The sequence below is a fragment of the Xenopus laevis genome, chromosome 9_10L (assembly GCF_017654675.1).
Source record: "Xenopus laevis strain J_2021 chromosome 9_10L, Xenopus_laevis_v10.1, whole genome shotgun sequence".
NCBI lineage: Eukaryota > Metazoa > Chordata > Amphibia > Anura > Pipidae > Xenopus > Xenopus laevis.
The window spans coordinates 34,106,239-34,178,327 of record NC_054387.1 but is presented as its reverse complement, the minus strand read 5'-3'; the positions used below and the strand labels follow the sequence as shown (position 1 = coordinate 34,178,327).

The 72,089-nt window shown below is 38.7% G+C and overlaps 1 protein-coding gene across 1 annotated transcript; it reads right to left on the bottom strand.

Annotated features, from left to right (window-relative positions):
* Positions 1-19,637: 19,637 nt before the first annotated feature.
* Positions 19,638-62,853, bottom strand: LOC108701023 (receptor activity-modifying protein 2). Its single transcript, XM_018235148.2, has 4 exons — positions 62,661-62,853; positions 23,054-23,131; positions 22,140-22,242; positions 19,638-21,034 (listed from the first exon to the last, which is right to left on the bottom strand). The coding sequence occupies exons 1-4, from the start codon at positions 62,719-62,721 to the stop codon at positions 20,779-20,781; spliced, it is 498 nt and encodes a 165-aa protein (XP_018090637.1). The 5' UTR covers positions 62,722-62,853; the 3' UTR covers positions 19,638-20,778.
* Between the last annotated feature and the right edge of the window lie 9,236 nt (positions 62,854-72,089).

Here is a 72,089-nt window from a genome sequence, read left to right as displayed (position 1 = left end):
CTTAGGCAAAAAGGAAAAGGCAGACTGCTATAGACTTACTTGGGAATGCAGTCATATAAATATATAGTGGCTTTCAGGTAGCGAAAATCACAGCCACGGCACAGTTTTCAGCACAGAAAATGGAGACTGACACCACCTACAGTAAATTCAGCTTGGCTGGCTTTTAGTATACTCAAAATAATGCTTCAGCACACTTGCTTCAACATAGGGAATAGCAGTTAGTTAAAACAAGTCCCAGAATCATCTCTGGCGCTCACTGAAGACACCCTTGTCTCCTGGGAGGGGGTTCTCTCTTCCTCTCTCCAGTTCTTTTGGAGCTCTCTCCAACTCTCTTTAACTCTCTTTTAGCAGGAATCACTCTTTTCCCAGCTGCACACAAGCACATCTCCTTCCTCCACTCAAGGGGGGACGCCCTGAAGTGTAGCTAACATCTCCTTTTAACTACAGCTCACCTTTAGCTTAAAAGGACGCACACCGCCATACAAGACTATGGGCGTTATTTCCACAGCGAAACAAGGCGAAAAAATGTGCCCAACCCTATTAATTACCTTACTGCCTCTAGCTCGGCAGCTGAAAACCCTTACTGGAACAAGGAATGAAAGCCCACCCTGCTCTCTTCCATTCACTCCAGGGACCCATTACCCAACAGAGACTTTCCCTGGAGTTTTAATTTCACCAGTCTAACACTGTCTAACCTTTTCAACCACATATCTTACAATATATATATATATATATATATATATATATATATATATATATATATATATATATATATACACAGTATCATTTGATTCATGTATTATTTTTTAATTAGAACAAGAAAATCATTAGATACTAGATGCTTATCCATTAAGTGGGTCATTTTAAGATATGTATTTTCAAAAACCAGAAAATATCCCAGATAAACAAATTATAAGGTTAATCTAGTTATCCACCAAAATGTTCTCTGGCACAGAATTTGTTGACAGTTATGTTGTCCGTAGAGATTAGGATATCGGCTCCAACTTTTCAGGCTGCTCCCGCTCATCATCAACAAGTTCTCGTCATCCCCTTGTGCTGACGTATTGGGGCGTGAGGTGCAAACTAAATTGGAAACACCCTTTGCAGTACTGATGTCACCTACAAGATGCTTTACATGTATATAGATTTTTGTACTATGCTGAATGAACTGCATTTGCCATTTTATTTACCCTTGGATAATCAAAGTTAAAAGAAAAGTATATGCTTTAATTTTTGTTGCAGGACAAGGCATAAAGTGCAAAAAAACAGGCACAAAGTCTGACAATATTCTGCACTTTTTCACTATGGCATTCTGTGCCTGTGCCCTTAGTGCAACTGTTTGAGCAAAAAGCTGCACCAGTCTCTATGCAACACCATACTGTATGTCGGTGGGACATAGGCATCTGTGAGTGGGACGTAGGTATTGGCAAGTTGCCTAAATGTAAGGTAGGGGAACCAGAGGCACCTCTACCGAGGCACCTCTACCGAACACCAGGTATGGACTGGGATTCAAAATAGGCCCTGGCATTTCATTTTCGCAAAAAGACCCCCCCAGGCCCAATAATAGTGTCTATGGAATCTTACATCTTATGATTTATAGAATCTTGAACCAGCCAACAGGGCATAGTCCTGTATCTTCTTAAGAGCCATGAACTAAACTAATCAAAATCAAACTTCTCTTGACTTTTAAAATCGTTCCATCATTTTAATGTGCCGTGGAGCCCAACCATAACCTTTTAAAGATTTTAAGAAAACTTATAGTTTGAAATATGCTGCATCAGTAGATGCCCTCCATTTTCCCCTCTTGTATTTCTGCTTTAGGTGTCTGTCCTCATTACCTATAAAAATGGTTTGCATGGTTGTCACGTACCATTATGTTTAGCACTAACATCTTCAAATGGGTCATTGGACCTCTGCTATTGACCTCCATGAACTCGTGAAGGTTTTAGGTGGCGAATAGTCTAATTTGAGTTGTTCCCACGGTCCCAAGTATGATAAATCTCGAATTTGATTATTCCCAACTTGAATTTGTGAGTTTTGACCAAAAATCCAACTTGAAAATTCTAATTTTAATTTACAATTTGAACCTTAATAAATCTATCCCATAAGGTTGTTGAATAGAATTGGTGATGTTCTTTTGTTATGACATGTTGACTTCTGATGATTCAGAGTGTGTCAAATAGTATTGAGAATATGGGAGAGTGAAGCAGTATGTATTGAAATCAGATATGATTTGATTTTCTAGAGATGTGCAATGCAAACTGAGAGTTAAGGGAAAGACGGAACAGAAAAAAAATTGTATTTAATAGTGACTTTCAGATTTTGTTTGGTGAATGTCATTAGCTTCTTTTGACTGGGTAGTCTCTGTTGAGAGAAAACCAGACTGCAGGGGGTGAAGAATCGGGTTGTGGGTAAGATGCTGAATCAGAGTTGTAAACAAGCCTTAAAGGGCATGTTAAGGCAAAAAAAATAAAAACCCACTTTTACTGTCTAATGAAAAAGAAACCAAAATACTTTAAAAAATTTGTACCGCTTTTATAAGAAACCTGACTGTATGCAGTGAGATTCTCCCTTGATTTACTGCTGTGGATAGGAATCATCAGACATTCCCTAAATGCTCTGCAGGGAAAAAATCATACTTATGAACAGCAGGGGGAGCCCCCACCTTATTTCCCAATAGTGATGTGCGGGTCTAGAATTTTTCGACCCGACTCTAGCCCGCCTCCTCCCAATCCGTACCTGGCCCGCTGCTGCCCTTCTATTTATAGACCCGTGCCCACCCCGTAGTAACGTCAAAAAAGGGGTGGGGCATGTCTATAAATTTCAGCGCCGGAAGTGCTAGGCACGGGCGGGGAGAGCAGGAGAAGAGCTCGACTCAGACCCGCCCGCGACCCTGATTTTGTGCAGGAGTCGGCCCAAACCCGCCAGAGTTTTGGGCCGGCCCGCTCTGCACATCACTACTTCCCAGCCATGCAGAACTCAAGCAACTTTGTTTGTTTCCTTGTAGAGCAGTCGGCGACTGTGTAGAAATTTGTATTGGATTTTATTTTTGCCTTTACATTCCCTTTACTGTTTCCAACTCCAGCTACAGGGACAAAGATCATAGAGCCAGATTTAAACAGATAAACTGGGATTCTATTTGGAGGATTATTTTGATGCAGCCACTAGTTCTGCAGAGTTGGAGAAAGTTTGTATTAAACAATGCAAAAACTAAAAAATCCACATTAGAATACATGACAACACAGGACCCAGTGCAGTCTGCCTATTCTGATTACTAATCAGTCTTGTATTGGTTTCTGGCAGATATTATTTGACTTGTGCTGTTTTGATAATTTAAGCAGCGCAGACCACACTAAGCATGTGTACAGTCTTGGTCTTGCAAAGATGTTTAACAAAGTTACAAGATGGTGATCCCCTGTGGCCAACTTTGAAAGCATAAATCATTTGTTTGATTAGGCTTGTGGTTCAGTAATTTCATGTTTATGTTTAGTATACAAAATACAGCATTTCTAGCCTTATTCTATTTTAGACTTTACTTTCCCTTTAACAAACAGCATTTTGGAGTTAAAAGGAGAACTGGGAAACAGGCAAGGCTTTTTGAGTGCAGTATGGGGTCCTTCTGCCTGGTGAACCGAATCCTAAATTAGGGGCAGGAGGAAAATCACATGACCTTTTTGTCACAAAACAAGGACGTAAAAAATGTTTCCCCATCCCACCCCTAAATTGCATATGCAAATTAGGATTTGGTTTTGTATTCGGCCGAATCTTTTGCGAAGGATTCGGGGGTTCGGCCAAATCCAAAATAGTGGATTCGGTGCATCCCTAATAACAACACAGCTATAACTGATGATGATAGTTATATTAGACTAGTCCATTCTTTTTCTGTGGGAGCACTTATGCAAATTAGCTTATGAGCATTTTCCATATCCCTATTTCATGCAGCCTGCTCTTCTACAAAAATAAAATTTGTGGAACTCTTAATTTTCACGCTCAAAGTAACTGTGCAGAAAATTAATTTTCTTAAAAAAAAAAACTTTAAAAAAATCAGTTACGTAGTCAAATAAAATAGGGAAAAAAAATTCTTGGCTTAATGTCTCCTTAACATCTGTTCTTAGGGAATAATTAAACTGCAAACAATCACATGGTCATTGGAAAATGCAGTTGATTATAGCCTAATTAGCTAGAATCTTTGTTTTGACAATAAGTACTTGTGTGCCATAGCGACTATTATACACTTTCCTCAGAGACATTTCCTGCTGTTTGTCCTGTAGACTTTTCCCAGAGTGCCATGACTGTGTGAAATATATTATACAGGTTTATAACTATATTTAGTACATAAGGTCCCCACCTTTCTTAAGAGGAACTGATGTGTTGGCTGAAAAGAAGGTGCCTATACAGGTAATACAAATCTAAGCCTGGTGTTGGTATGTACCCCAAAGCATTGCAGGAATGCCTATAATGTTACCAATGCCTATAATGTCACCAATGCAGTCACAATAATGAGTCACAATCTAAAAATTCAAAAATAAGCATCTGCTTTGAGGCCACTGGGAGCAACATCAAGGGGGGTCGGTGAGTAACGTTGCTCCTGCACCACTGTTTGGCGATCAGTACATCTCTCCTTTTCTTCCTCTGCGTTTTCATACATAAAATTTGAATGCCAAGAATATACATACAAGGCAAAATGATTGGGTAAGCAGGAGGACCCATCGGTCTTCAAGGTATCCCAGTGTCCAGTCCGACACTGATGTCATGTAATGTATCCATGCAAATGTTCTCCTCTGTTTAGAGTTCAGAGGCACATTAAATACAGTACAGTATAGGGTAGTTACAAGTTTTTCATACATGGATAATTAAATACATATGCAATGCCAGCGACTACAGGGCGATGCCCACATTTCCTGTAAAAACTTTTTTTTACAATAACTTTTGATTCACTGATGCCAGAAAGTCAGTGTGGTCCATTGTTCTATAAGTTACAATATGCAGGAAACAGGATTATTATGAAATGGTATAAATCCCAACAAGTGCAAGTGTTTAAAGCAACATGTTGCGTAACATTAGGGAGTGGAATATAAAAATGTCCTTATTACTTAAGGAGGGTACCTAGATTTGGTGACACATCTTCCTATGTGAACATAATGGGTGCCAAGCTATTATTCAGCTGGTGTTTATCAAATAATAACAGGCAGTTCCGTAGCATGTGTCTTTGTTTTAATCAGAGAACAACAAATAAAGAATTAATCGCTATAGTGACATTGGAAACATTCTAATAGAATCCGATACATTTCTCAATTAAATAGTGTTTTTATCCAACTCCAATCTTGAGGCATGTGGGAAAGTGGTTATGGCTAGGAGGCTAAGCAAATTAAACAATGTGCCATTCATCAGAATTAATTTCACTGCTAAAATGTGCAGCACCCTTCTTGTTATTGTAGCAATAATATGCAAAGCATTAATCCAGTTGGGCAGGTAAAGCGTCCTCCTTTTCTTAAATACTACTTCACCTAACATTAAGGAGGTTATTTATCAAAGTCCGAATTTATCTCAACATGCTGTGCCAAAAACTCTGAATACATCCGCATGGGTTTTTTCCGCTTATTTATTAGATTTTCCCGAAAATGTGGTTTGTGGAAAAAAATCAGAATTTCATGATTTTTTTCCGGATTTTTCACCTGAAAAATTCTAATTTTGTATGCTTTTTCCTGAAAACTCAGAAATCTTCGGGGTATTGCACGAAACACAGCGCACATCAAAAAATCATTGGGACTTCTCCAATTGACTTATATGCAACCTCGACAGGTCTGAGATGCCGGATTTTCTGATTCAGACTATTTCTATCCTCGGGGTATAATAAATTCTGAAAAATTCATGATATTTTAAAAGTCAGATTTTATACTAAAAAAAAAAAATCACAATTTTTTTTTGGGGAATTTTTGCATTCGGAGTTTAGTAAATAACCCCTTAAGAGCCTCTTGTCTTTCTCCCTCTCCTAAACTTCAGTTATAATTATATAGCCACTTTCCATGAACACATTGTTGGAAGAGGACTCTTTTTTTTGTTTTGTTTTAGTTTTCAGTTTGGCATAATGAATTCAGATGTTGTTAATCTGGCCCCAGGTGCTCAGGGTTAGCCACCAGTCTAGCTATGAAATCCTCACGCACTGCCTGTTGTAGGTCAAGCTTGCTTGTTCTTCGGAACTCCAATTCCTTTTCCTGCTTCTGTCCCTTGTGTTATTTCTTGATTCTGATCCCAGCTTGCTGCAGACCTAGAGTTGGTGTCTTTGTTTTGTGCTATTGACCCGGCCTGTCTGAATGTCTAATTCTGTCCTTTCTTGCTTGTTACCTGCAGTAAGTTTTTGGCTCCTTTGCTTGCCCTTGCGGTAGTCTCTAGCTTGTTGTGAAGTAAGACCTGGCAGCACCTGAGTAACTGAGGGTTAGACCTGAGGTCAAAGGTAGCTGTCATAGGCAGAAGAGCACACCTAGACCGGAATCATGTCACTCCCTCTGGGTTTTGGGTTCTGTGACATCTTTACAATCTCAGTACTGAAACGTTTTTTCAAAGATTATCTGTCAAGGAAGCATTTTATTAATGTACTGTTATGGGCATGCACACTTAAAGAAAAAAAAGTGGTACTGCAAAAAGTTTCTTTATAGATTATTAATTTACCATGCAAAGATACATTTTTAGAAGTATACATTAAAGTCAAATTGAAAAACAGTAGTGATTATCAAATACATACCACTGATTTGTAGCCAGATTTTATAAGCAATAGAAGTAAGTGGATACCCTTGCCAAAAAAGTGAGAATTACCCCAACGTTTTGGTCAGGGGAAGCATTTTATTCCCTTGCCATGCATTTCATTTCACTGGCTTATGTGTGTACACATTTGCTCATGAGCCCTAGGCTAGAGATCAGGTGTTGTAGCTACATAAGTCCTTGACAATAATATGTTATGATTCTGATTTTAATTACGTCTATATTCTTACTGTTGCTGTTCAAATGGATATACCTAATCCAAATGACAAGGGGCAAGGCAATCATATCAAAAGAGAAAATACATATTTACAGTACTTACAGGTATGGGATCAGTTATCCGAAAACCCGTTATCTAGAAGGCCGTCTCCCGTAGATCCAATTATACTGAAATAATCAAAATTTTTAAAACATATTTCCTTTTTCTCTGTAATAATAAAACAGTACGTTGTCGGAAAACCCTAGGTCCCGAGCATTCTGGATAATAGAACCCATACCTATAAAACTGTAAAAAAAAAAATGCACATGTATTGTATAGAGCACATTTATATAATCTTTGAGTGTATATGGTAACGTTATGGAGAGCACAAACTGCCATATAAATTTATCTGGCAATTTGATATTTAAGAAAAAGGCTTTCTTTCAAGAATGCATTGTTTATTTAGTCAGCCCTACTCTCCCCAATCGCTAAGTTTAAATCCTGAAATTACACTTTTTATACTCTGTAGATCTTATGTGCGGGCATCAGTTGTAGCCGCCATCTTTACTGAGCTTATGTCTTGATAAGTGACGAGATTCAAAGTCTGCCGCGAGTTGGGCAGGAGATGTGTTGGTGACATTTAGGGTAAACAGTCCATAAATTTGCCTTATTAAAATCCTCACAAGTAAAAAGTCTGGCACTTTGAGCACACTTTGAGTTGCCCTGTGGTGGAATATAAACCACCGGCATAAACACAGTGCTGAACTCTTGGCAGTTAGAACAGCCAACTCTTGTAAATACTCCAGGTCTGGAGTGCCGTTGTGTGAAATAACTTCCATGTCCATGCACCATGAGTTATTAATAAGAAACAGACCCCACCTCTTTTCTTCCCTGAAGATTCTCTCTGATCAGTGTGGTAGATTGTGAATCCTTCCGGCTGGTCTGCGTGGTCCTGCTTGCTCCCAGTCAGTCAGACATGTCTCCGTGAAACAGAATATGCATAACACAATTTCCACAACTCTCTTTGGAATTTGTCTTTCTCTGAGATCATCCATTTTGTTGTCCAAGGGCTGGATGTTGGCAAGAAAAATGCTGGGCATTGAAGGTTGTCTGCTGAGTTTCGTTCTAACTTGCACACCAGCCCTATGGCCCCATCTCCGGACGTGCATCCTCCGGGGGCTCCCAGCTGTGCTGTGATTACCATGCTCATCATGGGTGAGCAATGATGCTAACTTCTGGTTTAAAACACTAACTGTTGCATCTTTTCTAACTGTTTCCCTATTATAAGTAATTAAATTGTTAACGGGCTGTAAAATTGGTGACAAAAACAAGACAAAATACACAAAACTGAAATGCTGAGGAGCAGCATTCAACACGCTGCCACACACCAGCGCCATTTTTTAATCTTTCCACGTACCTGTTTCTTCTGCATTCTCCTACTCAGAAGACTTCATTGCACATGCGTTTGGTCTTGCTGATAGACCAGTGTTTTGCAAGGGTTTTTTTTTCTGTACCAAGTGGTTTTGTGAAAACTACGGATTGGGGTCTGATAAATGGGTTAGAAGTTGACAGAAACGGCAGCACTGTTAAACAGTATTAAGGTACGCCATTCCATAGACCCATTATTGTGTTGAGTTGATTGCAAAAAGAAGAAAGTGAATCGGCACATTAATGATGTGCAGTATGTACCAGTGCTAGATCTATGGCCCAATTAAACCAAAAATAAATTGGTTTTGATTATTAAGAAAAAACTGGGGGGTTGAAGGCTAAGGGAAAGAACACAGGGAGAGATAATATATCAAGTGTTTATGGCACATGGGAAGATTATGGGGTTATTTATCAAATGTTGTTTCTACCTCAAAATAAACTGGAATGTTTGCTTATTTATGAAAAAAACCCGAATGTAAAAAACTAAAATGTATGCAATCAGGTGGATAAACTTGAATACTTGAATTGAAAAAAATAACTCAAATACCTCTAATTGATTGAGTCTTCGAGTGCAAACCACCGAAAATCATGAAGGCTAAAAACATCTTCAAATGGTTCAACAGACCTCTGCCATTGATTTCTACATGACTTCCACAGGTTTTAGCTGGGATATTTTCGGCTTTTTGCAGCTTCGGGGATAGACTGATAAATTTCAGTTTTTACTGAAACTACCCTCGAAAAACTAAAATTTTCAGGGAAAAACATGACTCTGCCTTTAATAAATAACCCCCTAAGTGTTAAAACATTTTCAAAATTGCGCCTGTGCTGTCACTAGTAATGGGCGAATTTGCGCTGTTTCGATTCGCCGAAAAATTTGTGAAACAGCGACTCGTTTTTGACGCCGGCGTCTGTTTTCTTTTGGCGAAAACCCGTCGGCGTCTATTTTTTTGACGGCAGCAAGCGAATCGCACAAGTTCGCGCCTGGCGAATAAATTCGCCCATCACTAGCTGTCACCTATTAGGGTAATTTACGACCACAAGTAATGCAGCATCCGCAAAAATCGGTTGCATGTAAATCCCTATTCATTAAAGGTGCTAAAATGTGCTTGGCGCCACTTAGTCCCTCCTGCCACCCATTCCTAATTATGTAGAGTTGAGTCTATTAATGTAATTGAACCATAAAGTTTCCACTTCCTCCAGACTGTGCGGTAGCTCTAGCCTTCCTAGTGTCAATGTCGCGACCTTCCTAGTGTCAATGTCGCAGGCCACTTGCGTGTAAAGAATAGGGTGCACAAATAACTGGAAACCTAACACTAGGAAATTACACCAAGCAAATATGCAAAACTGCACCCCATTTACAACAAAGTGTATGTCCAATGAAGTACTTGGCACTTGACAAGCACAACAGACACATTGGGAATCTCACATAGATCTAGTAGAATCCATGTACCAGGGTAGTGTTTCCTGAAGGAAAAGGGGGCATGTTGAGAATGGATTCCTACTGTGCACATTGCCTAAGGTAAAATTAAATTTTTTTCCATAATCACTTTTTTTCTGCTCAAGATTCAGCTATTCAAGATTTCTTAAATATGAAAATTCCTGATCACATAACAAATAAAAATAACAGTAGTTTCAATGAACAACCCTGTATCTTATTTTACAATGTAATAGGAGTATTTGGTTATGGGAATAGCAGGGGCAGCAATATGTACAAAATAGGACTGTGTTGTGCCTTTATTATACAGTGATGTCATTACTCTACATGAATTGTTGCCAGATAATCACCAGCTGCAGGAGGTAAGAGAAGGTGGGTGAATAAATTACTCTGGAGACGAGTTGGCTTAACCAATGACATTCCATTGCTTTAGACAATAGCCACAGTGTTTGTGCCACCATTTGTTTCTTCGAAAATATTTCACTTCTAGTTCTTTCAGCCAGAAACCGTTTTCCTCCACTAAAAGCAGATGTTGTAAGAGTTAGGACTGAGCATTTAGCTTTCAAGGGCAAGATTAACTAACCCAATGAATAACTCTGAAGCTATCAAATACAAGACAGCATGCCTTTTCGCTGGCTCTTCTTACAGGTTGCGGCTGAACTGATGGATATTTCCGTAAAGGAGCAACTATTTTAAAATAAATTCACCGTTCAACAGCTAGACTAAAAAAATAAATACCACTGGTTCTAAATTTCCAAACAATTTAAAACTGGCTACAGCTCTCCGAGAGGTAAAGCGAAGAATGCCCTTTGGAAACAATAATGCAATCCTCTTGCGGTTTCAGTGGTTAAGTGTTCTGATTGTTTCACTGTTGGCCTTAATCTTAATTGGAATAGCGCCAGATGTATTGGGTTGATCCATTACTCCCAGAACGATGAGCTTGGCACTCTACCAGGCTAAAGTAGAATGTGTGTTGGGATAGATTCACGATTGCTTTAGCACTTTCTATTTTTTTACACTATGTTCTTGGAGGGTAACACTAAGGGGACTGCGCTTAGCAGCAGTCAGTTGCACAAACCCCATTCATTGACGGTACACGTATAGGTTATCAAACCTCCGATTTTTCTGGTCGTGCTTTGTGGGGGCAAAACTCGAATGCTGCAAAAAGCCAGAATCCGAAAATCCTCCATCTCAGACCTGTCGGTCCTCTATAAGTTAATAGGAGAGGCACCTATCTCAATTTGAAGTTATCGTGGTCTTTGGTGGATTTAGCCCAAAAATCCAAATTTTTCAGGCAAAAACTGGAAAAAAAAATTCAGCTGTTCGGGGGAAAACAGCAATTCTTTTGATTTTATCGAGTTTTTTCACAATCTGATTAAATCAAGTTTTTTAAATAAATAAGTAAGTAACTGTAAAATCTGGCATGGGAGTTTGGTCGAGATTTTTTAATTAATATTATGAGATAAATTCAGATTTTAGTAAATAACCCCCTAAGCCTTTTATTTTAACATCAAATAAACCCAATAGAATTGTTTTGCCCCCAATATGGATTGATGTAGCTTAAATACTATTAAGTACTGTTTTTTTGTTGTTTTTTTTTTAAAAAATTGAATTATTTGCTTAAAATGGATTCTATAGGAGATGGCCTTCCCATAATTCAATGCTTTCTGGATAAGGGAATCCATACCTGTACTTGGTTCAACATGATCTGCTTGCACTTCCAAATATTTGCGCTCTGCACTTCCTCCTGTTAATTTTGCTCAGTTGCACCTATTGACGCATGGGAAAGCTGGAACTGCTTCCAACTCCCCAATCTGCACAACACAGTTGCACCAAAAGTATAGAGCACACACATCACTTTCCTGCCAAGACATAAAATAACACCGACCTTACAAAGCAGATTTTTAAAAGAACAGATGTGTTAATTTTGATCTGTTGGCTGCAGTTGCACCAGGCACACCTGCCCCTGCTGACTGCAATGAGACTGGAATCGTTGCTAAAAATGCTGCATTGTGGGCAAAAAACAAGGTGATTGTATGCAAAATTTTTGAGGTCAGGAAAGTCATTTCTTGGAAATGTTCCTCTGAACGCAAGGGATTTTGCCACTGATCCAATTGATTGGAGTGAATGTGAATGGAACATTAAGCTCATCCAATTGGATGGCTAACATAGGTATCATTAAATGTGAAGACACGCTGTATAAAAAATTATATATATATAATGCCCTGTATAAAAAATTATATATATATAATGCCCTCTCTGATTCATTATTAGAGGTTAGAATATGAGTATTTTTGAAGGGTGCCAGTTTATAACATGCATATTATATGCAACCAGCCATGATGACAGATACAGGTGCGGGATTTGCAAAACTGGAAATAGAAGAATAGACATGGGGCCGGATTTACTAAAGGGTGAAGTGACTAACGCTAGCAAAAATTCGCCAGCGTGACGTCATTTCGCTACTTCACCGATTTACTAACGGTAACCTCGTAACATCGCTAGCGAAAGAGAGAGACTCTAGATAGCACTACTTCGCTCCCTTACGCCTGGCAAAGTTGCGCTCTGGCGAATGGACGTAACTACGCAAATTCACTAATATTTTTACTGAACGTTACATCTTGAGCCAGACTTGCCTTCCCCACCTCAGACCAGGCGAAGTGCAATAGAGTAGATAGGACTTCCTCAAAAAATAGTTGAAAATTTTCCCAAAAAACGCTGGCGATTTTTCAGGATGATAGACTGCAAAAGATTGTAAATTATTTCTGGGGTACCTGGCTTCCCCCTACATTTCCTAAAATATGGCACATAAACTATACACTGGGCTCATGTGTAGGGCAATATAACAACTCTGTAATGTATTGGCTGTAACATATACGTCCATTGAACTTTAACTTCCCGCCATATGCAAATTAGGCAATGCTAGTGCAACTTCACTTTGCTTGCCGCAGTAACAATATCGCTACTTCACCAGCGTTCGGTGCCCTGGACGCAACTTACGTTGTCCTGGCGAAGTGTTGGCGATGTGAGCAAAGCCGTCGCTGGCGAATTTTCGGAGGTTAGTAAATTTGCCCCATAGCAACAAAAAGATGTCATAAGAGAAAGTTTAATGGGGGTTGTTTTTGAGTGCAATTTTATTCTCAGTTACAGCTATCAGACTGGTCCATTCAGTAAAATTTGGATGGTTTTGGGTTACTTTCCTTGAATAAAATTTCCATCTGATTTGTGTATGTTTACACCCTGCTTCATAAATGTCAGGTTTGTGAACTGTGCAAAAGAAAATAGCGATTAAGTGCATTTGTCATTAAAATGGTTTTCCCTTCAACTGAAAGAAGCCATTGTTCATGCCAGTATAACCCATGGCAACCACATCCAAAATACAAACACACAAAAATTACCTTTTTTTATATCATCTATTAAACGCTGGTGCTGTAAAATGTTTTTTTTTTAACTTTTATTTTAATAGAAATAATTCTGATTTTACAACATGGGCAGGTTTTGGGCACACTAGAGTGCAGTATTGTACTGGCCTATGAGTAGTTCCAAAGCTATGAGTAGTTCCCACTCATGGCGTACAGTGCAAGTGCCAGTCAGCCTGCAGAGGAAATAGATAAGGGGAATATAGAAGATATTCAGCGTAGGGTTAAGTCAGATTATCGCAGAGCAGTATCTTTTATCTCCATCAGAACTACACTGCATATGATATGAAATAATATGTAGTGAGAATAACAGCTTTTTGGGTTTCTAAGACCACACCATATAATTTATCAGACAGCAATACAGGCGTTTGCTACTCAGTGTTTGGCAACTGCTGGGATAAAGTTATCAATTTTATTGAATATTGGGAGCAAATTGTCACTATAAAGTAATAAAATCATTTAGGAGTTAGCTGGAGATAGTCCATGGAATTACAGTGGAACCTTAAAGTGATACTGACACTAAAAAACTACTTTTTAAAATATGAATGTACATTAAAAGTTACCTATAGGTCATGCTGAAGTTTCTAATGCTAACGGACTCCTGCTGCACAAATATAGCAGCCCCCTCATAGGCCATCACAGGGAGTCAGATAGATAATGTAAATGCATTGGGCAAATATGTTATGGCAAAATTATAAGAAGCATGCAAAGTCAATTTTATGGTAGATTGGTATCTCTTTAATTTTACATCCCCAAATTCTAAGTTTTCCCTCATTTTACATTTGGGGCAAATTCCCTAGGCGCCGCAAATTTGCTTCGCCCACTTTGCCAGGCATAGATTTGCCTGGACAACACTAAGGGGCCGATTCATCAATTAATTAACCCTCGATATTCGACTAGGAACTAAAATCGTCCGACTTCGAATATCGAAGTCGAACGATTTAGCGCAAATCCTGCGATCGAACGATCGAAGGATTATTCGTTCGATCGAACGAATAAATCCTTCGAATCGAACGATTCGAAGGATTTTAATCCAACGATCGAAGGAATATCCTTTGATCAAAAAATCTCAGGCAAGCCTATGGGGACCTTCCCCATAGGCTAACATTGACTTCGGTAGCTTTTAGCTGCCGAAGTAGGGGGTCGAAGTTTTTCTTAAAGAGACAGTACTTCGATTATCGAATGGTCGAACGATTTTTAGTTCGAATCGTTCGATTCGTAGTCGAAGGTGCCCATTCGATGGTCGAAGTAGCCCAAAAAACACTTTGAAATTCGAAGTTTTTTTAATTCGAATCCTTCACTCGAGCTTTGTAAATGTGCCCCTAATTCTCTAAAATGCGAAGTTGCGTCCAGGGCGCTGAATGCTGGCGAAGTTGCGCTAGCCTTACTTCGCCAAGCAAAGCAAAGTTGCGCTAACGTTGGCTAATTTGCATACGGCAGGAAGTGAAAGTTGATTGGACGTATATGTTGCAGCAAATACATTACATTACACAAGCCCAGGGAACCTTAATAAAATAAAATAGAGTTGTTATATTGCCCTACACATGAGCCCAGTGTATAGTTTATGTGCCATATGTTAGGAAACGTAGGGGGGAACCCAGCTACATCCGTTCGCCAGAGTGAAAATTCACCTGGCGTCAGAGTGCGAAGCAACACTAGCGTTTATCTCCTTCGCTAGCGAAGTGCCGCCTGCCCCCATTAGGGAATCGACGAAGTTCCAAAATGACGTCACGCTGGCGAATTTTCTCTAGCGTTCGTCAATTCGCCCTTTAGGGAATCTGCCCCCATTGTTGTTTTGTGGTCCCACCTATATATTATGCATAATACATTTTCCTGATTTTACATTTTCCTGGATTTTACACCATTTTTTTCTGGTCCCCTGAAAAACGTAAAATGGAGGTTTTACTGTATATTAGTAATGGTGTTTGGTATTATACCCGAACAAAGCATAAGACAACATTGTGAGCTCCAAACCAAAAGGACCAAAGGTGCATTATAATAAAGAATACAGTCAGGGACACCATCAGAAATTGCAGGGCCCCATAAGAAAAAATTTCCTGGGCCCCCTGGGCTACGCCCACCACAAGCCCTACCTACAGGTCCGCCCTCACCCACCCCACAGGTCCACCCCCCACCACACACTAAAAAAAAAAAAAAAAAAAAAACATTGGTGGCTATGGTTCCCAAAAAAATATTGGTGGTCAGGGCCCCCCATTAAAAAATATTGGTGGCTAGGACCCCACATGGAGAAAAAACTTTAATTTGTATCCAGAAGCGTTTTATGCACGGGCAGTCCCATAAGCAGTGGAATGAATCTGCCTGTGGTGTCGCACATTTGGGGCACATACTGTATGTGACTACTTTTAATGAAGAAGTTGTATCTCTTGTGGCTTTCAAAATATCTGTAATTATCTTTTTTTGCCACTGTGATAGGCCCGTGGAGATAGTTGTGTTGTCTAGCTTTTTGTGTAGTGTAGCATAAGCCCCTACGATAGCTCGAGAAGTATTGCTGTTTGCCAAAAATTCATCCAAATCATTGCCCCAGTCCCTGTCCCGCAGGGTACGTCCCACCTTGGATACATAGCTCTTCAATTGATAGTATGAAAAGATGTGTGTGTTTATCATTGGGAATAGAGTACATGCTTGTGTTACACTCAAAGCTTTTTTCCTGGCTGTAGATAGTAATTGGGCTACCCGGTTCCCAATGTCAGAAGATTAATCCCGCAGTCCCATTTTGCAAATCAGGGTTTTCGACAGGGAAACCATAATGTGTGAGTGGTTGGTTCTGGATTGCCTCCAAGTTCTCCAGGCTATATATAGGAGGCGGTTGTATTGTGTTTTCTCCTTCGTGTCACACGTTCATTCTGTGTGTCACTGGCTCGGGTGGATTTCCTTGGAGATTTACCCCTCACCTCAACGGGTATCAGCTGTTACTCACTTTAGCTCCAGAATCAGCCCTTATTTGTGCTAGCTGTGGTGAGGATGAAGGCTGATTAGAGGAAGTGAGGAGCAGCTTAAAATGCGGCCATTTTCTTGGCTCACCCACCATTAGTCCACACTAGTGATGGGCGAATTTGCGCCGTTTTGCTTCGCCGAAAAATTTGCGAAATAGCGCCGGCGTCTCGCTTTTGACGGTTTTTCGGAATTTTTTTTTTTGACGCCGACGAATTTTTGCGGGCTTTTTTCGAATTTATTCGCTGGCGGCGAATCGCGCAAATTCGCCGCGAATTCGCGCCTGTCGAATAAATTCGCCCATCACTAGTCCACACTACATAATTTATCAAAACAGCAATACAGACGTTGCTACTCAACGTTTGGCTACTGCTAGGATAATATTATCAATTTTATTGAACATTGGGAACAAATTGTCCCAGGAGTCAGACATTATGCGCTATAAAGTAATAAGTATTATCAAATGGGAGAGAACAATCCTTGTAGTCTGATCCAGTGTATGGCTGAATTGACTACCTCTTTATACACATGATATTTTATGCACCCCATACATTGGTACAGAGCTGGGCCAGTAGGTACTGCTGCACAATACCAGTACATTTTGATTTTATATATAGTTATATATATTATATATATTTTTTTTTGATTATATATTTTTAGTTGGGTTTTGATTATAACATTTTTGGGATGAAACAATGTATGAAAGAAAAAGATAAGCATTAGCATTGCACAAGCATCATCCACAGGATCATATGACATATATTTGTGTTTGTATATGTGTTGTGTTTTTCTATCTTTTATTCTTACAGATCTCTGTTCTACTTGAAATCTTCAAGACAATACCATTGGTGTTCTATAAAAGACTGATTTGTGACAGTTCTGCCTGAAGGGATCCGAAAAGGATTCTCAACAGTTGGAATTTCTTCAAATATAAAAACACTTTCCTGGCAGGAACAGTTTTCTGAAAGAATCAAAACAGATCAGTACAGATATGGGATCCGTTATCCAGAAGCTCAGTATCCAGAAAGCTCCGAAATACTGGAAGGCCAGCGCCCATAGGCTCCATTTTAGTCAAATAATTCAAGATTTTATAGATGATCTCTTTTTGTCTGTAATAATAAAACAGTAGCCTTTACTTGATCCAAACTAGGATATAATTAAACCTTATTGGTGGCAGAACAAGACTTTTGTGTTCATGTTTTAATGAATTTTTATTAGCATTAAAGGAACAGTAACACCAAAAAATGAGTGTTTTAAAGTAATGAAAATATAATGTACTGTTGCCCTGCACTGGTAAAACTGATCTGTTTGCTTCAAAAACACTACTATAGTTCATATAAACAAACTGCTGTGGAGCAATGGCAGAAATTGAAAAACGGCTATATGGCACAGGTTAACTAATGGATAACAGATAACACCATTAGAGAGACCGATCTGCTATCTGCTGTGTAACCTGAGCCTTTCCTCCTTTGAATGGCTGCCCCCATTGCTACACAGCAGCTTATTTATATAAACAATAGTAGTGTTTCTTAAGCAAACACACCAGTTTTACCAGTGCAGGGCAACACTGCATTATATTTTCATTACTTTAAAACACTTTTATTTTTTGATGTTACTGTTCCTTTAAAGGGGTTGTTCACCTTTTAATTAACTTTTCATATGATGTAGCAAGTGATATTCTGAGACAGTTTTCAACTGCTTTTAATTTTTTATTTGTGTTTTTTTTTTAAATTTATTTTGCTTTTTATTCAGCGGCTCTCCAGTTTCTGTAATAATAAAACAGTAGCTTTTACTTGATCCAAACTAAGATATTATTGGAGCATTTAATTTTAGATGGGTTCAGTGACCCCCCATTTGAAAGCTGGAAACAGTCAGAAGCGGAAGGCAAATAATGTAAAAACTATAAATAATGAAGGCCAAATGAAAAGTTGCTTAGACTTTATCATTCTATAACATACTTAAAGTTAACTTAAAGGTGAACCACCTCTTTAAGATATGGAGATCCAAATTACGAAAAATCTCAGGTCCCAAGCATTCTGGATAATTTGACCACTTTGAGTGCCAGCTTTTCTCCAAATCCTTAAATCCTGAAGATTTACAAGCACTGTGAGTTAATTTAACATTAGCCCTATGCAAGTTAAAGGGGTTGTTCACTATTGAGCTAACTTTTAGTATGATGTAGAGAGTAATGTTCCGAAACAATGTGCAATTGGTTTTCATTTTTTTATTATTTAAGGTTTTTGAGTTATTTCTCTTTTTATTCAGCAGCACTTGAATTTGCATTATAAACAATCTGGTTGCTAGGGTCCAAATTACCTTAGTAACCATGCATTTATTTGAATAAGAGACTGGAATATGAATAGGAAAGGACCTTACTAGAAAGATGAGAAATAAAAATTAGCAATAACAATGTGTACACGTGTAGCCTTACAGAGCATTTGCTTTTTAGACTGGGTCAGCGACGCCCATTTGAAAGCTGGAAAGAGTTAGAGGAAAAAGGTAAATAATTATAAAGCTATGTATAATAAATAATGAAAACCAATGGAAAAGTTGCCTAGAATTGGCCATTCTGTTGCATAGTAAAAGTTTACTTAAAGGTGAACCACCCCTTTAATGGAAGGATTAATAATCCAGAAGTGTTGTCACCATCTATGAAACATATCCTTATCGTTCAAAGCAGTGTTGGACTGTAGGCCCATGGAACCCACTGGACAACCTGAGCTCCAGGGCTCCACTGCTTCCAACCCCATGCTGTCGATACCATGGACCACCCCACTCACAAGTACTGCCCCTCAGGACATTTATTACAGTGCTGCCAGGAATGCCTGGGGCTGATTGAACAATGAGAGTGAAAACAGATAAGTAGGCTTTTTAAAGGGGATGTTCACCTTCTGCAAAGCAAATAGAACAGTGGTAGGACTTAACAAAGAATGACTACCTCTAAAACCTCTTACAATTCCTAGAGAGAAAAAAATCAGGCAACCTCTGAAAGCCCAAATTCATTAAAAAATGTCCAAGAGGATCAGCACAACTCTCATTGACTTCTATAGGACTTCAACAGCTTTTACCTGGTGAATTTTTGTATTAGAATTTTTACACCTAATAATTAGTAAATAGTCCACTAAAAGTTTTGAATGAAGCAACACTATAACCCTTAATTTTATTTGGTTAGAAAACTGTGCAGCATAACATTGGAATAGGAAGACATTTTATGGGCTCCAAGCACGGGGAAGTTGTAATGTGAGCGTAGCATTGCAATACATGTTAGGTCACATGAGCCAATTAATAAAAAGAGTTCTGTCTTTTGCTTCCACACTTCTTCCTGTTACAATTAGAGCTGTAGTATTTCTGGTCAGGTGATCTCTGAGGCAGCACACAGACCATCACAAAATGGTGATTCAAAGCAAGAGATGTAAAAGGACAATATTTACTTAAATATATATTCCAGTTTGGTAAGATTCTTTAATATGTCACTTAATATGATATAAACTATCTGTTGCTTAAATATTCATTTTAGGGGTAAAGGGGTATCCACTAAAAACATTAAGTATCCACTAAAAAAACCAAAGTCCATTTGAAATCAGTAAGTGCAAAGGTTCCCTGTGCTTGTGTGGTTTTGTGGCAGGTCACACTTGCATTGTTGCTTAAGCACAAAGAACAGAATAGGAAGTATTGCCCAGAGGCTATGATCTAGGTACTCCAGCATCAGTTGTAGGCCATCCAGAAGAGACATTCTCTGTAAAGTAATAAGGCTACGAATTATATTGTTTTCCAGGCTGGAGTGTTTTCTATTGACAGTAGTATGAGATATAATGTACAATGCAAAAACAAGTTCTCTTGAACATTCCATTGTTGGTCCCTTAGGATGAAGGTAAATGTCCCTTAGGCTGAAGGTAAATATAAAAAGAGATGATGCACACACAAAATAAAATCTCCAGTTTGCCAAGTCAACAGTATTCCCCCCCCCCATTTTATGGATGATTCTGTCTTTACAAAGACAATCGTTTTATAAATTATGCACTGAATAAACAAAAATGCCACATTCCTTGGTTTAATCACAGTTTGCTTCCGGAATCATGTCCCTTGTCTGTCCATTAGGAGTGTTGATTGTCCTTTTAACGTCTCATTAGATTGCATGTCATTGGTTCTGCAATATTAATCTCCCAATCCTGTAACACTACAACTGCCAGTTTTTCTCTGGATGGCAATTTCATGAACGTTGATAAATGTCTTCTGAAGAAAGGAAGATCGTTTCCTGTATACAGCAGTCTAGGGGACTACAATGTGCAGCCGTTGATCACGTATACTGAAAATAAATCCAGTGGGTGTCTTTGGTTTTCAAATCACATTGGTTGAATCCAGTGAAATAATGTGATAAGTTTACAGCTGAGAAATTATCAGTAATATGACCGTTGGATATTTTCACAAAGTAGCAGACTTCAGACTTCACAAAGTAGCAGACTTCAGACTTCAATATGAAGAGCAAGGACTAGCATGATCATAAAATAAGCTTGAGTCTGTCCAAGCCAAATGCTGGCACATTAACAGGCAGTTCTGGGAGCAAACAACAGCATTTTGCATACCTGGTTTTAGGTTTGTGGTTTGGTAGTTTTACTTTTGCAAACCACAAGGGTGACCAGGAATGGGATGATGCTTATGGGTGCAAGTATTAAGGCCAGAAGAATATGTTCAGGAGGGTCTGCAAGCTCTTGAGACTGCAGGGTACAGTTTACAAAGTAAGTCCTGTGTCCCATCATGATGTAGTTATCGGCTATCTCATTTGGGAATGCAAGATGCAACTTATCAGCCAGGCCCTCTAAACAGTTTCTTAAATCACTGTAATGTCTAGGATAGAAAAGAAAACCTTGTTACGCTATATCTGTGCACAGTGGTAGAGTAGCATCTAATGATGAACCCAGATATACTATAAATAGTATATTACCATAGCAAACATTAGTGCAGCAAAATGGAGTTTCACAACCCTTGTTGTTTCTAGATATAGTGCTCATTTGGCAGATACAATATCTTTTCTATGGTATGTAAAGAACTCTTTCAGGCCATGGTTGATAGGGTGGAAAGGACAGGTATGTGGCAGGCCAAATAGGACAATGGTGAATGAATTGTGTGTGTGTGCTCCATGGTGGTTAGAAATGTCTATTACTTGTCTTTACTTGAGTATGGCCTGATATAATATACAGGACTGGACCAAAGTCATGTAGCTAATGGTGCTGCACCTGAAGTTATTAGTAGTTACTATTTAAACACAATATCATCTCACTAAATCTGTAGAGTGGCTGCAGTACCACAATGACTGCCAAAGACACAATGTTAGAAAGAAGATCTGCCAAGCATAAACATGTGGCTTATTATTTTGCCAAGAATATTGCAAAGAATATTTTCTGTTTATAAACAAAAAAAAAAGACCCACCACTCTTATTGAAGAATAATACACCTTTGCTGTATTACATACCATCTGTTGCCTGATTATGGCTATTCTAAAGTTAATTGAATATGGCAGGAAATCTGACAAGTACAGTATTTATCTCAATATTTGTCTCACTACTTTTGTGAATTCCCTTAAAGGTGCTGCTGATTAAAGTACTTAAAGATTTAGTCCCATTTAAACATGTATACTGTATATGAAATCTTGGGAAATTTAAGAGCATATGGAAATAACTAGCAAAACAAGTAATTACAATGTCATTAGCTCTCAATACACAAATGGTAGTTTACTAGGCAAGGTATAATAACACATAGTGTTATATATAGAGTATTTGAGTATTTACGTGTGTATGAGGATATCAGGTATTGGATCCCTTATCTGAACAAACAATTATCCAGAAAGCTCTGAATTACAAAAAGGTAATCTCTCATGTTTTCTTCTTTTTCTCTGTAATTATGTATTTAAACATGCAAGAAACAAGTCCTTTTGGTATCTTAGAATGTGTACCTGTTGATATGATGCCATGAACACCAATTATCTGAGTTTATTTTGGACATCTGATCGGTGTAATTAAGCCAACATATCTCTGCAAAATAAAGGTGAATTATATCTGTAGGAAAAGAGAACATAAAGAGACATATTATTAGGACATATTTATAAAGTGCCAACATATTCCACATACACGGCATTTTGGGCTGAAATTTGCTCTGTGGATGCACACGGGCCAATGCAGTGCCTGTCTGGGGAGCTACACAGAAGAGTGTAATGGAGTGAATCTGCTTTATTTCGCCTGCATACATAAATGCTGGCTGCGAAAAACGGATCATCCACATGGTGTGTGTGAAAAGATCAGGTAATATGCATGCACACTAAACAATCTGAGGTATTCACTCATACATATGACTCCTTCCCAGTGCAAGGGACAATAGGGTGCAATTCTTTAAAAAAATAATATTATTTCCCGCTTCCAGAATACAGGATCTTTTATTATATTAATTTGAATATATGTCCCTTTTAAGGAAGAGGTTTTCAGGCTTCAGACCCCATTTTGGCCCAGCATTTAGTCAGTCCCCCTTAACTAATCTGCAACAGTTCAGGGGAGATCGAAGACTATGAATTCAGCACAAATCTCACCCTGACTGGCTTTTAAGTTTGATGTCCCCCCTTTCGCAGGTTAGTGAGGTCAGCCCCACAGTGCAGGATCCAGTCATTCACAACCCCTCCCATAAAAGAAAATGTATTTCCAAAGCAAATACCACTTAAAACTACTTCCAACTTTTAATTGACACATTAATAGAATACTTCTTTAATATGTAAAATATAGGTCTTGGGTGGTGTTAAAGCAATCATTGCAAATATACACAATATATATCCAGGCCTCTAGCAATCTCATGATATATGTCATCAGAATCAACACTTACTTAAAGTCATTGCAATTGGCACAGTCTCATCATGAGCAGTGTCTGTGAGGTTCTGTTGGACTGCCACTGAAGAGGCAACTGTGGAAACAAAGTGGCATTAGAAAAAAGTGCTTTAAGGAACTTTAATTTTACTGACTTTTGAAAGATATAAACAAGGAGGCTGAAGATCAGGGGTAAAATAACCCTCAAATCTCTTGATCAAGTATCAAACAGCAACATTTTTTTTATTGCTCAGGGCATGTACAGGGAGGAAACAGAAGCATTTATTTCTGTGGATATGTGGAGAAGTAGACTCCGACTAGTCCAACTAGTTTAGTAGCTGAACTGGCAACCCAAGGTATATACAGTTTTGGGAACCGTTATCTGGAAACCCATTATTCAGAAAGCGCCCAATTACGGAAAGGCTGTCTTCCATTGACTTAAACATGATTTTTCTCTGTAATAATAAAACAGTACCATGTACTTGATCCCAACTAAGATATAATGGGGCAGATTTACTAAAGATTTACGAAAATTCACTAGCGAAGGAGACTCTAGTGGTAATTCGATCCCTTATGCATGGCGACGTTGTGCTCTGGCGAATGGAAGTAACTAAGCAAATTCACTAAGATGCGGATTTTACTGACCGTTACCTCTTGCGCCAGACTTGCCTTCGCCACATCAGACCAGGCAAGTGCAATAGAATACATCCTAAGTCCCAAAAAACACTGGCGACTTTTCATTTTTCAGGGTGATAGGCTGCAAAAAATTGTAAATTTTTTCTGGGGTACCCGACTTCCCCCCTACATTTCCTAACATATGGCACATAAACTATATACTGGGCTCATGTGTAGGGCAATATAACAACTCTATTTTATTAAGGTTTCCCGAGTTTGTGTAGTGTAATGTATTTGCTGCAACATATTCGTCCATTCAACTTTAACTTCCCGCCGTGGGCAAATTAGGCAACGATAGCGCAACTTCGATTCACTTGCCGCAGTAACAGTAGCGCTACGTCGCCAGCGTTCGGCGCCCTGTACGCAACTTCGGATTTTAGTGAATTAGCATATTCCTGGCGAAGTGTTGCGATATAAGGAGGTTAGTGAATTTGCCCCAATGAATCCTTATTGGAAGCAAAACCAGCCAGTTTATTTAATGGTTACATGATTTTCTTGTAGACTTAAGGTATGAAGATCCAAATTACAGAAAGATCTGTTATCGAGAATACACAAGTCCTGAGCATTCTGTATAACAGTTCCCATACCTGTACAGTGAATTGAGTCTGTACAGTAGATAAATGCTCCCTTTATAAACCAAATGCAAGACAGTCCCAAGTGTTCAGGGGCCCTTTAAGCAATCCTAGAGTCACACATTTGCTGTGGGATCTCATATATCACCCTTCAGCAATAAAATGTCAGGGTATAATGGGAACTTTTCAACAGGACATGTTTGCTGGAGATTTTTTAAAAATAAATGTGCTCCACTGAATTGGTGGAAGTCGTTAGCTAACCACCTAGAACAAGAAATCCTTAGCGCGGTAAAGCCAGCTTTTGACAGCTGTTGTTTGCACTGAGGAAAATATTAATATTTCTTATGTTATGTGACCGTTCTTTCAAAGTCATGTAAAAAAAATGGAAAACTTGGATTTCATTTTTATTCAATAAATAACAGTTTCTGAAGGCAAAAGAAAAGAGATTAGTCTGCAGCCTAGGGCCAGCTGTTTAAAAGTACCTCTAAAAATACCAAATATAAATACCCTGACACGTAGTATCTTTGTTTTGGCAAGAAAAAGCAATTAAATCCCCTGTAACTTCAATCTACTATATAGTATCATTGTTCCAAAGAAAATAAAACCCTGCAGCTTTTTGTAAATGTCATGCTATCTTTATTCTGATGGCAAACAAAATATTTTTCTGGCTCAAAAGAAGCCTAAGGGTAAGGTCAAACTGGGCGATTCCGGGAGATTTAGTAGCACTTGCGGTGATTCGTTTTCCAAAGTCGCCCGAAGTTTCCTCGTGAGGCAACTTCGGAAAATGAATCGCCATGTGTGCTTAGCGCCAGCGATTTTTCATTTAAGCCAGCACAAGAGTGAGGGAAGGCGTTTGGGGAGATTGGTCACCGCAAAGACGAGGCGATTAGTCCGCCAGGCGATTAAATCTCCCCGAATCGCCTTACCCGTAGGAGGGACAGGGTAAATATAAACAGTGGTATTTGTGTATGTTAAGCAAGTTTTGAAACCCACTGTAAAGGAATATGTTGCAGTAGGAAATACTGATAGGACTGAAGCTGCCTGTGTTGAGCTTTTTTCAGATTGTCAATGAGCAAGTAAGTAAAATGAGTAAGTTATTGATATTTATATATTTAATAACATATATATTTTATTTATGTATATTATATACATATGCTACTTGACAATGTCATAGGTTATTAAGGACCCAACCAGAATTGATATTGATGATCTCTAACAATCCAGAATGAATGACAATTGAGCAGGAATAGAACACACAGGTAACTGGCACCATAATATTATAACACTACAAAAACATATAGTCAAATTAATTGGCTCCAAATTAAGGGGGCTGATTCACTATGGGTCGAATATCGAGGGTTAATTATCCCTCGATATTCGACTAGGAATTGAAATCCTTCGACTTCGAATATCGAAGTCGAAGGATTTAGCGCAGAAAATTGGATCGAAGGATAATTCCTTAGATCGAACGATAAAATTCGAAGGATTTTAATCCAACGATTCGAAGGATTTTAATCCAACGATCGAAGGAATATCCTTCAATCAAAAAAAGTTAGGCAAGCCTATGGGGACCTTCCCCATAGGCTAACATTGACTTCGGTAGCTTTTATCTGCCGAACTAGGGGGTCGAAGTTTTTTTTAAAGAGACAGTACTTTGACTAACGAATGGTCGAATAGTCGAACGATTTTAACTACGAATCCTTCGATTCGAAGTCGAAGGTCGAAGTAGCCCATTCAATGGTCGAAGTAGCCCAAAAAAACCTTCGAAATTCGAAGTTTTTTTACTTTGAATCCTTCACTCGAATTTAGTGAATCGGCCCCCAAGTGTGTGTTACTGTGATAGGGACCTTAGATTAGCTCCACGTTGGCACTGATAGGAAAGATGTATAATCTCTAAAGCAGTGGTGCTATGTTTTGCTAAAAGCAAACTTGGATAACAAATCTATTAAATGCATGATTCTGGAAATGAAAGTTTTGTTGGGTCAACTTACTTTTTTTTTCTTTTACCACACATAAAATGCAGGAAGTGACAACCATTACAATGCTGCATACTTTACTAATCCTATGTATACTGAGAATAAAATGAGAATAAAACTATTTGCAATATACCTGACACTCATGTTTAGGCTCTAGTTCCTATGTATCAAAGGACATTTGGAAGATAAAATGATTGTAAGCTGCAAGCTCAGAGGTATTTTTCAAAAATGTCATTCAAACTGCAAAGTTTGGCATAGAAAGACATAGTATTTACTAAAAATATATGGATTTCTGTGAGTGAAACGTATTTCTTTTGCTTTTAAATTATATAGTGTAAGTAATTGATTGCTTAAGATACAGCCATGACATTTTACATATATTTATCATTTTGGGTTGCTGCATATGGGGCATTAAATTGTCCAGAAGACCCCATTCACATTTATGATGATTAGAAATTAGTAGTATAGAGTAGAAAGACATTACTCATTTTTGATTAACCAGTACATGTAGGTTCCCTGCATAAATGCTGATTTTTATGGTGTTATATAATATGAGAAACAATGTTTGCTACTTTTCTTACTTGTTTTACTTGTCACATTTTTGAAAATTTGGAAGTAAGTCAGAAATCTCCATATAACTATACATTGATTGCATTGGTATGGTTGGGAAATCACTTGTATTTCTGTTCATAAAATAAATATATTTCTGATATGAAACATACATTTTTAGGTTTTTAGAATCCTAAAATGCCTAATTCTTTCAGCAGTAAAAAATAAAAAGGAAGTGCAACATTCTGTTAGTGAAAGGGTTAGAATAATGTTAAACTATTACTGTTCTCAATTCACTCCCTTAGGAAAGAATTGTAAAACAATTAAGCACCAAACCGCTTGGTTAAATTCAGACATAAGGAAGTTAATAGGAAGGAAGAGAAAAGCATTTAACCCTTTCCCTGCCAGCCGTTTTGTCCTAGATGCGAACATCTACTGCCAAGCAGTTTTTAGATATTTTGCACTCTTTCACTTTAAGGGCCTTTCCTGGGGTGGTCTTTTAGTTAACCCAGGAAAACAATATATTGTTTTTTTCAGGACAACCTGAACTTTCACAATATGCAAGAATTTTGGTGTAATTCTACTTCTCTAAAAAAATATTGGATTCTAAGTGTCAAATAAAATGAAAAAAATCATGTTGCACGAAGAACAATCACATATATCAGAAACATCATTCATTTTACGTACGAGAACACAGCTGATTTAGAAAGGTCTATGTCTCCTGAACGCGACAATACCAAATATATATAGTTTTATGGAGATTTCTCACTTGTATAGCTCAAAATCTACAAGCAGTACACAACCAAATTTCCAAAGCAACACTCCCCAAACGGCATACTTTTGATTTCAAGGCCAAACATTCCACTAACAGTAGGTTTACCCAAGAAAACTACCCATTACTAGAAAGAACAGATTCTGGTGAATCAAAAATGGGTAGAAATATCTTTGTACTCCAAACCACCAAGTTGCAATTGTTTCCTAAAGTTATAGTGTTTTATAGAAATTGGTGAATTTTTTGAAAAATGACCTCAAAGCTTCCACTCTACAGCAACATATCTCCCACACATCATTAGGTATCAATGTAAAACACCCCAAATATAAAATCCTGGGTCCACTGAACAGTTTGATGCCCAATATGAATAGATGTACCCAAGCACGTGGCATAGGAGGCCCCAAAAGGAAGACCCCCCGTTTGTTCTGTAATTTCAGATACTGCAAAATCAACACATTTACATTGTTTTGGGGGGCGGCAAAGGTAGAAAACCGTACGTTCACCCCAGAAAACCATATATTTTCGGAAAGTACACATTCCCCTGAATCTAAATTGGGTATGCATGTATTTGTACTCCAAAGTACCAAGCCGCAAATCATTCCTAAATTTGGTGATTTAGGTGACATTTCCAAAAATCACCTCAAAATATCTACTCTGCAGCATCGTATTACCCACATACTTTTAGGTATCAAGACAAATCACCCCAAATATGAAAGCCTAGGGTCCTCTGAACAGTTTGATGCCCAATATGTATAGGTGTACCCAAGCATGTGGCATATAGGGGCCCTAAAAGGAAGACCCCCATATAGTCTGACATTTCAGGTACTGCAAAATCAACACATTTACATTGTTTTGGGGGGGCAAAAGTAGAAAACAGTAAGTTCACCCCAGAAAAGCATATATTTTCGGAAAGTACACATTCCCACGAATTCAAATTGGGTATGCATGTCTTTCTACGCCAAAGTACCAAGCCGCAAATCATTCCTAAATTTGGTGATTTTGGTGACATTTCCAAAAATCACCTCAAAATATCTACCCTGCAGCATCGTATTACCCACATACTTTTAGGTATCAAGAGAAATCACCCCAAATATGAAAGCCTAGGGTCCTCTGAACAGTTTGATGCCCAATATGTATAGGTGTACCCAAGCACGTGGCATACAGGGGCCCCAAAAGGAAGACCCCCATATAGTCTGTCATTTCAGGTACTGCAAAATCAACACATTTACATCGTTAGGGGGGGGGGCAAAAGTAGAAAACAGTAAGTTCACCCCAGAAAACCATATATTTTCGGAAAGTACACATTCCAACGAATCCAAATTGGGTATGCATGTCTTTCTACGCCAAAGTACCAAGCCGCAAACCATTCCTAAATTTGGTGCTTTAGGTGACATTTCCAAAAATCACCTCAAAATATCTACCCTGCAGCATCGTATTACCCACATACTTTTAGGTATCAAGACAAATCACCCCAAATATGAAAGCCTAGGGTCCTCTGAACAATTTGATGCCCGATATGTATAGGTGTACCCAAGCACGTGGCATACAGGGGCCCCAAAAGGAAGACCCCCATATAGTCTGTCATTTCAGGTACTGCAAAATCAACACATTTACATCGATTTGGGGGGGGGGGCAAAAGTAGAAAACAGTAAGTTCACCCCAGAAAACCATATATTTTCGGAAAGTACACATTCCAACGAATCCAAATTGGGTATGCATGTCTTTCTACGCCAAAGTACCAAGCCGCAAATCATTCCTAAATTTGGTGATTTAGGTGACATTTCCAAAAATCACCTCAAAATATATACCCTGCAGCATCGTATTACACACATACTTTTAGGTATCAAGACAAATCACCCCAAATATGAAAGCCTAGGGTCCTCTGAACAGTTTGATGCCCAATATGTATAGGTGTACCCAAGCATGTGGCATATAGGGGCCCTAAAATGAAGACCCCCATATAGTCTGTCATTTCAGGTACTGCAAAATCAACACATTTACATCGATTTGGGGGGGGCAAAAGTAGAAAACAGTAAGTTCACCCCAGAAAACCATATATTTTCGGAAAGTACACATTCCAACGAATCCAAATTGGGTATGCATGTCTTTCTACGCCAAAGTACCAAGCCGCAAACCATTCCTAAATTTGGTGCTTTAGGTGACATTTCCAAAAATCACCTCAAAATATCTACCCTGCAGCATCGTATTACCCACATACTTTTAGGTATCAAGACAAATCACCCCAAATATGAAAGCCTAGGGTCCTCTGAACAGTTTGATGCCCGATATGTATAGGTGTACCCAAGCACGTGGCATACAGGGGCCCCAAAAGGAAGACCCCCATATAGTCTGTCATTTCAGGTACTGCAAAATCAACACATTTACATCGATTTGGGGGGGGCAAAAGTAGAAAACAGTAAGTTCACCCCAGAAAACCATATATTTTCGGAAAGTACACATTCCAACGAATCCAAATTGGGTATGCATGTCTTTCTACGCCAAAGTACCAAGCCGCAAATCATTCCTAAATTTGGTGATTTAGGTGACATTTCCAAAAATCACCTCAAAATATCTACCCTGCAGCATCGTATTACACACATACTTTTAGGTATCAAGACAAATCACCCCAAATATGAAAGCCTAGGGTCCTCTGAACAGTTTGATGCCCAATATGTATAGGTGTACCCAAGCATGTGGCATATAGGGGCCCTAAAATGAAGACCCCCATATAGTCTGTCATTTCAGGTACTGCAAAATCAACACATTTACATCGATTTGGGGGGGGGCAAAAGTAGAAAACAGTAAGTTCACCCCAGAAAACCATATATTTTCGGAAAGTACACATTCCAACGAATCCAAATTGGGTATGCATGTCTTTCTACGCCAAAGTACCAAGCCGCAAATCATTCCTAAATTTGGGGATTTAGGTGACATTTCCAAAAATCACCTCAAAATATCTACTCTGCAGCATCGTATTACCCACATACTTTTAGGTATCAAGAGAAATCATCCCAAATATGAAAGCCTAGGGTCCTCTGAACAGTTTGATGCCCAATATGTATAGGTGTACCCAAGCACGTGGCATATAGGGGCCCCAAAAGGAAGACCCCCCCTTGTATGTTCTGTCATTTCAGGTACTGCAAAATCAACACATTTACATCGTTTTGGGGGGGGGGCAAAGGTAGAAAAAAGTAAGTTCACCCCAGAAAACCATATATTTTCGGAAAGTACACATTCCCACGAATCTAAATTGGGTATGCATGTCTTTCTACTACAAAGTACCAAGCCGCAAACCATTCCTAAATTTGGTGATTTTGGGGACATTTCCAAAAATGACTTCAAAATTTCGACCCTGCAGCATCGTATTACCCACATACTTTTAGGTATCAAGACAAATCACCCCAAATATGAAAGCCTGGGGTCCTCTGAACAGTTTGATGCCCAATATGTATAGGTGTACCCAAGCACGTGGCGTATAGGGGCCCCAAAACGAAGACCCCCATATGGTCTGTCATTTCAGGTACTGCAAAATCAACACATTTACATTGTTTTGAGGGGGGCAAATGTAGAAAAAAGTAAGTTCACCCCAGAAAACCATATATTTTCGGAAAGTACACATTCCCACGGATCTAAATTGGGTATGCATGTCTTTGTACTCCAAAGTACCAAGCCGCAAACCATTCCTAAATTTGGTGATTTTGGGGACATTTCCAAAAATGACTTCAAAATTTCGACCCTGCAGCATCGTATTACCCACATACTTTTAGGTATCAAGACAAATCACCCCAAATATGAAAGCCTGGGGTCCTCTGAACAGTTTGATGCCCAATATGTATAGGTGTACCCAAGCACGTGGCGTATAGGGGCCCCAAAACGAAGACCCCCATATGGTCTGTCATTTCAGGTACTGCAAAATCAACACATTTACATTGTTTTGAGGGGGGCAAATGTAGAAAAAAGTAAGTTCACCCCAGAAAACCATATATTTTCGGAAAGTACACATTCCCACGGATCTAAATTGGGTATGCATGTCTTTGTACTCCAAAGTACCAAGCCGCAAACCATTCCTAAATTTGGTGATTTTGGGGACATTTCCAAAAATGACTTCAAAATTTCGACCCTGCAGCATTGTATTACCCACATACTTTTAGGTATCAAGACAAATCACCCCAAATATGAAAGCCTGGGGTCCTCTGAACAGTTTGATGCCCAATATGTATAGGTGTACCCAAGTACGTGGCGTATAGGGGCCCCAAAACAAAGACCCCCATATGGTCTGTCATTTCAGGTACTGCAAAATCAACACATTTACATTGTTTTGGGGGGGGCAAAGGTAGAAAAAAGTGCGTTCACCCCATAAAACCATATATTTTTGGTAAGTACACATTCCTGCGAATCCAAATTGGGTATGCATGTCTTTGTACTCCAAAGTACCAAGTCGCAAGCCTTTCCTAAATTTGGCGATAAAAGCAACTGTTTTTACATTTCTGAAAATCGCCTAAAAATATTGCAATTGGCCGCATTTATCTCACCCAATTTCTTACATACAATTGTAAAACACCATAAATATTGATGCCAAGGGTCTACTGAACAGTTTGATGCCCAATATGCATAGCTTTACCAAAGTGTGTGGTGTGTACGGACCCAAAATGAAAAATGAGCATTTGAATTTTCACGCCGGCCAACTCAGCTGCTGAAAAGAGAGCCCCAACTGTGCGTTATGTGCCGTAAGAGCCCCAAACTGTAAAAAAAACCAAGAAAACCATATATTTTTGGAAAGTACATATTCTGACGGATCAAACAAAGTAAAATATATCTTTCTATACCAAAGCACCAAACAGCAAAACTATACTAAAGATACATAAGCAAAACAGAACAGAATATTCAATAAAAAAATCACAGAAAAAGCGAAAATGATAAAATGACAGCAAATAAATATAATTATGCAGGTGTATACTCTTGCAAAGGTGTGTGTATATATGTGAGTATTGGTGTGGGTATATGGGTGTACAAATATACAAATATAGTGGGGGAAAGAAGTGAGAAATTGATAAAAGTAAAAAAAAAAAAAACAAGTTTGATAAAAACAAAGTGTAATAAAGTAAATTTTGTACCTGGGGATAGGCAAAGTCTCCCCCTCTTGAACACAACTGGAGGTCCGCAGCAGGAAGGCTCCCAGGCAGATCAGCACCAGCAGAGAAGAAGGGGGGCGGTGCTGAGAGGCAGGATTTTTTACCCCAGAAGCAGCCACGTGTCAGCTGACGTTGGCGCTGCTTGGGGGGTCACGTGGGGGAATGATCGTGGGGCCAGCAGGCGACTGAGGACCCGGAGCTCGTTGCCTAAGGGGCTGGCAAGTGATCTGCGGCTTTTCCCAGCAGCGCGAGCCGCAGATCACAGAAGAAAAGAAAAGTGCCTTGAAATCCGACACGGTTAGTGTTTGGGTAGTCGGCGGATCTTGGGGTCGGGTGGGGGGTCGATCGGTGGGGCCAGCAGGGGATCGAGGACCGGGTGCGCGTTGCCTAGGGGGTTGCAAAGTGATCTGCGGCTGTTTCCTTCCCCTGCGAGCCGCAGATCACTTTAGAAAGCAGGAAATACCAAACAACGTACAAGGTACGTGTTTGGCAGTCTGAGCCCTTGCCTGCCAGAACGTACAGCGTACGTGCTTGGCAGGCAAAGGGTTAAAAAACGTCATGGGGGACAGTTTCAGCTTTAAAAAAACCTATAAATACTACAAATGTTGTAAAGCAGGAATCAAGAATACAAAAATAGAACACAAGCAACTGATAACTTCTCATGCAAAGACAAATTTCCAATAAATGTTACACATCAGTAGCTAAACTATGCCTAATGAAGGTGTGGTTCCATTAAAAAATGGAAATATATTGGTTATATGGAATTATGAATACGTCAGTTGTGCTTAATCACTTTTTCCTCATTATACACAATAGAACAGCTAATGTTCCATGCTCTGTTCCTCTGAATACAATCCACAAACAAATATCACATTTCAAACTTGCTCTACATTTTGATTATTTGAGATCTAGAGCCTGGGGTCTGTATCAATCTGTACTGACAGATTTTATTTTGGAGGTGTCTCCTTTGACTAACTAATAATTTTTGTCACCATAGATTGGCTAACCAAGCTTATTTTGCTTCATGAAGCAAAATAAACTGGTCTGCCTGTCTATGGTCACGTCACCAGATTACATAGGGTGACTAATAAAACTGATTTAGATAGGGGGTGCAGGTTATTCATAGGCGTTCTGCAATGCTCTCTAAAATCTGCTTTCCAGACGCAAACCAACATCAAACATTGCAGTAATATCTCTGATGCTCCAATGAGCTTTGCTCCTTCTGTACTCTGATTTTGTTGGACTCCACCATAAGGCGATCACTATTTTCCTCCAATTATGATTTTTACGCATCATTTTCACCAAATTTTCAAGTCCTAGGCTGATTTGGTCTGTTGCTAATATAAAAATGTCCTTTCCAAGTCAAAAGCTTGGTCAACTGTTGCTCTCTTTTTTCATTGTGTGGTTGAGCAACCCAGTCGTTTTCGGAAGTCGCCCAAAGTTGCCTTACGAGGAAACTTCAGGCGACTTCGGAAAGCTGAAACGATCTGAGTTCCATCCCACCCGTGATTCACACTCTAGCCGGCAGGAAGGCATTTCGGTGAGAAGAGGAGACCACCCTTAGGGGGTAATGGAATAAAAGGTATAAAGTTTGCTACAGGTCTACTATAGGTCAACTATAGCAACCAAACAGTATGTAACATTTATTGGTCAGCTGTTTAAAAGCAAACATTGCTAGCTATAGGTTACATTCACTTGGTGAACGTTTTGTGATAGAAAATGTTTACCAAGTGTAGCGCTATAGTAAACTGACTTGTGCTAGGACAGTTTAGCTACTTTCCTTGGTGGGCTGAGACCACCGATGAGCTCTCTTTCTCAGGGGTAAGCCCTCGCAGCGGAGTGGAGGCAAAAGTGTAGTGTAACTGTAACTGGGTGCGATAGCACAATGATGGGCGCCAGTAGTTCTTTAACAGTTGAACAAAGAACAGTATTTATTGAACAATAGCACATAGATCATTTAGCACATTGATCCACAAGTATAGAACATACACGGCAGCATAAAGGAAGCATATACTCACAGCACGTATAGGCTGAATCCCCACAGGCTAGGGAATATACAGCAGAGAGTAAGTTGACAGCATGCGATGGGTATTGCCCAGTTTTCAGGATATCTTCCAGTGGCAGACTAGGGGAACTCCTGACATCCCTATCTCAACACTTTGTTCCTTACTCTGGGTCAGTAATACCCTGGGATCTTAATCCCTCTAATCTCCTCGGCGGAGCCTTGAGCTGCTCAACTAATTAACCTCTCTATCACTCCTAGAGCGATCTATAAAACGAGTATGGCTGTCTAATTACTAGGGCCAAGGCGCTTAGGGTCAGCACTACCCATTCCCTTCCAGCCTGCTTGGTTGGGCTAAAGCAATGGACCCAGAGCACATGGTTCCTAAACCGTTTATACTCTGGCACAGTGCCTCTAGAGTACACTGTGTGAACTGCAGGGGTTACATAAGCACAAGATCCCCATAAAGTGTAAGGTGTAAGGGTGTCTAAGATTTTCACATCCCTACACAAGTAAATGTATATACAATAGAGTCTGGGTAGCTGCACTGATGGCTCAGCTCAATCTAGTCAGTGGCTGACTCAGGATATTACTGCTTTCTAAACTAAGGTCTGCTGGGCTTAATGAAGTCGTTTGCACGTGGATAGGAAACTGGCTACAGGATCGGGTACAGAGGGTGGTTGTTAATGGTACATTCTCTACTTGGAGTAAGGGTCTTAGTGGGGTCCCTCAGGGCTCAGTACTGGGTCCACTTTTATTTAACTTGTTTATTAATGACTTAGTGGAGGGTATTGTAAGCAATGTATCAGTGTTTGCAGATGACACAAAACTATCCAGCCCAATAAATTCCATCCAGGATGTGGCATAACAATTAAATAACAATTTAGACTGAAAAAAGACGTGTCCATCGAATTCAACCTTTTTGTGTAAACGAAACCTGTCTAACTGCTAGCTGATCCAGAATGGTTAATGAAAAATTAAAATTTTGAAAACTACTGAACTGAGAACAATTTAATAGAGATGAGTTAATTAAACTATCAACCATAATCTTGCTCTTTTTGGACTTACTTATGAAGTACAGTGTTCAGTGTACAGTGTTGGGTTCATATATACTTTGAGTAGCTGCTCATCGTAAGTGCTAAACCGCCAATATATCTGGGATCCAGTTAAACCCACCATAGCTGGGTTTGTACCTAGTAGCGTGAATATCAGTTTATAGGGCACTGTATGAAAATTGAGAACTTTCCAGAATTTTTGAGGTTTAGCATATGGGAAATGTTGGTAACTATACCCTCCTATGAATGTGACCTGTTCCATTTAAGTTTACCCTGAAAAAGTAGCTTCCCAATGCACAGAGGGTGTTTATGGTGCAGTCACATCCTCCGTGTCCCTAATATTTATGTCACTGGTTGCTAGCCTCAAACCCTGATATAGTTACTAGATTCTTAATCCCATGCCCTCTATCTACACATATCTCTCTAAAAGTCCTACACTGCTGTAAAGAGAGAATTTGAGATAGGATGGGTATCAGGCTGATGAGGCCTGGCTTGCTTAAGAAAATAACATCTAGTATAATAGCAATGTAGTATTGTAGAACTGCTGCTTTGAGATGGAAGGGACAGGGGCACATCTAGTTAGTATGGCGCCCCATACTACTATGTAACCAGGAACCTCCTTGAGGGGCCCCCAATTACTATGTTGAAAAAAAGCCCCTAGCATGCACAGCCATGTCCTTAATCCTTTCCAGCCATGATGCATCAAAGAACTACCACTTTGCACTTTTTCCTATGCTCCTTACTAATGACATAGGGTTGGTAATACAGGCCATGTGACCTTGGTAAATCCAGGGGCATAATCCCAAGCAATGCAGCTCCTGGGGTGAAGTAGAAATATCAGATACTTCAATGATCAAAAATCATAAGTGCTTAAAATAGATCCCAAATGGCTGTTCAGGAGAGACAAGACAACCAGATGCAGAGCCTACTAAAACAATGCTTCTGCAAAAATGGTAAGAACACACAATATACATCATATATTTTATTGGGTTTCCAGTATGACTACGGGACGGGGAGGGAGCAATTTAAAATTGCTTGTACCTTTCTGCACAAGTAATCTTTAAGGAGACCCCATGAGAGTGCCAATGATTTCCCTCTTTCCCAAAGCCTGTTTGGGTAAAATGATAGATTGACAAGGGTTTCAAACTTCAGTATGAATAAATCACTTTTATTATATGAATTTATTAGTGAAAATGATCTTTACCTTAGCCGGTGCTTCTTTTCAAAACATTCCTTTTTTCCTTTAACAGGTACATATTGGTATATTTTGCTGACTTAGAACCCCCAAACTACATGTAATCGGATCATTTTCTACTGAATTATTTGTGGTTCTTAAGGGAACTCTGTTCCCGAAAAAAAAATGTTCGTGTTGGAACATGTTCCCACCTGTTCCAGATTACTCACACCAACAGAAAAGCAGTATAGATTGTGAGAAAAGAGGGATGGGGACTTTTGGGGCCAGATTTCCCTGAAACTTATAATAGGAAAGGAACACGTTCTTCTAATATGCAACTATGGAATTAAGTTGAAACTAAGTTACCGAACAAATCTTCAGACCTGGTGCAGAGAAAGAATGTGGATTTTCTTTAAGAACTAAATATGAAAAAGTTAAATCAAAATATTTTTCTCTGCCTTAATGACATGTGTATTCAAAGGCTTCAGTTCAGGATGTTGTTTTATTTTAAAGTCTGGTCCGCAGGGGCCCACTGTGTTGTGTTTTTTCCATGAGGATTATTGGACTATATAATGAATGACTCACATCCACCTGTGAAAATGGCATTCTGCTTTCCGATGAAGATATCTGATAAACCTGCTGAGAAGGAAATAATGAGCTGAGGCAGATGTCCTGAGCCTAACTAATGCCTTATATTTCAGACTTAGAGTTTCAAAAGCTGATCATTATCTGGGAATTTTTACATAGGTGGTAAACGCACACATTTAAGACCATACAAGTGCAAAGTGTTAGTTTGGATTGAAAACTGAGCACATTTTGGAGCTATTTACAGAAGGCATTTGCACCCATATATGCCCCCAGCAACTTGATGCTATGCCAATGCAGCAGTCTCCCTAGAGAAAACTGGAACTGCTGCCAGCCTGGACGTGGTATTGATACTAGTGTTCCCTTAGCTGGCTGCATCAATAGACTCAACTGACTTGCTCTAAGTGAATTGAATGTCAACGCCATTATTAATATGTGCACTAGAAGTAACAACATTCTAACTCAAATGCATCCAGCCGTGTACCACAATTTACCCTGGAATTCTGGGGTAAACACTTCACTGTGGGTATACAAGGATCAGTCAGTATATCTAGGCAAAGAATAGCACCACAATGCTATACTATTGCCAAGTGCCAGTTTTGTCAGTTGTGCCTACTGTAGTGCATGGGGCGTTAGATGAAAAGTGCTCCGGTGCAAGGTCTTGACCAGGTGCTAAATATGCAGCTCCCTGTGCACATTCAAATTCAAATAAAACTTGTATTTTCCCCAGTTGAGAATTTTTGTCCCCTAATTTAACTTTTTCCCAGGTTGCCATTTTTACCCTTTATGATGAAAGAAATATTGACATTTTCCTTCTTTTTTTGCATTGAAACTGTTCCCAGTTGAGATGATTTTTTTGATTGAATTTCTTACAATGGGTATGTGGGAAAGTAGCTACTTACTTTTGGATAACTGGAGCATAGGAAATTAACCATATAGTTTATACTCTCCATTGAACATGAACATTTGTAGAGTGTTTTTAATTTAAATACATTGCGGTCTATAGATATATGCAAATTGCTTACTGGCACTGGAAAGCAATATAGAGAGGGAAATAGGCAACAAGATGTACATTTTTGCTTTGTAAATAGTTATATATTAAAATTTCCTTAAAGTGTGTCATATTTCAGCCTGGATCTCTGTTCTTTGCTTTATATACTCATATTTTTCCTCCATTTATTCCTCTTATTTTGTTCACAAGCTGCATTTTTTTTTCTAAAAGAACCTCTCGTCTATGTTCATCTAGTTCATAAAAGTCTGACCTCTTTTTATTTGCTATTTCAGAATAGATATCTCACAGCAGACCCTAGGGCCTGAGTTTGCTCTACTGACACACAGTGCAACAGCCAAAAGAAACCACAGTTTTCTTGCAGGCCTATCAGTTCAGCTTCCTTCTGATTGCTTTGGCGTGAGAGCAAAGAAAGACTTTTCCACCAGGGGATGACCAACTCAGCTGCAGCACTAGAGAGACCTCTGCATGCAGCTCAGCATATGAAAAGTATTAGTTGCTTTTAAAGAAATAGCTGCCTGTAACACACTGCAAATTATCAAGGTGTTTTGTATTGTGTCTTTTATGCAACATAGGAAATGTTTCTAGCAGCACTGAATCAGTCTACATCTACCATTCACATAATAAAAAATACATGTTTAAACATAAGGGATGTCAATTATTCAAGAAATTAAGATATTAAAATGGTCACCCTCCCACCCTTCTAGATACTTTCCAGGAACAGTAATGGACCCCAACTTGTCTGCTTTCCAATAACGCACAAAGTATTTTCCAGCACTGGCTCTATCCCTTTTAAATGTAAGATAGACCATTAAAAGATAGTCCCATTTGGTTCTTCCTGGTCTGAAAAGGTAAATCCTGGTCTACTTAACAGGGCCTGCCCCTTTTTACCCTTTCCACCAGCCTTTTTACCCTTTCCACCAGCCAATTGCCTCGGGTGACCTAGGTTAATGAGGCCCAAAACGTCCACAACAGACCAAGATGATGATTAACCTCCAAGAATGCTCAGTAGATATTCCTTTAACTGGTGCAGAGAGGAAAATAGACCATGCAGCTAACAATCATAAAACCACAGGGATTGAAGTGAGCTCAGAGAAGTAGTGGTGGGCAGGGGGTCTGCTGCTATCTACAGCAAACTGTCATAAAACAGCAAGGGAGAGACTTTGCAAAGAACAGCTAAATCATAATAGTCATCTATAAAAATCCATGTAATATTAAGGTCACAACTGAAAATATTAAAATATTACTGGTGGGGTCCTCTTCACTGCCTTGCAACACAATATATAGAAAAAGACAACTATCCAATTACAATTCAGTTTTAACTCTTAGCATCACTGACGTCAGGAAAATAAGGCATGGCTAACCACTATGTGTATATATTAAGAGATTCATACTAACATGCCTATATATGCATAGACATACCCACACATATGCATGCCTGTTGAAGACATCCAAGCATCACTTAAAGTGATACTGACACTAAAAAACTTCTTTTTAAAATATGAAAGTATATTAAAAGTTACCTATAGGTCATGTTGATGTTCTCTACAATGTTATCTAACTTATGTTATCTAACTCAATTGTAAATAACTATGTCCCTTCACAAGGGGCTTTGCTAAAGAGAAAACAAACCCAACTTTGGTTGCATTTTCTCATGATTTTCATTGATTTTCGCATCTTACTACTATTAATTTCCCTTCAATGAAGGTAACTATACTGCATAGTAAAGGTGAGGTCTTACCACGGATCTATAAAGAGGTAAAATGATGACTCCTACAAGACCTCAAAAGGTTTTAAATGGTGTATTTTCGAATTTGCCCTATTTCGAGGGTCAGGGTATAATAAATCTCAAAAAATATTTTATTTTTAACCTGAAAATGTGTTCAGTGAGCTTTTGTAAAACAAAATCAACTCAAATTTACATTGAAAACACAACTCAAACCTTAATAAATAATCCCTTTAGTGTATAACTAGCATTCTGTTGTTTTTCCCTATATGAATAAACTTTCATTAAGTGATTTTGAACCCTTATTTGTGAATTTGCTGCTTATTGTTAAATTCCTCTAAAAGGAAACGTCCTGCAAAAACAAAGACAGAACTTCCAAAGTCAACATCAAGATCATTCATGAGTAAATTAAAAATTAATGGACCAAGGACAGACTCTTTAGGTATTCCAATAATAACACTGGTCCAACTGGAAAACATTCAATTTATTGCCATTCTTTGTAGTCGTTATCCAAGTACAAATAGCATGTTCAGGCCATAATTTCTTAATTGAAAATCACTAAAAAAATTCTCCCCACATCATAGAAGGCTATTAGATTTAGCTGATAGGATATGTTGCACATAAGACTTTGCTGGCCTATACTCAGATTTGAAATATGTTCGAGTGTCTTATCTTTTAATATAAAACCAAACTTCCTCCCAAGTCAACCAGTCACCTATATTTCAGTGCCTGATTCTAAATTGGCACAAGCAGAAGTAAAGAAGCAGTTTAGTATATTTCCCTTCTTCCTGTTCCCATCAACAAAACAAGCTGACTTTGATACCAAACAATTCTGCATAATTTTTCGTGTAGTGTATGTATTTTTTTTAACTTCAGTTTAGAAGCAAATTACAGTTGCAAAAAATAAACCCATTCTACAGATTCTGCGTGTGTTGCTCCATTTTAATACGTTTCCTCAGATATTGAGCATCCACTTTCCTGTTGCTGGAAGTTGCTTGTCAGCCATATGAAAGCAGCATAATACTGATTGCTTCTATGTGGAAAGAAGCCCAGCAAGTCCATGATGAGGATAGGCGTAGCTGTAAGCACAGCTCTCAATCTGCTGACACAGCTGCAAAAAGGCAGTTTTAGTGATACTGTCAATTAGCCCATAGCCACTTCTGTTCCAAGCAAAACGACTTTATGAATCATGTGATCCTATGAAAACTAGGACGGTAAAGGTACATTTTTACTCTTGATAAAATGTAGTACTTTCCTAAACTCTAAACACTGAGATTTACTAGTCCCAATCTGCACTTAAAGGGGACGTAAAGTCTAAAATAGAATAAGGCTAGAAATGCTGTATTTTGTATACTAAACATAAACATGAACTTACTGCACCACAAGCCTAATCAAACAAATGATTTATGCTTTCAAAGTTGGCCACAGGGGGTCACTATCTTGTAACTTTGTTAAACATCTTTGCAAGACCAAGACCACGCACATGCTCAGTGTGGTCCAAGTCAAATAATATCTGCCAGAAGCCGATACAGCAAGACTGATTAATTACTTAATAGAATATGCAGACTGCACTGGGTCCTGTGTTGTCATGTATTCTAATGTGGATTTTATAGTTTTTGTATTTTTTATACAAACTTTCGCCAACTCTGCAGAACCAGTCGCTGCAGCAAAATAATCCTCCAAATAGAATCCCAGTTTATCTGTTTAAATCTGGCTCTATGATCTTTGTGGAACACGAATCCGCTTGCACTCCCTGGCCCTCCTGTAAAGCTTTAGCTACAGTAGGTGCCCAGTTCTTGGGGGATACGGCGATCCCCACAATGTAGCAATACTCCAAATCAAAGTACTGGTATTCGAAAGCAAGTTGAAAGGGGTGTTTATTATGTTGGAAACAGTAAAGGGGATGTAAAGGCAAAAATAAAATCCAATACAAATCTCTACACAGTCGCCGACTACTCTACAAGGAAACAAACAAAGCTGCTTGAGTTCTGCATGGCTGGTACGTAAGGTGGGGGCTCCCTCTGCTGTTCATAAGTATGATTGTTTCTTTGCAGAGCACTTAGGGACCGTCTGACAATTCATTTTCACAGCAGTAAATGAAGAGAGAATTTCACTGCATAAAGTCAGGTTTCTTATAAAAACGGTACACATTTTTTAATTAAAGTATATTGGTTATAGGTTTCTTTTTCCATAAAGAAAGTAAAAATGGAATTTTATTTTTTTGCCTTTACGTGTCCTTTAAAGCCCCAGTAGCCCCAATATTTGAAGCTGATTCATTTGACAAGGATAATAAAATGTAACTACACATACGAGCATAATCTGTGCCACAGATAAACATAGTGGAAGGCAATGTTCCCTCTAATGTCTTCTGCCTTCACCCAAACTGGCACATACTTTGGGGAGAGCAAGCGTAGGCCTGCCATCCTGTCCTATTTACTACTTCACAATGTTACTGATACAAGTCTCCCACATCTCCACCAAACAGTTTATATTTTTTGAATTTCATATTATCTTTTAGTTTTTTTCTTCCCACACTTAGGTGTTTTTGCCTATAGATGTCACTGTGAACTTGAGCTACATATACAATGAAGCTGCTTCTAATTACTAATGGTCTTCCTATGGTATGGAGGGCGAGTACTGTCCCCTTTGAAGTCAGCAGTATTTCTTTATTTATAACTATGGCTATAAGTTGTGGTGCCTCACTAATCTAGTCCATGGGTCTCCTACCCACATTTCCTGCTGCATAGGGGTACCCCAGGCTTACAATCTCCGGGTAACCATACCTCTCTAATTGTTTTTGCTCTCTACAGTATTTGTATGGTAGTTTAACTGAAAGGGTTATAATTGGCTCTTTCTCAGCTTCATGTCGAATATCAGCCTACAGCAGTCTTTGTTTGGCCCTATACTTGTGTCTCTGTTAGTGTTGGACTGTCCTACCCTAGTACGACAGGATTTTTTGATGAGCCAAGGCCCTAGTGAGCCCCAGTCTGGAAACTTCCAATCAGCTCATCTTTATTTCTGCTTTGAGCCTATAGAAAAACCTATAAACATAAATTGAAGGGGGTTCCTTTTTTGTCTTTCATTTAGGTTTCCACTTACCCTAGTAATCGAGCAGCAGTTTGTAAGTAGGTCATTGGGGTTGAAATAAGCAAAGTAAAAATACTTTTTTGGTTGTCAAGTGACCCCAACATGGACATGAGTACAAAGGTTTGTAAGGCCTGTTCTAAAATTTAGTAGCCTAATACAGATATGGGACCTGTTATCCAGAATGCTCGGGACCTCTGGTTTTCTGGATACGGGATCTTTCTGTAATTTTGATCTCCATACTTTATATCTAATAATCAAGTAAAAATTTAATTAATAGGGTTACTTATATCTTAGTTAGGATCAAGTACGAGGTACAATTATTATGTTATAATGGAGTCTATGAGAGATGGCCTTTCTGTAATTCATAGCTTTCTGGATAACAGGTTTCCAGATAACGGACCCCATACCCTTATCATAGTGTGGTTTGCAAGACTAATAAGTCACTAATTGACTTAATAAAGGCTTATGCCCTAATAATAATGGAAATAAATATTGGAAATGTCGGCAAACATGGAACATAATTCGTATATATTTCAAAATATTTACTATATCTTGTAAGTTTGTTGATTTCAGCATTCCTGCCCCTTAAGCCAGAGTACGACTAGAAAGGAGTTATGCAGATATTGTGAGTTGGGGCTGAGCAGTTATAACAGCCAATTTGAAAAAAACATTTATATATATATATATATATATATATATATATATATATATATATATATATATATATATATATATATATATATATATGAACATGGCAGTTAGGAGAGAGCATGGAGATAAGGGCATTATCTAGATGTCATTTTGCAATAGATTAAAGCTTGGTAGTGTTACTAAATGTATTAAACAATAACCTCAAACTTTAACACTTAATGCACTCTTCATATCTGGTACAAGCTCATATTACTTTAACCCTTTAAGTGCCAGCAGAATTTCACATTTTGGTTACGCGAAATGCCAGCCGTTTTTGAAACATTTTGTGCTCTCTCACTTTAGGGGCATTTTCTGAGGGGAAACCTATAGTTTACCTAGGAAAACTATACATTGTTTTTTTCGGTAGAAACTGAGCTTTCTAAATCTGCCTGAGTTTTCATGTATTTCCACCTGTGCAAAAAAATTTATAGTGCTAAATACCAAAAAAAAATGAAAAATTACCATTTTTCATCGTATATCAATTTATACCAGAAAAATATTTCATTTTACGGATGAAAATCCAACTGATTTGGAAAGCCTTATGTCTCTCGAACGTGCCAATACCAGATATGTATAGTTTTAGGGAGATTTAGGACTTCTGTACCTCAAAAACTCCCGGCAGTATATTGCCGAATTTTGAAAGCACTAAGGCAGAAAACGGCATGCTTTAGATTCCAAGGCAAAAACTCCTGAAACCGTAGGTTTACCCCAGAAAACCATACATTTTTGAAAAGTACACATTCTGCCGATTACAAAATGGGTAACTATGTCTCTCTAATCCCAACTACCAAACATAAAAGCTTGTCTGAACATAGCGGTTTTTCAAAAAAAAATTCAAAATTCTGAAAAATCATTGCAAAGGTTTTATTTTGCTGCTCCGCATATCCCAAACTATATTAGGTACCAAGAAAAAGCACCTGAAATATGATTGCCAGGGGTCCACTGAACAGTTTGACACCCATTATGCATAGGTTTACCAAAGTATCTGGCATTTAGAGACACCAATATGAAGTTAGCACATCCAAATTGATCAGGACTTTACTTCAGCTACTGAGAAATCAACACATTGACTGCATTTTTTGTGGGGTAAAAACACAGAAATATATGTTTACCCCCCAAACCCATATATTTTTGGAAAGTACACATTCTACAGAATCTAAAATGGGTACCCATGCCTTTCTGCTCCAAACTACTGAGTCGCAAGGCTTTCCCAAAATTGTCGGTTTTGGTGAAATATGTGAAAATTGCCTCAAACCTTCAACTTCCCAGCACCATATCACCCATGTATCATTATGTACTAAGAAAAAGCACCCTAAATATGATTGCCAGGGTTCCTCTGAACATTTTGGTGGCCATTGTTCATAGGTTTACCAAAGTATCTGGCATTTAGAGGCCCCAAAATGAAGTTAGCGCATACAAACAGTCCCGTGGGTAACTTCAGCTAATGAAAAATCAAACACATTGACTGCATTTTTGTGGGGTAAAAACACAGAAATATATGTTTACCCCCAAAACCCATATATTTTTGGAAAGTACACATTCTACTGAATCTAAAATGGGTACCCATGCCTTTCTGCTCCAAACTACTGAGTCGCAAGGCTTTCCCACAATTGTCAGTTTTGGTGAAATATGTGAAAATTGCCTCAAACCTTCAACTTCTCAGCACCATATCACCCATGTATCGTTACACACCAAGAAAAAGCACCCTAAATATGATTGCCAGGGTTCCTCCAAACAGTTTGGTGGCCATTGTTCATAGGTTTACCAAAGTATCTGGCATTTAGAGGCCCCAAAATGAAGTTAGCGCATACAAACAGTCCCGTGGGTAACTTCAGCTAATGAAAAATCAACACATTGACTGCATTTTTGTGGGGTAAAAACACAGAAATATATGTTTACCCCCAAAACCCATATATTTTTGGAAAGTACACATTCTACCGAATCTAAAATGGGTACCCATGCCTTTCTGCTCCAAACTACTGAGTCGCAAGGCTTTCCCACAATTGTCGGTTTTGGTGAAATATCTGAAAATTGCCTCAAAACTTCAACTTCTCAGCACCATATCACCCATGTATCGTTACGCACCAAGAAAAAGCACCCTAAATATGATTGCCAGGGTTCCTCCAAACAGTTTGGTGGCCATTGTTCATAGGTTTACCAAAGTATCTGGCATTTAGAGGCCCCAAAATGAAGTTAGCGCATACAAACAGTCCCGTGGGTAACTTCAGCTAATGAAAAATCAACACATTGACTGCATTTTTGTGGGGTAAAAACACAGAAATATATGTTTACCCCCAAAGCCCATATATTTTTGGAAAGTACACATTCTACCGAATCTAAAATGGGTACCCATGCCTTTCTGCTCCAAACTACTGAGTCGCAAGGCTTTCCCACAATTGTCGGTTTTGGTGAAATATCTGAAAATTGCCTCAAAGCTTCAACTTCTCAGCACCATATCACCCATGTATCGTTACGCACCAAGAAAAAGCACCCTAAATATGATTGCCAGGGTTCCTCCAAACAGTTTGGTGGCCATTGTTCATAGGTTTACCAAAGTATCTGGCATTTAGAGGCCCCAAAATGAAGTTAGCGCATACAAACAGTCCCGTGGGTAACTTCAGCTAATGAAAAATCAACACATTGACTGCATTTTTGTGGGGTAAAAACACAGAAATATATGTTTACCCCCAAAACCCATATATTTTTGGAAAGTACACATTCTACCGAATCTAAAATGGGTCCCCATGCCTTTCTGCTCCAAACTACTGAGTCGCAAGGCTTTCCCAAAGTTGTCGGTTTTGGTGAAATATCTGAAAATTGCCTCAAAGCTTCAACTTCCCAGCACCATATCACCCATGTATCATTACGTACTAAGAAAAAGCACCCTAAATATGATTGCCAGGGTTCCTCTGAACATTTTGGTGGCCATTGTTCATAAGTTTACCAAAGTATCTGGCATTTAGAGGCCCCAAAATGAAGTTAGCGCATACAAACAGTTCTGTGGGTAACTTCAGCTAATGAAAAATCAACACATTGACTGCATTTTTGCGGGGTAAAAACACAGAAATATATGTTTGCCCCCCAAAACCCATATAGTTTTGGAAAGTACACATTCTACCGAATCTAAAATGGGTACCCATGCCTTTCTGCTCCAAACTACTGAGTCGCAAGGCTTTCCCACAATTGTCGGTTTTGGTGAAATATCTGAAAATTGCCTCAAAACTTCAACTTCTCAGCACCATATCACCCATGTATCGTTACGCACCAAGAAAAAGCACCCTAAATATGATTGCCAGGGTTCCTCCAAACAGTTTGGTGGCCATTGTTCATAGGTTTACCAAAGTATCTGGCATTTAGAGGCCCCAAAATGAAGTTAGCGCATACAAACAGTCCCGTGGGTAACTTCAGCTAATGAAAAATCAACACATTGACTGCATTTTTGTGGGGTAAAAACACAGAAATATATGTTTACCCCCAAAGCCCATATATTTTTGGAAAGTACACATTCTACCGAATCTAAAATGGGTACCCATGCCTTTCTGCTCCAAACTACTGAGTCGCAAGGCTTTCCCACAATTGTCGGTTTTGGTGAAATATCTGAAAATTGCCTCAAAGCTTCAACTTCTCAGCACCATATCACCCATGTATCGTTACGCACCAAGAAAAAGCACCCTAAATATGATTGCCAGGGTTCCTCCAAACAGTTTGGTGGCCATTGTTCATAGGTTTACCAAAGTATCTGGCATTTAGAGGCCCCAAAATGAAGTTAGCGCATACAAACAGTCCCGTGGGTAACTTCAGCTAATGAAAAATCAACACATTGACTGCATTTTTGTGGGGTAAAAACACAGAAATATATGTTTACCCCCAAAACCCATATATTTTTGGAAAGTACACATTCTACCGAATCTAAAATGGGTCCCCATGCCTTTCTGCTCCAAACTACTGAGTCGCAAGGCTTTCCCAAAGTTGTCGGTTTTGGTGAAATATCTGAAAATTGCCTCAAAGCTTCAACTTCCCAGCACCATATCACCCATGTATCATTACGTACTAAGAAAAAGCACCCTAAATATGATTGCCAGGGTTCCTCTGAACATTTTGGTGGCCATTGTTCATAAGTTTACCAAAGTATCTGGCATTTAGAGGCCCCAAAATGAAGTTAGCGCATACAAACAGTTCTGTGGGTAACTTCAGCTAATGAAAAATCAACACATTGACTGCATTTTTGCGGGGTAAAAACACAGAAATATATGTTTGCCCCCCAAAACCCATATAGTTTTGGAAAGTACACATTCTACCGAATCTAAAATGGGTACCCATGCCTTTCTGCTCCAAACTACTGAGTCGCAAGGCTTTCCCACAATTGTCGGTTTTGGTGAAATATCTGAAAATTGCCTCAAAGCTTCAACTTCTCAGCACCATATCACCCATGTATCGTTATGCACCAAGAAAAAGCACCCTAAATATGATTGCCAGGGTTCCTCCGAACAGTTTGGTGGCCATTGTTCATAGGTTTACCAAAGTATCTGGCATTTAGAGGCCTCAAAATGAAGTTAGTGCATACAAATAGTCCTGTGGGTAACTTCAGCTAATGAAAGATCAACACATTAACTGCATTTTTTGTGGGGTAAAAACACAGAAATATATGTTTACCCCCCAAACCCATACATTTTTGGAAAGTACACATTCTACAGAATCTAAAATGGGTACCCATGCCTTATTGCTCCAAACTACTGAGTCGCAAGGCTTTCCCAAAGTTGTCGGTTTTGGTGAAATATCTGAAAATTGCCTCAATGCTTCAACTATCCAGCATCATATCACCCATGTATCATTACGTATCACAAAAAAGCACCCAAATTGTGATTGCCAGGGGTCCTCCAAACAGTTTGGTGCCCACTGTGCATAGGTTTACCAAAGTATATGGCATTTAGAGGCCCCAAAATGAAGTTAGCACATACAAATTGTCCTGTGGGTAACGTCAGCTAATGAAAAATCAGCACATTGTCTGCATTTTTGTGGGGTAAAAACACAGAAATATATGTTTACCCCCCAAACCCATACATTTTTGGAAAGTACACATTCTACAGAATCTAAAATGGGTACCCATGCCTTTCTGCTCCAAACTACTGAGTCGCAAGGCTTTGCCAAATTTGGCGGTTTTGGTGAAATATCTGAAAATTGCCTCAAAGCTTCAACTTTCCAGCAACGTATTGTCCATGTATCATTACCAGCATAAAGCATCCTAAATATAAACATAGGGGTCTACTAAATAGTTTGATGCCCAATGTGCATAGATATACCAAACTATGTGGCGCACAGAGACCCCCAAATGACAATATGTATAGACATTTTCACGGCTGACGCGCTGGCTGCTGCAACATAACCACCCGGTGTGTGTATTATGCGACATTAGACCACCTAACAGTACAGAGACCCCAGAAAACCATATATTTTCAGAAAGTACACATTCTGACGAATCCAATATGGGTAAATAAGTGTTTCTACTACAAACTGCCAAACTGCAAAGCAATGCTGAACATAACGTTTTTTATCAAATTTCTGAAAATCGTCACAAAGCTTGAATTTTACCCCATTATATGCCCCACATTTCGTAACTTATCAGCATAAAACATCCTAAATATGAACGCCAGCGGTCTACTGAACACTTTGATGCCCAATATGCATAGATATACCAAACTATGTGGCGCACAGAGACCCCCAAATGACAATACTGTATATACATTTTCACGGCTGACGCGCTGGCTGCTGCAATATAAGCACCTGGTGTGTGTATTATGCGACATTAGACCCCCCTAACAGTACAGAGACCCCAGAAAACCATATATTTTCAGAAAGTACACATTCTGACGAATCCAATATGGGTAAATAAGTGTTTCTACTACAAACTGCCAAACTGCAAAGCAATGCTGAACATAACGGTTTTTATCAAATTTCTGAAAATCATCACAAAGCTTGAATTTTACCCCATTATATGCTCCACGTTTCGTAACGTATCAGCATAAAACATCCTAAATATGAACGCCAGGGGTCTACTGAACACTTTGATGCCCAATATGCATAGATATACCAAACTATGTGGCGCACAGAGACCCCCAAATGACAATAGTGTATATACATTTTCACGGCTGACGCGCTGGCTGCTGCAATATAAGCACCTGGTGTGTGTATTATGCGACATTATACCCCCCTAACAGTACAGAGACCCCAGAAAACCATATATTTTCAGAAAGTACACATTCTGACGAATCCAATATGGGTAAATAAGTGTTTCTACTGCAAACTGCCAAACTGCAAAGCAATGCTGAACATAACGGTTTTTATCAAATTTCTGAAAATCGTCACAAAGCTTGAATTTTACCCCATTATATGCTCCACGTTTCGTAACGTATCAGCATAAAACATCCTAAATATGAACGCCAGGGGTCTACTGAACACTTTGATGCCCAATATGCATAGATATACCAAACTATGTGGCGCACAGAGACCCCCAAATGACAATAGTGTATATACATTTTCACGGCTGACGCGCTGGCTGCTGCAATATAAGCACCTGGTGTGTGTATTATGCGACATTAGACCCCCCTAACAGTACAGAGACCCCAGAAAACCAGATATTTTCAGAAAGTACACATTCTGACGAATCCAATATGGGTAAATAAGTGTTTCTACTACAAACTGCCAAACTGCAAAGCAATGCTGAACATAACGGTTTTTATCAGATTTCTGAAAATCGTCACAAAGCTTGAATTTTACCCCATTATATGCTCCACGTTTCGTAACGTATCAGCATAAAACATCCTAAATATGAACGCCAGGGGTCTACTGAACACTTTGATGCCCAATATGCATAGATATACCAAACTATGTGGCGCACAGAGACCCCCAAATGACAATAGTGTATATACATTTTCACGGCTGACGCGCTGGCTGCTGCAATATAAGCACCTGGTGTGTGTATTATGCGATATTAGACCCCCCTAACAGTACAGAGACCCCAGAAAACCATATATTTTCAGAAATTACACATTCTGACGAATCCAATATGGGTAAATAAGTGTTTCTACTACAAACTGCCAAACTGCAAAGCAATGCTGAACATAACGGTTTTTATCAAATTTCTGAAAATCGTCACAAAGCTTGAATTTTACCCCATTATATGCTCCACGTTTTGTAACGTATCAGCATAAAACATCCTAAATATGAACGCCAGAGGTCTACTGAACACTTTGATGCTCAATATGCATAGATATACCAAACTATGTAGCGCACAGAGACCACCAAATGACAATAGTGTATATACATTTTCACAGCTGACGCGCTGGCTGCTGCAATATAAGCGCCTGGTGTGTGTATTATGCAACATTAGACCCCCCTAACAGTACAGAGACCCCAGAAAACCAGATATTTTCAGAAAGTACACATTCTGACGAATCCAATATGGGTAAATAAGTGTTTCTACTACAAACTGCCAAACTGCAAAGCAATGCTGAACATAACGTTTTTTATCAGATTTCTGAAAATCGTCACAAAGCTTGAATTTTACCCCATTATATGCTCCACGTTTCGTAACGTATCAGCATAAAACATCCTAAATATGAACGCCAGGGGTCTACTGAACACTTTGATGCCCAATATGCATAGATATACCAAACTATGTGGCGCACAGAGACCCCCAAATGACAATAGTGTATATACATTTTCACGGCTGACGCGCTGGCTGCTGCAATATAAGCACCTGGTGTGTGTATTATGCGATATTAGACCCCCCTAACAGTACAGAGACCCCAGAAAACCATATATTTTCAGAAATTACACATTCTGACGAATCCAATATGGGTAAATAAGTGTTTCTACTACAAACTGCCAAACTGCAAAGCAATGCTGAACATAACGGTTTTTATCAAATTTCTGAAAATCGTCACAAAGCTTGAATTTTACCCCATTATATGCTCCACGTTTTGTAACGTATCAGCATAAAACATCCTAAATATGAACGCCAGAGGTCTACTGAACACTTTGATGCTCAATATGCATAGATATACCAAACTATGTAGCGCACAGAGACCACCAAATGACAATAGTGTATATACATTTTCACAGCTGACGCGCTGGCTGCTGCAATATAAGCGCCTGGTGTGTGTATTATGCAACATTAGACCCCCCTAACAGTACAGAGACCCCAGAAAACCATATATTTTCAGAAAGTACACATTCTGACGAATCCAATATGGGTAAATAAGTGTTTCTACTACAAACTGCCAAACTGCAAAGCAATGCTGAACATAACGGTTTTTTATCAAATTTCTGAAAATCGTCAGAAAGCTTGAATTTTACCCCATTATATGCCCCACATTTCGTAACGTATCAGCATAAAACATCCTAAATATGAACGCCAGGGGTCTACTGAACACTTTGATGCTCAATATGCATAGATATACCAAACTATGTGGCGCACAGAGACCACCAAATGACAATAGTGTATATACATTTTCACAGCTGACGCTCTGGCTGCTGCAATATAAGCACCTGGTGTGTGTATTATGCGACATTAGACCCCCCTAACAGTACAGAGACCCCAGAAAACCATATATTTTCAGAAAGTACACATTCTGACGAATCCAATATGGGTAAATAAGTGTTTCTACTACAAACTGCCAAACTGCAAAGCAATGCTGAACATAACGGTTTTTATCAAATTTCTGAAAATCGTCACAAAGCTTGAATTTTACCCCATTATATGCCCCACATTTCGTAACGTATCAGCATAAAACATCCTAAATATGAACGCCAGGGGTCTACGGAACACTTTGATGCCCAATATGCATAGATATACCAAACTATGTGGCGCACAGAGACCCCCAAATGGATATATAGTAGATAAAATTTACAAGGCAAAACAAAATAAGGCAGTAAAGAGTGAAATGAAAAAAAATCCAATAAAACCACAAAAATCAATGTTTTTTTTCCAGAATAGTGTTATCGGCCATCAGAATCACAGTTTGAATATTTTAGCTGGGCCAAACAGGTTATACGGCTAGAAACAAGTGAACACAACATATGCAGAGCTGAAAATGCAATAAAATGGCTAAAAATTCAATAAAATGGCTAAAAATGCACCAAAATACCCAAAATTGCAATATAATCACCGAAATAACATACAAAAGATATTGCACAGTACGGTTAGCGAATACGCTATTCGTAATGGCAATAAAACATTTTTTTCAGCCAAAAAAAGAGACGATGCGATAAGAAAAAAAAAAAAAAAGCCACAATGCCATGTATGTGCGTGTGCGTGTATACAAATGGTAAATTACATGTTATGTGCGCGTGTGTGCGTGTGCACATGTGTGTAAGTGCAGTGAGTGTAAGTGACCCCCCCAATCCCCAAAAATGTATGTGTAAGTGTGTGTAAGTGTGAATCTAAGTGTGTATTACTGTAATAAGTGTGTGTTGGTGTGTTTGTGTGTGTAATTGTTGCACTAACCTGAAAAAGTCGCTGAAGACTGTTGCACACGATGTGGAGGGGTCCCAGGAAGACATCTGCGACGATCCTCGTGTTCCTGTGCTGTGGGGGCGGAGATCAACGGCGCAGTGCAGGCTGCAGCAGCAGGACACGTAAGTAACACGTGCCTGCTGCTGCTTTTGGGCCCCTGGGCGATCGCGCCCCAGGGGCCACTCGATCCCCTGCTCTGCTCGTTGCCTAGGGGCAGGGGATCGAAGCGGAACGGAGCGAGCGGCTCTAACAGCCGCTCCTCCGCTCCACAACCCGGAAGTGCTGCAGAACGTAGAATCTACGTTCTGTGGCATTTCAAGTTACTTTTCCACAGAACGTAGATTCTACGTTCTGTGGCACTTAAAGGGTTAAGCACAAACCTTTTAGTGCCTCAGGCCCAGCTCTACAGTATTTTCGTTTGTGTTGCCTGGAGGAGCCCAGATGCGAGGCCTCTCACCCATTTCACTCTCCACCATTTAGAGAAACAAATCTGCAGGGACATTAATTTCATTTCTGCCCACGGCTCTTCCACGACAGGACTCCCTGCCAGACTTGGAGAGGCTCCTGCTTTTTATAATCCCTATCTTGTCTGGAGTTCTGGGAGGGGCCAGTTTTGTTCAATGCAACATGATGTTTTGCTGGCACAGAAAAAAAATCATGATTCCATTTCAAGTGTGTGTGTATAGGGATTTAGGGACTCCAGTGTCATGTTTCACTCATTGAGGTTTTTATAAGTAAGTTAATAAACATTCTAAAATATAATGTTGCATTTTACTTTATGTAAGGTTATAACATAGATGTCAGATTAGCAATTACCACCGACAGTTACTGAATCGCTGTCCCACAAGCCTAAAAAGAACAAAGGTTCCTACTAACTGAGAAGAGTTATTGTGTTTTATTTGGTCACCAGGGATAAATATTAGCAGCATGCTGCTAACAGAGATGCCAACCTAGATCCCAAGTGATCCAAGGAAATCTCCGCCATGGTTTCACCCCTGCCACACTGCTTCAGACAATATTGAGGACTTTGTGTGATACGCCTATGCAGGAAGCTGACCTGTTACTGCAGGAAACCAGGGGTGATGGCTTAAATCGGGAAGAATCACTATAAATATAAAGAAGTTGACATATCTGTACCAAGTGCCATATTGTGTTTTGCCCATGTTTGTACATTTTACTAGTCAACAACTATTGGTCATACAGGGACTGGTTTCTTTGATTGAAAATGTTTTTATTGTTTTACAAGTTAAACAAGCAGGAGTTACAACAAAAGATCAAAGCAGAACAATGAGGCACACCAATACAACTTGTAGCAAAAATGTCTAATAGGAAAATGAAGAGTAAATATGATTGGTGTAGCCATCTAAGTTGTTCAACAAATTAAAATAAATAAATTAAAATCTAATCATAGGGACTGGGTTCTTAGCATATTGTGATGTTTTGAAAGCTTCTGATTCCGATTGTGTAACCTCTGCATTCCGATTGTGTAAATCTGTGCAGCTGCCCTCTCTTGGGTGGCCCTTGGGCAGTAGCAAGGGGGCTCAGTCTGAAGGCTAATTAGAGAAAATAAGCATTCTCCCCAAATGTCTTTTTTCTGCCTTTTAATTACATCTAGTAAAAAAAGTATGAATCTGGAAGACTTTTTATCGGCTAAGGGGAACCCTTACTAAAGGTTGAACCTGCATGGGGGTTGTTAGACAATGTCTGCTGTAAGGGGATTGAGTACACGTTTATTTAATGGACAGTTTTTCAGGTCTTGTAGTGGCCTTAGTGTCTTTGACACAGTTTTACTGAATCTGACCACGGTTCCAGTTAGCAAAAAGATTAAATATGAAAGACCAGCCTTTTGCAAAGAAAAACTCCACAGAAAGTCGAGAGGACCTGTTGCAAATAGATCTTGTTCTGCATAACAGACTGTTGAATGAAAGCTATGGGAATATGTCATCTTTATTCAATGCAGATGTTAACCACACTAGGTCTGACCTACTCACATGGGTATAGTTAAAGGATTTCCAACTCCAGTCCTCAAGGAACACCAACAATGGGACTGTTTAGAATATCATGCCCTAAACACAGATGGATAGATCACTGGATGAAACATTCTGACAGTTCAACCTGTACACATTTGAGCATATTATGAGAATCGGAGCTATTTGTGCTTCCTTGAGGTTCCCACACATCTATCAAATCCAAACTGTTGCTCAGATAAAAAAAACACATCTGTTGTCACCAATTTTCTTCAGAAGAGGGAAAATTCCATCCAGACTTCAGAATCTAGAATAAGACCAGGCTCAGGATCACATTGTACCAAGAGTATTAATTATTCGTGAAACACTCTTTTTGTCATCTTGAAGGAAGCCCTAGTGTTCCATGGAAAGATCCCCTGATGGAAGGCAGCAGAGCTGTTATTGTATAGTTCCCTTGCAAAATGCATTTCCCCATTAGATACAAATAAGCAGAATAATTTTAGGTATTACAGTGACTACAGACTTTAGGACTCATTTATAAGATGCTATGCTTTAAATTTGCTTGCTTCCAGACAGGATCCTTGTACTTCCATGTATTTGCATCAAGTGCCTATTGACAGGGTTCCCCTAAGTGTCCACTGCTTTGAAATAAAGCTATATTTTAAGCCAGCTATGCATAACTTTTTAAAGGCATCCCTTATTTGAGATGATGGCTAGTCACCCAATTTAATATACAGTATAGTGATTCTAATCTTAGCCCCCGGCCCGTTGCTCCTCTTTGCTGAAAAATGCACCAGCCTGGGACACTATTTTTGGGAGTGTCACTCTCCCAACTAGCTTCCAGTCTTTTAATCCTCACTGCAGCTCTGGATTTTGCACTTGTGCAGTTGAATAAAAACTTCAGTTTCTAAGGCTCTGATTTGATCTACTGGACATGTGCAATGCCCAAGGCAGCAGGAAGGATCACAGGGACCACAAGCAAGATGGTGGTTTGACCCGGCCTAAAATAGTAGTAATTATCATCACAGGGATGATTAATATTAATTGTCCTTTAATAAATAGATCCGTTAAGTGAGACGTGCTATACATCACTTTATCTTTTATAAAATATATCAACTACTGGGCTGCACAGGGTTCTACAAAAGCTGGCAAAATCCAAGCCTCGGTAATGAACTGGATGGAGAAACAATTATATAAGCCTGTTTATATAAGGCAGCCATTATATATCATTATACGGTCTGTTAGTGAATGATGAATTACTTGCTATATACAGCTTACACAAGCTGGTAGTTCATGAGCACTGATAATGGGCACACAATTATTACTTAATGAGTAAGTGCCCCAGCAGATACGAAACGCGTTAGGTCTTGCTATGATGTCCTGATAAATTTTTCATTTTTTAATTGATTGATTCATTATTTTGGGGGACACTCACATTTTTATTTTTTGAAATGTTGACTTGGACTTACACCCTAGGACTGGGGTAAATTGTGAGTATATTCCCCATGATTAACTTTAATAAAATTTGATTAGGAATCACTAATTCGTTTTGTAGTAGTACCTATATAGATTTTTTGGCACCAACATAAACCATATTATTACACAAGATACACTGCCAAGTTCCAACTGTTTGTCCCTTACAATTGTTTGCCACTTAAAGCTTTGACGTTAGTTTTTTAGAGGTTGGAAGTCTGTCTCCTGGTGACAGTTTTCTATCAAGTCAGCATAACTGAACGAGAAGGAAGGATGTTTATATCACTTTGTCTGGCAAAAAGAGGATATTCCTATTATTTTGAATTTCTCGCTTCCTTTCTGTCACTCAAGTTAAATAAGCACATCCTTTTAATAACACAGTGGGGGTTTCAATCAACATGATTTAGCTCACGTTCATCAGAAATCTAGCAAAACCAAATGTCATACTCTACCATTGTATGTTTTTTCCGGAAATCGTGGGAAATGTATGATAAAGCGAGCTGCTGATGGGTTGCTGTGGGCCAGACACATGAGAGATATGTTCATAGGAGTAGAAGGAGGATCAGTAGTGAGTCATACTGTATAAAGTTAATTTGGGTTAAAAAAATAAAAACAGTCCAACTCACTTGATACAATCTGCTAAGGGAACCCTGGAATTACTGCCTACCTTGTACAAGACACGCACTTGCACATAAGTTCTCATAAGCACAATTACTTTCCTGAATAGTGTTATTTCTTGCTCAACTTTGCGTCCATATTAGCTCTTTACGGGAGCTGGGCTTGCTATAAAATGTTCTGTGATTAAGGGAGTTCTTTTAAGGTCTTTTAAAAAATGTTTTTATCTATTCTACAAAAGGGTCAGAATTTAGAGAGCCATGTGTCCCTCTGGTAGGCAGTTGTTGTACATCAACAAGAGCTGGTCAGCCAAAGGTTGTAAGTTCCTAAAATATCATCCCATTATTTCTCTTTGAAGAATAGACCCTAAGAAACAAAATGCCAGCCAGCATGTTTGACAAAGATATTGTTTCAATAAGCTATCAATCTATTCCTCAAACATGTTCAGGTGAGTGACAACATGTTGTGGTTGCAAGAACATTTCCACAAATCTTTTTTTGACTCTGATGACGCACAATGCAAAAATCCAGGTTAACATTCCGGCATATGAGACTCTACTATGTTTCCTCATGGCAATTTCCTTTTTCCGATACTTGATACAAAGATCCCCTTACAAACCAAGATATGGATAAAGGTCACTAAAGCTTTGCTCAGTTATTCAAGGATGTAAAATAAAATGAGAGGGTGTGAGACAGAAATGCCATAACTTTATTATGTCTTGAGTAGAGATATACAGGTAACTGTGGTAAATCCCTGAAGCCACATAGTTTGTTGCTGTGTACGTTCAGACTAAATATAGATTTTTCAGTCCTCAATATATATGAAAGAGGACACATATATATTTTTGTGTATGTGTAACCATATGAAGTCATGACAAAATAATGGATTGGAAATGTTGGATTGAACAATAAATAGCTGAAACCACTAGTCTTGTTTGAACTTATATAACCTAAAATTTAAGAAAGTTGTCCTTCTTTTGTAGTCGACGTTTTAATTGAATGCGTAAAAAGCCACAGCAGCAAAATATTTCTATATGTAACATATGCCCAAAGTATCCAGGTAGCTGCCTGTCCAACATCTCATTCCCAAACCAAAAGTATTAAAGGGGACCTGTCACCCCAATAAATAATGCCAAATCTTTTTTTATGATGTCAGTCAATCAAAATTTATTTCACTTACACTATATGAATGATTTAAATCTTGTTTATTTTAGTCTTGGACTTCACTATCAAATCAAGCAGACAGCTGCCATTTTGTGTACACTGTTATTAAGGCAAGCTTTGCATCAACCGAAAATCTTTTTTATGTGCCAGAATGTGGCAACTGATACCCCTGCCCAAGCACTGGCTATACAATTAGATGGTGAGGAGGGAGCGGGAATGTGGAGAGTGCAGTGACATCTTGGAAAGTGAAAGTAATTGCCTAAGGCATAGAGGAGGGGCAAGCAATATATGATTGACAGCTGAGACATTTAAACGAGTTCTTAACAGTTATGAGTGTTTTAATAAAAAAGAATTTGGGTTTCATATTTAATTTGAAAAGGACTTTTAATATACAGCTTTTTATTTCTGGGTGACAGGTCCCCTTTAATAAAAATATATAATAAAATAAAAATTCACCAGACATCATTTTGGAACTTTACCGATTTACTAACGGGTTCTGGCGTAACTACGCTAGCGACGGAGATAGACTCTAGTGCAACTTTGCACTCTAACGCCAGTCATATTTTCGCTCTGGTGAAAGAGCGTTACTACACAAATTCACAAAGTTTTTGTTTTTACTGAACGTTACCTCTATCGCCAGACTTGCCTTTACCACCTCAGACCAGGCGAAGTGCCTGCCAGATGGTAAAATGCCATAATACATCACTCCAAAGGACACTTATACACTGCCACTTTTCCAATGCCAGTGATCTTTACACCACTCCAAGCAAGACATTGCACATGGTTTGCAAATTTGTTTGCTTCTGATCACCCATAAAATGCTCACATTCCCATCAGATAGTTATTGTGCTTAATAGAGCAAATCCTAGAAATAAGCTTAGCAAATAACGGTGATTGCTGTGGAATCTGCATCTATATAAGCCCCTGTGTACAGGTCATAGCCAATATTGCCCAGCCTTATCTATTAACGGCTGCAGAAATGCAAGATCTAATGGTGAGTTGGTTTACATGCACGCAAGGTTCAGATTGTCAAAAACAATGTCTTCCCTGGCAGCCAATCTAAAGCTGGCCATAGATGTTGAGATTTTTAAAAGATCAGATCCTGATCGTGAGACCACGATCTTCTCGGAACGATCGTACGAATTTACCATCAACTAAAAAGACCGATTTGCCAGGAAACTAAAGGGTAGCTGCCTGCTTGGCCCTGCAAACATAGATAGATTGCACTGGGACGACAAAGATTTTTTGACCTGGCCGATCAATTTCCTGACAGATTTCGGCCGAAAAATCGTAAGATCGTTCAAATCCCACTAACCGCACGATAATTTCGAAGGATTGCTCGGGCTTCCCTAAAATCGGTCGTTCGGCAAGAGAAATCTTTGCTTCTATGGGGACCTTAAATTACTCATCAAGATCACGGTGAATCTCTTAATACTCAAACATTCAGCTTTGACATGAGTTTATATGGGAGCAGAGTAAATTGTGTTTACATAACTAGTAGTTCCTAAACCACGCTCCTTTTTAGCCACTCAAAACTTTGGTAATATGTTTTCAAACCTGTGCTGACATTAAATATCATGTCATTGCCTGTGTTTAATTTGAAAAGACAATTTCAAAAAATGTCATCTTAATTAAATTGCTGTGTCAATCTAACTATCATCCGCCAATCTATTCTCAAAAACACTACTTTTCCTACTAGTTATTTTCTGTGCAATGGTTCTTTACTTCTGCCACAGAAATCAGATGAATCAGCAAATAATCCCCAGGGAGCAGAAACTTTATATGGTTACTTGTGAATTCTAACTTCCAAAAAAAATGGTGATGTAGGTGAAAACTTACATATTCGAGGCCACAACATATAAAAAATCAGGGCTATTGAAGAAACACTGTGTTTGGTTTTTTATTCTTTCCATTTGTTTTCTGTTTTCCATGTGGTTTATAGTTTACATGTTCTTCCTCTCCTTTGCAATTTGGTATTGTTCCTAATGTTATCACTGGGGCTCATTATAACACCCATCTGCAAAAAGACCTGTTAAACACACTTTATACAATGTTAAGTATTGTATCAAGTGTATAGTCGCAATTGCTTTCCCCACGATAGTGATTTCTTTTGGCTTGGTCACTTGTATATTTATGAAAACACTTGAACCTGATCATGATTATTTACTGAAACAAAACTTGATCGCTAAAAAAATCTAATTGTTGCATCCCACTGTTTGAAAAAACAGTGCTGGCCTAGCATCATAAAAGTGATCAGCACAAAAACCCTGTTCTTTCCTAGGCAGAGTTTTCCACCTTAAGGACTTTGGATTTTGATTGAAGCAGCACATGCAACACAACAGTATATACTAAGTGTAGAAATCTTAGTCTCCTCTGAAGACAAGTCTTGCAAAACTGTTATTTAGAGAACAAATTGAGTAATATTGTATTGGCACCTTCCAGAGAGAATTCTTGGAGACAGAAGTCACATTGTGAGGTTGAAAAGTGGGAGTATAATCAGAATTCAAAGAACTTCCCAGAAGGTAAATTTTCCCCAACCGATAAGCCAGCTGCTTATCTACCAGTGCCACCAGTTCTTGCTTTATGAGATTAGCTTAGTTTCAAATAAGGAAATTATGCTCTTCTTTGACATAATTATATTCAAAAACTGTAAAACTTTCACTCTTTTTGTGTGCCCCTTGAAGGTGATTTACATTCTATTTCAGTATCAAAATGCACATATAAACAGTAAGTCAAACCTTGCCTTTAGATTTAGCTTATTTGGTCTAACCTTCTATGCCAACCTGAAATTGTGCTACCAGAAGTCTATTGAATGAATATATTAATAGATTCCTAAAGATATACCTTCCTATTATCAAATCATGTTAATTGACTTTTTTGACTGCATTTACATGACCATTGGAAGCCCAATATTGAAGGGCATATGATACTTGGACATAATGGACATAATGGCCCACCAGTGAAATCATGTCAATGTATGGAATGTTTTTGGGCACCTCTTGTACACCAAGGCTCCCTGCAGCCAGTGTTATGTGCATGTGATGTGCTGGTTCAGGTAGAACAGAGCCACGACACTAATGATGGACCTCAATGCCTTGTCCATTGTAACGAATTAGGAGTCTGCCACATTGGGCCAAACCATAAGTCATTTCCCCAATAAAATGGATCAGAGCAGTATCTACAGTACAAAGGCACTACTGTATAAATTGGCAGTGACCAATCACTGCAAAGCAGTTTACTAGACAAAATATAGTTTAACAAAGCATGGGTAATTGGGGATGATCCAACTCTGTAAATAACATAATGATGATATTTTGCCTGCAGAATACTCATGATCATATAAACAAGCATGCTTTGTCTTACTTTTAAATTATACTAATCAAAAGCAGCTTTGTGATTATATTTCAGAAGATTAGTGGCTTCAGAGAACAATGCAAAGTATAATTTGTCATCTTGCATACAGAAAGAACCTTAAAGAATACAAAAATAAAGGCAAAGTGGTATAGAGAATATCATATTTTTCCCCCTGACTTTCCTGTATTGCTTTTGAATGCATGGATAGTACTACCCCTTACAGCAAACACAGATATACTTAGAATCAAAGCGTTGTCAATAAGATATCCCTTTCTTTGTGAATGACTTTCTGCAAGGGGAGCAAATAGTATGCGAGAAAAAGAGTGCATGTTCGTTCGTCAAGCAACATATGCAGACATCACAAAGAGCTCGCATAATGCTGTTAAACTAACTACAGACCAGCCCATGGACGAACTTCAGATAAGTTGCTTGCAAGGAATTTAGTTTGAGTATAATAAGAAAAAGATACACTAAACAGATGTTCTGCCATTGAACTGCTAAATGAAAGAGAATTGAGTGCAGAAGGAAAAGCTTACCCCAAGAGCAGAGCAGAAACAGTAGTGTGTACGCGAATGTCTGTAGAATCCTATACTCCATCCTGGGATTTCTCTGTGCTATTGACCAGCTGAATCAGCGGAGTGGGAAATAAGCAAGAACACGGGTTCCAGGAAGCGGAGCTTTTCCTGCACAAGTACAGAATCCGTGTAAATAATGAGATTACTCAGCACTGCCTTATGAACAGACCTCCCACCGGGAGAACCGTCACACAACATATATGGCGTGACGTATAAAGAGGGTTTCTGAACCAGGAGAGTGCAATAAGACACTGAGCTCTGACAGTTATTGTCATTAAGAAAAGTTACCATCTGTGTCAAATAGAAAGAGCAGAGAGGTCTTTTTCTCAAAGTCCCTCGACGAAGCCAAACCAGTGCGAGCAAGTTTATATTTTCAGCCATTTTTCAAACGAATCACAGGATATGATTTGTTGTTCAAACAACGTCCAATTTTTGCCGTTCAAGTCTTAGAACGGAACTCTTGAGCATCATGGATCCGATTAAATATGCATAGTTTATGAAATATCTGAGCCACATGAGGGAACTTTTCATGTTCAATTAAGGTTCAGTAGCAGCAGGAACATATGTTGGGCTTTCACAACATTAAACTTGTGTGACTTCCCATAAATCTAGCCCAAATAATGATTATCAGCCCAAAATGTTTATAGTTGTGCTGTCCTCCTAAACCAACCACGTCTGAAAATGGTCAGATAGCAATGGTAAATAGGGTTTGCAAAGTGCACGGGTTTATTCCCTTGCATGGAGTGTGCAGGCCCCCCCGCCACAAACAAGTGCTATCAAATGTTAAATTGTCATAGGGAATATAGTACAGGTATTGGGACCTGGGGTTTTCCAGATAACCAATATGTTCATAATTTGGATCTTCATACTGTACTTTAAGGGGCAGATTTATCAAAGGTCAAGGTGACGTTTCGAAGTGAAAAACTTCGAAATTCCAGCTATTTTTTGTGTACTTCGACTAGGGAATAGTCATACTTCAATTTGAATTTGAAAAAACTTCGAAATTTGAAGGAAAAACTTTGACTTCGACCATTCGCCACCTAAAAACTGTCGAAGTGCTGTTTTAGTCTATGGGGGACCTCCTACAACCTGTATGGAGGCAATTGGGGGAGGAGTTTGGGAGATCAAAGGTCGAAGTTAAAAAAAACTCCATTTGATTGCTCTTTTTGAATTCGAAGTTTGAATTCTAAGTTCTAAGTCTACTAGAAATTCATTTAAACACTAAATAAACCTAATAGACTGATTTTGCTTCCAATAAGGATTCATTATATCTTAGTGTGGATTAAGTACAAGGTGCTGTTTTATTGAAAACATTTTAAATAATATGGATTAGTTGGATAAAATGGCGTCTATGGAAGATGGCCTTCCCGTAATTTGGAGCTTTCTGGATAATAGATCCCATAGCTCTACTTTTCCTCCTTTATCTGTGGTAACAGACCACACTAAGATATAATTAATCCTTATTGGAGGCAAAACAATATTATTGAGTTTATTTATCTCAACCAAACTCCCTTCCATGAATTGAACTCATTTGTCAATCATTTTTCTCGAAAAATTCAGAGCAGAAAAACGCTGAGACAAAATCAAGCGTCAATTTGTATCATATGTTTGACGTTTTGAAAACTCAATTTTTATGGAATTGTCAAAGCAAAACTCAACATGATCGGATAAATATGCAGACTATATCACATTATCCAGTGCAGATCACAATGTCAAGAAACAACTTCAGGGACATCTGCCATTGACTTCTACATGACCTCAGCAGATTTTAGCTGGAGTATTTTCTGATTTTTAGCAGCTTTGCGGTATAATAAATCTCTTAAAAAAATTGATTTTTTTTATTTTTCTACAAAAAATTGGCATTTTCCCCCTGAAAACTTGACTAGAAAAAATCGAGGTTTAATAAATAGACCCCTTAAGTATGGTGATCCAAATTACCAAAAGACCCATTATCCAGAAAACCACAGGTCCCGAGCATTCTGGATAACAGGTCCCACACCAACAGAATGGATCAGAAAAAACTATGCACACTAAAAAGGGGAAACTTGCCAGACAAGAATGGTGAAACAATTTATAAATTTATGCTGTAAAGAACAAATGCAGTTGCGCTTGTGCACTGTACATTCAGAAAAACTGGTCAAATTGGTTTATATTGCAGTGATACTTGCACTGTGACACAGAGAACAGAAAGAGAAAGTGGCACAATCACACACAGCTGCTCTGTTTCTCTCAGGCAATATACATAGAACAACACAGAGCCACGCTCAGTTATATACACACACACTGGCACACACAATGACAAAATTACCAATAATAACTATAGTAATAAATGACAGCAATGCCTGGCATCCCCTGGCACGCCCCAAGTTAGAGGCATAACTATAGAGGGGGCAGACACCCTGTCCACAGGAGGGACCAAAAGGTGTCATGGTTGACCCTCTATGCATGTCTTGGGGGCACCCACGCACTGGCCACCACAGCCTACCATTCATGAAGCAGAGATGAAAACAAACAGCATTGTATACAGAGTGAGACTCATCTCTTTCGTTGTAGGAGTTCAATGAGCTGAGCTATACATTTGTTTCTTTAACTTTGCACCTTGCCTCATGATGGTAAATGAACTTTTTTTATGAGACAATTGGACTCCTGCACACAAACTCTCTTGTCAATCCAAATATCATATATATTTGAATTTCTTTTCTGAATATATTTGAATTTCTTTTCTGAATAGGTGTTAGTGTTCAACGCTGCTGCTGAGCGGCACTGAGCATTAAAACTCATATAAAGTAAAACGAACACCTTCTAAAAAATAGACACATTGGTGTCTGCTTTAATAATGTGTAAATTTATTAATATTTTCGTGACTGTAGAGGCAAATAAAAATATTTTTCCTTTAGAATAGGCACCTATGCTCCTCTGCAGCTGCTGGCCTAAGCACCAGCCCTTGGGGTACCATAAAGGAAATATGGCCCTAGCTGCCGACTCCTTCTAGAGGAAGATGATTAAATTTGGTACCATTGTAGCTTATGATAAAAGTAAAGGCCACACGTTTGCTACAGGAAATTTAATAGAGTAACTCTGTTCAGTAGATTAAAACAAGCTGTCTGCCATATTTAGAAAATAGTGCAAAAGTTACTCCATTTCAAACCTTCTTTTTGTTTGCATCATAAAGCTGACAAAACATAGCCTGAATTACAAGAAAATGTGCTGATCTTGGTAATACTGTATTCCATTTGCAATAACTAATAGTTGTCATTCGTTCAATTAATGCGGATAGTTGCTGTTTCTCTAAAGCCTAATTGGTCATCACATACTTTATAAAGACTTACTGGGTCCTAGGTCCTTTTGCTTGTGGAATGGACACACATCCTTAGTGCTTTGCCACTTTGAAAGTCCTCATCTGCAGCTGCTGCTACCTATGTTGGGATTAAGGGGCAACCTACTGTATATTTCCCAATGCTGTATCTTATACATATTCTTTGTGACAACCCCATCTACGGTTGACGACATTTATCTTCACAATACGCAGCCCAGGAGGCCCGTCAAGTTTGCAAGCTCCCATCAAAATTGGGAAGGCAAAGTGAGTCAGCTGGAATTGCATAATTTGAATGTAGTTTCTTTACATGTGGAAGCACTCAGGTTATTATTGCTCAGTGAAATCAGTTATTTATATCTTGTAAATGTAAGTGTCTTTGAGTGGCAGGGTTTTCTTTTTCCTGTTCTATACATAAATGTATATTTTAAATCTTCAGAAGAGTTACTTTGCAAGCAGATGGCACTTTTATCCAGGCTTTCATATTCTTATCACGTCTTAGCTGCTAAGCCAACAAAATACATGTAAATATTTATGTAAGGTTCCCTGTAGGTTCTCTCTACATAAATGCTCCCCTTGGACAGAGAAAGGGATAAGTAACTTGGGCTTTGAAACTGCCCTTTGTTACTATCTAAATATGTACGGTCAACATGGGCTTTGTATTTTACAGTCTCTCACTGCAGAAAGACAATTCTTATCTGTACACAGTTTCATACCTTTTACTCATCCAAGTCTTTCAATTCATTTTAGCAATAAGCACTCTGACATTTTTTGTCAAGTATTGTTTTTTTTGTGCCTTTCCCATATTATGTTTTTTTCCTAAAGCTAATTCTATGGGATGGAGTAAGAGACTTTTTCTGCCTTGGAGTAAATGTTGGCCACTACCACTATAACTGCTCTGGGGACCACACAAATGTTATCTTCACCAGGATAAACCCATCAAGGACCAACATGGAGTTGCTGTGCCATGCAGCCAAAGGTCCCTGCCAGTGACTGGGAGCCCTGAGGTGTGTCATGTAAAGTAATATACAATGCCCAGTGGAAATGGAGATGTGATAACTCCACTTCTCCATACTTAGTTCAAGGATATCCTTATGTGGTTGTGGGCTTTCATCCATGCTAGAGTAATCTACACGCTTATGAAGATCTTGAGTTATTAAGTGAGCACAATGCATAAGAAAGAGACAGTGGAAGCTGAGATACAGATAATCTGTTACACAAAGAGTCTATTTCCTAATTTTTGTATAAAAAAAATAAATTTTTAAACAAGTCAGAGGTTTCCAGACTTTTTGTTGCCCACTGGGTGGCCTCACTACAATGCATGGGGGGCACCTGAAGATCATTTAGGGTGAGGTAAATTTATAGTATACATATTACAGGGAACCCTGAGTGAAGGTCAGTTATGGCAAGATTTGGGATCAAGACATTTATATGTAGAACCTTGAGGTTGGCTGGTCTCTGAAAATATTTTAGGCTTTAAAATGTGGCTATTTAGAGTATAAAACAAATAGAATATTCTCTACAGCAAGGGCCATTTTCTATTTATGATGAGAGGCTTTAGCCCTGGGCACAAACAGAATATTGCAATGACAACTTGCAGGGGGTGAGTGTAAATGATCTTTTACAGCTAATATTTCAAATAAGAGTTTGTAACAATACGTTACCCTGGTGGTCTAGTGGGTGGCGCTTGGCGCGAAATTCATACACTATTTAAAGGGATCTGCGTATTTGAAACATTGCTCGTTGTTAGGTTCAATTTAGTTTGTTCCTGGTGCTATTCCTACGTGAATCCTGTTGATCTTCTGGTTATTAACCCTTGCCTTGCCTGACTATGCTGAACTCTGTATCCTGACCCTTGCCTGGCTGTTTATTTTGAACTCTTCAAGCTGACCCTTGCCTGATTACTCTACGTTCTCCAATCCTGATTCCGGCCTGTCTGACTATTCTAACTCTGCTTGTGCTGGCCCAGCCTACCTGTTCCACGCTATGTTGTCTTCCTAGTTGTGTTCTTCCACCCAGTATCCTTGGTGAGACGATCGTGCCCCTTTGTTTGTCCAGAACCTGTAGCTCTGCTCTGCTCTTAGTAAGACCTGGCGGCATCCAATTACCCGAGGGCTCCTCCTGAGGTGAAAGGCGGCTGTTAAAGGCAGAAGCAAGAACCGAGACCTAGAATCCTAGCACTGGTTCTGGATTTAGGGTGCCGAACATGGCAGAGTTCTTCTTTGAAATCCAAGAAAAAAAATATTTTCCACTTTTATTTCACTGAATAATTTTAGTTCTCAGTTTTTTCTACTGTGTCAATGTGTACTTCCTAGACAGTAACTCCAATTATGGGCTTAATATTTTAAGCATGCTCAGAACTGATGCAGTGCAGTGCTAAACAGGATATAGGCATAGATACTGTACATTTGAGGAAGTTAGCTTTGAAGAACTGAGATGGAGTTTAGGGAAAATATACTGACAGAATTGGCAGCTGGACACCATCTGCCTAGAGCATGCAAGTTCATTTTCTTTTATTAGTAATTATTTATACACACCAATATATTTTGCAGTGCAGTGAATTTAACAACAATAATTACAAACAAACCAGCAGAAATATTTGAGAGCCCTTTGCTTGTGTCTATTTTCAGTCTACTAGGATTATATGTTAACATAAAACACAAGGTAAACTAGCTACAAAAAAATCCTAATGTACACTTACAACTGACTTACAACTAAAATTGTTCAATTGGTGTGGGACTTATTCTATATCCTTGGCATTAAAGATTCTGCTTGCTAGGAAATAAAAAATGCAGATTGATAAAAAAAAAAAAAGTGAGAAACTCCCAGCTCCTGATAACTGAAAGTTAAACCCAACCTTCCCTGTGGTTTAATTGTTTCATTATTTTAACACTTTGCTTGCTTGTTAATACTGTACTGCTTCCTTCCTGGGGCCCAAATTTGCACTACATAATGTACATTACCAAATATTTATAATGAAGTAATATTAGGTTTCCATCCATCCCAAGTCAATGCCTTCATTTATGCCAAATAGAAGTAGAAGACACTGAGCGACACTTCCTAGATTTGCACCTTCTGTTATCCAGAATAATCCCAGGCAAGAATACCAATGGGATTCTATTTAGTGAATAACTAGCATTCCTGAACTTAATTTACCACTTTGCTGCCCAGTCATTCAATTTATTCAAATCACTTATTGTTTTGCAATAATGGCGCAAATATACTGACAAAGGGACATGCCCCCAAAACATTATAGTCTGATGAAATAAATGTTCAGGGGATCTCTCTGCTTCTCTTGCCTTTGCATGCTGGTTTAATCTAGTCATTAGGAATATTTTGGGAGAGCTGCGGACCGCTCTAAACAAGGCTTGGGGGGAATAAGTTCTATTGGATAGTCATAACTATAGTAGAAACAGGCTAAGTTCTGCTTCCTCTATACAGTAGTGCTTGCAATCCAAGATTCACACAAAATCATGGATGATGTGTTTTTGAGGCCTAGAAAATTTTTTTGCAGGGGACTGCAGACCTGATATGTTAAGCCACTCTTTGGCCACAACATAGCATCAACAGGAAATGGCAAGACAGTACCCACAGTGTCAACCACAAGGTCATTTATTAAGAAATTAAAGACCAATGGAGCAAGTAAAGACCCCAAAGGGGTCTTTACCAGTTATGACTATTTTTTTACTAATCAATCTTTCATTCAGATTGTTTTCCCCAGTACAAATAGTATGGTTTTAGTTTAATCAGTAATCATCCCTCCAATATTGTATTAAAATGCTTCAGTCCATCACACCACTCAGTTCACCAACTTGTAGAAGGCCTATAAAACTATGGTTGCACATAATCATAATCTGATATGATTAATTCCAATATATTATGCTTTGATATTCCCTTCAAGGCATTCCTGCCATAGACAAAATATCAACAGGCCTATAGCTCAGGCCTAGGGCATGTTTTCTAACATTGGAGATACATATCTGGAGAGATTGCTGGAGATGTTGCCCATGGCAACCAATCAACAATTAGCTTTAAACAGCAACATATAAATTAGAAAACAAAAGCAAAGATCTGATCTCCAGAAATCTCTCCAGATATTTACCTCCAATGTTAGTAAACATGCCCCTAGTTTTATAGTTCCTCTATCCCTCCTAAAATGGATAAAGCTATCTGAATTAATTGACTATGTGTTTAAGCCCACCAGATCAGTAGTACCAACTAAATAATAATTCTTTGAACACACAATAAGCTCTACCACCCTTACTTTACAAAGTGTTCAGCCATAATGTGGTACTCAATGAAAACATAAATTCTAATATTGGCTCCTTATAGCCAGAGTCACACTAACCTGCACTGTTCTCCCATGTTGCTAACATTCAGCCTATCCGATTCCGCAAATATCATGCACTTTAAGGCATATGGTTTGTATAAAATGTAAATATTGCTAGTGGAATATTCTTCAAGCTGGAGCTGTTCCAGATTAATGGTTATAGTCTGCTATTGTGCCAAATATAAACATATATAAATCATACTACTAAACAACAACATATGCATCAACCTTTGGCTGATATTGAACTAACTGGAGTAGCTGCTCAAAATGCACATAAAACACCAACACTGTGTGGCTTTTTTTTTTTTTTTTTCAATTTTATCATGTTAAATACACAGGAAATCATATAAAGAGACTTAAAGGCAACTAATGGAGTCCACTAAGCATTTGAAGACAGATGGTTATCAGGAAACAATGGAAATGGTCCGTGGGAAGATAAACAACTGGCATCAAGTCTTACGTTTTAAAAACATAAAACAAACCCCTTTTATTCCATCATTGTCCTTGTTAGTGACACCTCCTCTCTGATTAGGAGCCTTGTTAAAAAAACAGTTTTTTTTTAATTATACCTACATACGCCACTCTTATTACATGTAACATAGACTTTAGAAAACTAAATAAGTAGCTAATAAAATAACTAGAGACACTTATTATAAGATAACTACAGTTACAGAGAGAGACTGCATATTGGGTCATGCAAATGCATGCTAGAGAACCAGAATCAAACCACATGCATTAGCATTATATTATTTTCCCATTTCTAAGGGAACATCTTTTGGACATGAGAAGGAGCAGGCTTAATAGGATACTACAATGAAATTTGCAAGGTTAACTGGGTTTATAGACATCAGAAGCTGCCTCACTGGAATTTCCTTAGTGACAGTAGCTACTCTACGTAGTCAAATATTGCTATGGCAAGAACGTTTGAGGGTGGTAACCAACTTTGAATTCTGGATCAACACTTCAATTTGGTAAAGATAAATGATATTTTGCTTGGTGAAGACCATAGATAGTGAAAATAGAGACCGGCCTTTAGTAGAAAGTAAGCATTGTTATAGGCAAATTCTGCCAATGGAAGAATGTAACCAAATCATCGAAAATAAGTAAATCATCGAATAGGTTTGGTTGACTCTCCATCTAGCCATTGGTTTGTGGATAGTAAGCTGAGGTAAGATAGTTTTTAGCTAAGGATACTTGGCACAAAGGAACAAAGGTAAGCTAGTTTTTAGCTAAGGATACTTGGCGTCCGAGCCCCAATGTGCTCCGTCAACCATCTTAAGAGTCATTGTGTAGGCATAATTGCATCAATTTGCTTTGGGTTGTAATCGCTTGCTAGGACAAAAATATCAATGCATGCCCAATAGAGCATTGGGATGCTTTGAAGTATCTGGGTCAGTTTACAATCTGGACTTCCATCCATGGCCATGCAGTGACTTCATCGCACAGAGTTGTGATGCGGTGGCGCATGATGTCATTGCACCACATATTAGAGTGAAAATTTTAAATAAAAGGATCCCAGAGACCCAGATTCAATACCTGGATATAGGTCTTTCATGGAAAAGCTCATGGGTGCTTCATAATTACTGTTTTGTCTTAATCCTCTGGTTTCTGATCTCCTGCCTTAATTCTGACTTTGCTACTCGCTGCCAGCCTTTAACTTTTGCAAACAACCTTTTCTTCAATTGAAGATATACCAGCGCTAAAAGCTCAGGGTAGACACAAGAAAGAAATGCAAACACAATATAGT

Bases quoted from the DNA above. Each gene is read 5' to 3' on its own strand.
- LOC108701023 (XM_018235148.2), bottom strand. From the start codon at position 62,721: ATGGAGTATAGGATTCTACAGACATTCGCGTACACACTACTGTTTCTG. The intron at 22,243-23,053 runs GTAAGTGTTGAT...CTTTTCCTACAG, and splicing joins GCCAATTGCAATGACTTTAA to ATATAATTCACCTTTATTTT. The intron at 21,035-22,139 runs GTACACATTCTA...TTTCTATCCTAG, and splicing joins TCATGGCATCATATCAACAG to ACATTACAGTGATTTAAGAA.